At 49.8% G+C, this 67,872-nt stretch overlaps 2 protein-coding genes across 11 annotated transcripts in view; one reads left to right on the plus strand and one right to left on the minus strand.

Annotated features, from left to right (window-relative positions):
• Positions 1 to 11,153, plus strand: part of LOC102445542 (uncharacterized) — a 24,189-nt gene extending 13,036 nt beyond the window's left edge. For 2 of the 5 annotated variants that reach the window (XM_075912967.1, XM_075912968.1), the window contains 2 exons: positions 860 to 973; positions 1,256 to 11,153. In XM_075912967.1, coding sequence (XP_075769082.1) covers positions 860 to 973; positions 1,256 to 2,670 — 1,529 coding nt within the window. In that variant the 3' untranslated portion in view covers positions 2,671 to 11,153. The remainder of the gene's footprint in view (positions 1 to 859; positions 974 to 1,255) is intronic. The other 3 variants (XR_012898303.1, XM_075912969.1, XM_075912970.1) reach the window with 3 other exon arrangements.
• Positions 11,154 to 16,346: 5,193 nt separating this feature from the next.
• LOC142818214 (uncharacterized) lies at positions 16,347 to 60,012 on the minus strand. 6 transcript variants are annotated; one of them, XR_012898281.1, is made up of 6 exons: positions 59,798 to 60,010; positions 52,268 to 52,468; positions 45,220 to 45,333; positions 31,051 to 37,058; positions 18,486 to 31,013; positions 16,347 to 18,334 (listed from the first exon to the last, which is right to left on the minus strand). XR_012898281.1 is itself a non-coding variant. In XM_075912884.1 (4 exons), the coding sequence occupies exons 2-4, from the start codon at positions 52,452 to 52,454 to the stop codon at positions 35,398 to 35,400; spliced, it is 1,962 nt and encodes a 653-aa protein (XP_075768999.1). In that variant the 5' UTR covers positions 52,455 to 52,468; positions 59,798 to 60,010; the 3' UTR covers positions 31,041 to 35,397. The 6 variants fall into 6 exon arrangements, 1 of the variants encoding a protein (XP_075768999.1); XR_012898282.1 differs by having other exon boundaries at positions 16,347 to 31,013; positions 31,051 to 37,055; positions 59,798 to 60,012; XR_012898280.1 differs by having other exon boundaries at positions 16,347 to 31,013.
• Between the last annotated feature and the right edge of the window lie 7,860 nt (positions 60,013 to 67,872).

A 67,872-nucleotide genomic window follows, 5' to 3' on the forward strand; every position in this document is an offset into this window, starting at 1 on the left:
AGGAAGGGGGGTGGTCTGGGTGGGAGCTAGGGTGCATGAGCGGTCTGGGTGGGAGATTAGGTTTAGGAGTGTGCTGGGAGTGAGGGTCTAGATAGGAGGCAGGGTGCAGAAGCAGCTTGAGGACAATGGTTCTGTCCAGAAGGGTGGGGGCAGGAATGGGTTGGGCATGCAGGGTCTTGACGGGAGGGGAGTATGTGAGAGGAATAGGGGTGCGAGATCTCAGTGGAAGGGGAAGAGAGGTCACTTACCTGGCTCCAACACTTCCTACCACTCCATCCCCTGCTGTTCTCATTGGTCATAATTTTTGCCAATGGGAGCAGCAGGGAAAGACTTGAGGTGAGTGTTTTCCAGCCAGAGAGAGGGGCAGTGACAGCACACAGAGCCATTTCCTTCTACAAGTCGTATTCTGTCCACAAGGCTTGCTGCCTTCCCTCCCCCTCCCCATCCCTATAGTGGAAAGCTGGTGCTGGCACTCCAGCCTTGGAGGGGGCTCAGGGCCATAGCACCAGCGCTGGCTCCACATTGGTGGCTGGGAGGCAAGTTCCAAACCTGTGGCCCACTTGCAAGATGGTTGCGCACCACTAATGGTCCATGGACCGCACTTTGAGAAACACTCCCTCAAGGGAGCAGCAGAACACTCATCTCCCACAGGGAATAAGCTGGGCCATTCCTAAGGCAGGGGCGATGCACTTTTACTGTAGGTGAGTGTTTCCTGGGATCTTGTCCCATCCAGAACCCAGTCTTTGAAAGGTGGGGAGAAGTCTTTCTGGGTGGGTGATTCAGATCCTGGCTGTGGAAGCAGTAATGGCATGGACCTTAATGAACAAGATCAGCACTTGATTAATTGCTCCCTGGGCAGGATTTCCAGTCTTCAAAGCTCATGTGATCTCCTGGGTGGAGCAAGGGGAGGAGCTGTGGATCCCGGATCTCCAGGGCTTAGAGGAAGGGGAGAACATCACCGACACCCACACAGGTGAGCACTCAGCTAAACTGACTCAGAAACCAATTTCTGTGTCATCACAGAAAGCATCACTTGTGCATTTTCATCAAATCTAACTTCTGTCTCTTCAATTCCAGTTTGAGGGTGGAGACAAAGGTTGAGTTCTTTCTTTTGGGGAAGGGTTATAGACTCAATTCATGATTATTGAACTTTCCAGCCATTATTTGGGCATGTTCCCCCTTTTCTATTCCCCTTTCAGAGTTTTCCTTTCAGCTTAGCACAGAGAATGACTCCTGTCTGGATTCTCTGTCCCAGCAGGTGATGGGACGCTGAGTGAGAACAATGAGGAGAGTCTTCATCAGGAAGCACCGGAGCAAGTGGCTCCACATGAGATGTTATTGGGAAGTTCTGAAGGGCATGTTTCCCAGATACCTGAGCAGGGAGAAACCTGTAAGAGTCAGCATAGCCCAGACAGGCAGCAGGGAAAACATCCAGAGGAGGGACAAGGCAAATCCAGTCACTGGGGCAGAGGAGTGAAAATAAATACAGAAGCGGTTCAACAGAAAATCCCCCATCAACAAGCACCCTCCACTTACAATGACTGTACAACTCTTATTGAACATCATAGAATCCCCACAGGTGAGAAACCCTTCAACTGCTCTGACTGTGGGAAAAGCTTCAGTAAGAGGTCAGACCTTGAAAGACATAGCAGAATTCACACTGGGGAGAAACTCTTTTATTGCTCTGACTGTGGGAAAAGCTTCAGTAGGAGCTCAAATCTTTTTAGACATCAGAGAATCCACAGAGAGCCATGTTTCAACTCCTCTGACTGTGGGGAAAGCTTCAGTGACAGATCAGACCTTGTTAGACATTGGAGAATCAACACAGCAGAGAAACCCTTCAGCTGCTCTGACTGTGGGAAAAGCTTCAGTTGGAACTCCCATCTTAATACACACAGGAGAATCCACACAGGGGAGAAACCTTTCAGCTGCTCTGACTGTGGGAAAAGCTTCAGTCAGCACTCAAGTCTAATTAGACATAAGAGAAACCACACAAGAGAAAAACCCTTCAATTGCTCTGACTGCGAGAAAAGCTTCAATGAGAGTTCACAACTTGTTCGACACAGGACAATTCACACTGGAGAGAAACCCTTCAGCTGCTCTGAGTGTGGGAAAAGTTTCAATAGGGGCTCACAGCTTGTCATACATAAGAGAATCCACACAGGGGAGAAGCCATTCAGCTGCTCTGACTGTGGGAAAAGTTTCCATGGGCGCTCACACCTTGTTAAACATTGGAGAATTCACACAGGGGAGAAACCCTTCAGCTGCTCTGACTGTGGGAAAAGTTTCCGTGGACGCTCACATCTTATTAGTCATCAGAGAATCCACACAGGCGAGAAACCTTTCAACTGCGCTGACTGTGGAAAGAGCTTCAGTAGGAGCTCAAGTCTTGTTACACATAGGAGAGTCCACACAGGGGAGAAACCCTTCAGGTGTTCTGACTGTGGGATAAGTTTCAGTAGGAGCTCGTACCTTGTTACACATGGAAGAATCCACACAGGAGAGAAACCCTTTGATTGTTCTGAGTGTGGGAAAAGCTTCAGGGAGAGGTCAGGCCTTGTTAAACATTGGAGAATTCACACAAGGGAAAAACCTTTTGACTGTGAGAAAAGTTTGATTTGGCCCTCAAATCTTAACAATCATCCTATAACCCACACAGGAGAATCATAGAATCATAAAATCAAATAATAGAACACTAGAACTGGAAGGGACCTCAAGAGGTTATTAAGTCCATTCCCCCTGCCCTCACAGGAGGTCCAAGCACCCTTTGTTATCACTGGTAGATGTTTGTCTAATTTGCTTTCAGATATCTCCAATGATGGAGATTCTACAACCTCCCTAGGCAGTTTATTCCAGTGTTTAACCACCCTGATAGTTATGTAGTTTTTCCTAATGTCTAACCTAAACCTCCCTTGCTGTAATTTAAGAACAATTTTTTCCCTCCTCCTTGAAACATCTTTTTAGGTACTTGAAAATTGCTATCATGTCCCCTCTCAGTCCTCTCTTTTCCAAACTAAACAAACCCAGTTCTTTCCGTCTTCCTTTTTTGGCTATGTCTTCTAGACCTTTAATCATATTTTATGCTCTTCTCTGGACCCTCTCTAATTTCTCTGCATCTTTCTTGAAATGTGGTGCCCAGAATTCAACACAATATTCCAATTAAGCCTCCTCAGTGCAGAGTTGAGTGGAAGAATTACTTCTTGTGTCTTGCTCACAACATTCCTGTTAGTGCAACCCTGTAACTTCTCTGACCACAGGAAAAGGTTCATTCTGAGGTCAGAACTTGTTAGACATAGGAGAATCCACATGAGAGGAACCCCATAATCTAAGTCTCCTTTAAATTGTGTGGTCATACAGCTTTGCTACAGCCTAATAAATACCTAGCAAGCTCTTAGGGCTGTGGTGGAGATTGATGCCTCTACTCACTGGTTTCAACTCCTGCCCAGACCAGCAATAACCAGCACACAGCTGGCTATGCCGCAGTCCCAGAGCTGCCATGACAGGGAAACATGCCTCCCCCCCCCCCCCAGCAGCATCAGAGCTGGGAGAGAGGAAGCTGATGGGGGGGATCTTCTCTCTCCTACATCGTCCTTTGGTGGCCTACCCCTCAAAGCCCTTCATCCTTGGCCCACCTCAGAGATCACACCCCGAGCCCAAGCCCTCATCCTAAAGCTTCTGTCTCATCCCTGAGCCCCTAGTCCCCAGCTGTTTGGCCCAGCCCTGAGCCTCCTTCCCATAATACAAGATCCTGAGGCCCAGCCCAACTCCTGCCACATGATCTTCTGTGCACCAATATGGATAATATGTCGCACATATTGGTGCCTTTAACAAAATTCAATCTGCAACTTTGGGAAAAAATTAGATGGGACACTGTGTATAACTGTTCTGACTGTGAGAAGGGCTTCAATGAGAGGTCAGACCATGTTAGACATAGGAGAATCCACATGAGAGAAACCCTTCAGCTGCTCTGACTGTGAGAAAAGCTTCAGTGAACGCTCACACCATATTGCACATCAGAAGTTCATACACGACAAAATCCCTATAACTGCTCAGACTGTGGGCAAAGGTTCAGTCAGGGCTGATACCTCCTTGAACGTCTGTCAGGAGAGAAAGATAAAAGCTGTAGTTTAATCAGAGAAAGCTTTAGTCAGTGTCACACACCTCCCACTGCCCCTCCTCTGAGTGGGTACAGTGTGCGTCCAACCATCCCTTCCCCCAGCTCGGGAGTTCAACCCCACACCCTAGTGAGTAGCCCCAACCACCCTTGAATTCCCCAAAATCTCCCCAACAGGCACAGTTTTACAGTCTGAAGCATTGGTCGGGTCCTATTGGTTCCAAACGACCGAGACACTGCTGTCAGAGGGGTAGGGGGACCAGGACCCTCCCCCTCTACTGGAACTCAGCTCAGGGCCCTAAGGACCGGAGGAATCCACGTCTGATCTGGCTGACGGGGACTCCACCTGAAACTCACCAGCCCGTGGGCCAATATCCAAGGCCCCACCCTGGGCTACTTCCAACCTTCCTTCCAGTGCATGGCTCCACCCAAAAAGCCCACTTCCAGGGCTGTCGCTTCATGGCAGGCCTTGAGCTGGAGCACCCTGGGCCCTGTCCACTCTCCCTGTGAGGACATCAGTGGAGCCCATGCGTAAGAGCCGTGGTGCTCTCCACCCAGGCTCAGCACGGCGCATGGCATCCTCTGGCAGCCTCCTTCCCAGCGTGCCCAGCGGGTTTAAATCTCCCGCCAGGACGCCTTCCGTGCGTGGGGGCGTGGCACTGCCCTGCCCATCTCCCTTGATGCTGGGCCAATGTTAAGCTCCTTGGATACGAGGGAGCATGCGCAGCACTGGCAGCGCCGCCGTGGGGCCTGCTCTGCCCACAGTGCCGGTGCTGGACCGGCCGGAGTGTGGGGTGCGGGCGCCCCAGCACACACCCCCCATCCAGGTTAGGCCTAGGCCCTCTTCCCCTTCCTCCCTCATTGCTCTAGAGAAAAAGTCTGCGTTATGGGTTTTACCCGACCGATGTGTCATCTCAAAGCAGTATGACTGCAAGGACAGGTACCATCTCATGATGCATGTATTCATCTCTTTCATGGTGTGCAGTCACTGGAGGGGCGCGTGGTTTGTAATCAGCTGGAATTGACTGCCTGGAAGATAGTACCTCAACACGTCTATAGCCCATTTCATAGCCAGCACCTCTTTCTCTATCGTGTCATATTTCTGCTCCCATGGAAACAGCTTTCAGCTTATATAGAGGACAGGGTGCTCCTCTCCTTCCACTTCCTGTGACAACACCATCCCCAACCCAACCTCCGAAGCATCAGTCTGCTTTATAATGGTTTTGTAAAGTCCACTTGGGTCAGAACAGGGGCATGGGTCAACTACTCCTTTAGTGATAGGAACGCTTGCTCCCCCTCTTCAGTCCACCACCCTTTCGTTGGTTGGGTCTTACAGATTAAATCTGTTAAGGGGGCTGTCAGTGTTGCAAAATTGGGAATGAAATGCTGGTAGTAGCCTGCCAGTCCAAAAACTGGCATACCTGCTTTTTTGTCATCAATGTGGGGAAGTCTTGGATGTCACCTACCTTATCTACCAAAGGCTTTAATTTGCCCTGCCTCACCCCAAGTACGATACCTTGTGGTGTCCAAAGTAGCACTTGCCTAGGTTCACCGTAAGCCCATGTCACTCAGAGTTGTGAGCACTGCTACCAACTGCTGTAGATGGTCAGCCCCTGTAGAGCTAAACATCACTATGACGTCTATGTATGCAGTGGTGTAATAGCGATGTTCCCAGAGAACCCTGTCCATTAACCTCTGGAAGGTGATGGTAGCTCCATGCAGACCAAAGGGCATGGTCACGAATTGGTACAACCTAAAAGGGACGGGGAATGCCGTCTTCTCTTTAGACATGGGAATTAGTGGGATTTGCCAATAGCCCTTAGTTAAGTCAAGGGTAGATCTATAGTGTGCATCTCCTAGATGTTCTAAGAGCTTGTCCATTCTGGGCATTGTGTAGGCATTGAAATGGTATAGCACATTTACCTTGCGGAAGTCGATACAAAAGCAGATGGACCTGTCCCCCATGGGTACCAGCACTATGAGACTTTGCCAATAGCTATGCGATTCCTCCACCACCTGGTTTGTAACCAGGGCCAGATTAAGGGTGGGGGGGAGCTAGCTGGGCAGCTGCCTGGGGCGCCAACCTATGGGGGGCACCTGATTGAAGTGTAAGGGGTGCTGCGTACCCAGGGGTGGGGCCGCACATATGCCGCACGCCCAGGTGAATGGTGCCCCTTACCACTTCAATCAGGTGCCCCCCATAGGTTGGTGCTCAGGGGCAGGACTGCGGCGCCCCTTACCATGTTAATCAGGGACCGTGCACCCGTGGTGCAAGTATAGCTTGGTCCGGCACTGTAACTCCTTCCACACAGAGACCCACAGGGGTCTCATACCTTTTTTCCTGGTGCAGTTGTGACATGGTGGTAGGCCCAGGCTGTTCATCCTAGTTCCTTAGAAAGGACCCGGGGAAACGTCTGCAACAGTCATAGAAGATCGTCCTGCTGGCTCAGGTCCAACTCCTCCCCTAGTTGGACAGGTGGGGAATCCCCTGTTTCTCCGCCCCATGGGCCCAGCTCCAGCTCAGGTGGACAGGGCTTGATCTTCTCGGGGGCACCACCCCTTTAAGAGATTTACATGATAGATCTGGGTACCCTGCTGCTTCCCCAAGAGTTGGATCTCGTAATCTACTTCCCCGACATGGTGCCATACTTTAAAAGATCCTTGCCACTTCGCTAGTAATTTGGAGTCCTATGAGGGCAGTAGAAGCAACACCTGGTCCCCGGGTTTAAATGTTCTCAACTGGGCTCCCTGGTTATAATAATGGACCTGCCTCTCCTGGGCCTTCAAAAGATTTGAGTTTGCAAACTCCCCCAGGGTCTGAAGTTTCTTTCTCAGGCCCAGTATATATTGAACTGATACCTGTACCCTAGATTCTTGTTCCTCCCATGCTTCCTTTATGATGTCTAGTATGCCTCGGGGTTGGCGTCCATATAATAGTTCGAATGGTGAGAACCCCTGGATGCCTGAGGTACCTCCTGGACTGTGAACAATAAAGCGGGCAACAGTTTGTTCCAGTCCCTGTCCACAAATCTTGTCCTTGTCCACAAATCGACATAGCCTACTTTTTAGAGTCTTGTTAAACCTTTCTACTAGACCATCTGTCTGGGGGTGGTATACAAAAAACCCACTCCCAGGGCTGTTGCTTCATGGCAAGCCCTGAAACGGAGAGCCCTGGGCCCCATCCACTCTTCCCACGGAGTGGTCAGTGGAGCCCATGCATAGGAGGCTCTCTCCCTTCTGTGGTGCTCTCCGCCCAGGCTTGGCACAGCACGTGGCGTCTTCTGGCGGCCTCCTTCCCAGCGCACCTGGTGGGTTTAAATCTCCCACCGGGACGCCTCCCATGCATGGGAGCGTGATGCCGACGTGCTTCTGCACCCCACCCCTCTCTCTTAATGCCAGGCCGATGCTAAGCTCCCTGGACACCAGGGAGCATGCGCAGCACTAGCGGTGCTGCGGGGCCTGCTCCACCCACAGTGCCGGCACTGGACCAGCCAGAGTGCAGGCACCCCATCACATGCACATTATATCACATTGGAGTACCCAAAGATGAGAGAGACCCTATTGTAATATAAGAGGGTTTCTGGGAGCACTGCTGAGAGGGTCCAATCGGTGAATTGCTCAAAGACAGGGCTACTTATAGCCCAAGCTTGGGGACCCTCCACTATAAAGTGCACCAAAACAGTCACAAAGAGCACTTCTATTTGCTGCACTGGCCAGCAAGAAGACACACAACCTATCCCCTTAAACATGTCAGCTTCTGCTGTTTCACAACCAGTACCATACTCTACACAGAGGAGAGGTTATGAAAACCAGTCTCACCAAATCTGGACAGGTTCTCCCAATCTCAAAGGATCAGCCACATTTCCAGGTCAATTTAAACCTTAGATCTTACCCAGAAATGCACATGATGCCAGTCTTTTTGAATATAACATTGAAAGGCTTATGAATAAAGAAAGGAAATGGTGAGTAAAATTGTTAAAGGAAACAAATTAAATACACTGATTACAAAATTCCTGGTGTAGGCTTGTAGCAGAGATGGAATAAACTGATATATTAAACATCTCTGGAATACAGCCTTTGAATACATCAGTCTTTTTGGGTTCAATTCATAACAAAAATGCTCCTGAAGTGATGAGCTGGAATGAAAACAATGATGGATGAACCTCTGGAGCCCTCTTTATATCCTTGCCTATGTGGAGGGAATTCATTGTTCTCCTGTAAAAGTACCTTCCAAAATGGATTCTGTCACGAGCAAATCACCTTTCCATGCACGCTGCAGATTTTTTTAGGCAAGCAGCCATGACTTACGTGCTGGTGTGAAGGTACACAACAAAGTCTTCAGCTGTGGATTTGCACCACCTGAGGTGCATTGTCACTCAAGTACTGCTATTAACAAGTAAACCTTGTACAATAGATGAGTGCTTGTTGATAGTCTCCCAGAAACCTTGCACAATATCAAACTTGTTGATCATCTCCCAGAAACAAACGTGAAATGCAAGTACAGTGCCAATACTCATAACTTCAAGTACAAAGAGGATACATGCATATGAGCAGTATAAACAATCAGGGAATCATAAGCTTTCTGTAGACATCTCACTTGGCCCACTTTGCACAAGTTTTGGTGCAAACATATGACAGTGGTTGCAACAATGTTATGTAAGTCCATAACATTAGAGACCATCACATTTATGAATTACCAAGGGTAGGAAAAGCCTCAGTCAGAGGTCAGACTACAGGCTTCTTTCAGAAGAAGCTTTTTTTTTGGAAGAGATCTGAAAAATCTTCTGAGAGTGTCAGCACTGCAAAAGTACATTGAAAAGGCAATCTGCTTTTTCAAAAGAGAGTGTCCAGACTGAATGGACGCTCTCTCACATGTAAGCTATGATTGCTATGGATGGAATGGCCACCAGGGCACCTATGCTTTTTCCTCTTTCCTCTTTTTCTGAAAGAACTCCTTCTTCCCCACCCACACATGCCTTTTTGCGAAAGAGTTCTTTTGCAAAAAGGCTTCTTCCCCATAGAATGAGGATTACCAATGCCAGGAAAACCCTCTGTGCTTTCAGTTTTCTTATAGAAGAATGCAGTTGCAGTGTGGACATTCCTCAAGTTTTGTTGAAAAATTAGCTGTTTTTCCCACAAAACTCTGTAGTGTAACATACCCCCAGTTGTCCACCAGAGAACCCATACAGGGAAGAAACCATTAAATGCCATGAATTTGGGAAAAGATCAGTGAGAGCTCAGCTCTTAATAATCCTCAGGGAAGCTCTGGAGAAGAGTGCTCCAAGTGCGGGAAAGCCTTCTAGTGCACCTCATCCCTCATGAGATCTAAGTGCATCCACCCAGGACACACATTGTTAAAAGTGTGCTGGCTAGGGATGGAGCCAAGAAAATACAATACTTCCTTATTCCTACAAAGAGTCTGCCTTGCCTGCATTGGCCATGAGTGAGAGATATGGCATTATTCAAGCAGGGAATGAAACATCCTTCAGAGAACAGTGCCATGCAGAGCAAGGGACTGAGATAAGAGTCCCACATTATGACAGGACTTGATTATAACTTCTTGAGAAATCTGAATGGTTTCTTTTCTGTCACTTCATTTAAGTATGATGGTATACACCTAAGTCATGAAGAAAATTCCAATGCTAAAAAGTCCACATAGATTTTGGAAATTAATTATTACTAAAATGCCATAAAGATTTCTGTGCTTCAGAGCTGTTGGAATTTCACCTAAGAGACCTTAATTCTTGCTTTCCTAGAACACTGACCCCTCTGGAGTTCAGCTTTGTTCCCTAGACTCTTTGGCTGGTAGCTGATGTTAACAGAAAGGTGTCCAAGTCATATAAACTCACCAACTTCCATCCAACTACGAAAAGGTCCTAATGTCATATGGTACAGAAGGAAAGAATTTTGCTAGTAACAGTAAAAGTAGTACAGCCTTGAAGCTGCCTGAGACTGAAGAAAGTTCTAAAACCAAAACCAGAATTGGTTGTAGTCTGTCAAATTCATGGTCCAGTTTTGTCAATGTTGGGGTCACATAATTTAAAAAATCAGACATTTCATCATTTTAATGTATAATGTCATGCTGTTGTAATTGTAGGGGTCCTGACTGAAAAAGGAATTGTGGAGGAGAGGGGTGTCACAAGTTTATTGTGGGGGGAGGGTTTTTTTAAGTCCTGGCTTGGCAATACCCCGGCTGGGATAATTGAGTTGGGGTTGGTCTGCTTTGGACAAGGGTTTGGACTCGATGACCTCCTGAGGTCTCTTCCAACCCTATGGTTCTATGATACCAAGACATGTATATCTCAGTGTGATATACAGATCTTAAATATCACCAGCTCTCCTGCTTTTGGCATGGTTCTGGCAATATTTGGCATATTTATGAATGTAGGAGTTGCTGGTTATGGGAAGCCAGGAGGCAATTTTCCATATCAGTTCAGAAACAAAAAGGAACCAAACTGTAAAGTTTAAAAAAAATCATAATTTTTGATGCATGGCCTTGGAATTTGTAGTGCTGTCTGTACTATATATGTGTGACCCTGAGCCACAAAGGATGAATCAATTGTAACAATATAGTTTTTCTGCAACCATATTGGAAGGCCTAAATGGACACCAGAATGAAGAGCAGCAGCCATTAGCTGTAAAACCTGGAGTCACATACTCACATTCCATCTAAATTGCATTACAATAGTGTCACACCAGACTGTGAGGAGATCCTGTCCTATTGGCACCCACTATCACCAGGTAAAGAAACAGATGTCAAGATGGGTAAAGAAAACTTAGTTTAATAGCATTGTCTGGCAAGAAACTGTTTATCAGTAAATGAAGTTGTGGAATCATCATTCTGTGATTATGGTCCTCACTTTCCTATTGTTTGTCTTTATGATCTCTTTTTTTCATTGTTTCTGTCTGCTGTATAATTAATTTTGCTAGGTGTAAATCAACTAAGATGGTGGTGTCTGGTTAGATCATTCACTATGGCTATGTCTAGACTGCACCCCTTTTGTGGAAAAGGGATGCAGATTAGACACAGCGCAATTGCAAATGAAGCGGGGATTTAAATCTCCCCCGTTTCATTTGCATGAACATGGCTGTCGCTTTTTTCCGGCTCGGGGCTTTGCCGGCAAAAAGCGCCAGTCTAGACGGGGATCTTTTGGAAAATAAAGCCTTTTCTAAAAGATCCTTTATTCCTCTTAAAATTAGGAATAAGGGATCTTTCGGAAAAGGCTTTATTTTCCGAAAGATCCCCGTCTAGACTGGCGCTTTTTGCCGGCAAAGCCCCAAGCCGGAAAAAAGCGGCAGCCATGTTCATGCAAATGAAGCGGGGGAGATTTAAATCTCCGCTTCATTTGCAATTGTGCTGTGTCTAATCTGCATCCCTTTTCCGCAAAAGGGGTGCAGTCTAGACAAAGCCTTACTGTATGTTATGATTGGTTAGTAAAATTATACTAAAATAATGGTTAAAGTAGAGCTAAGCAGGACTCAGGTTTCATTATATAAACTGAGGCACAAAAGAAAATACTTTGGGAGCCAATTCTAGGACACAGCTCCAAGATCAGATCACCTGTGCCAATGGCCGTGCTGAAACTGCAGTCCCTTGATGGACCCGATCCTGATACCCATCAAGATGAGTTCATCTGTCTCATTGAGAGCGATGAGAACTGTATGCCTGGGGTGTGCAGCTATTTTTGATGATAGTTAATAAATAGAGATGAAGTAGGATATTACGGTGTGAGGCTCTTTCACCAGTAAAAGACCCCACAAAACTGAAAAATGTAAAGTAACACCTGAGCCTGCAGAAAGGTAGGGATAGGTTCATGTATTGGAAAGGTTACGCCTGAGCCCTAGAAACAGGTGAGGGTGGGTGCCTACATTGAGAGGGTTGTACCTGAGCCCTAGGAATGAGTAACAGTGGGTGGCCCTAGAGAGTGTGAGTATTTTGTGCGGGTAATACAACCAGCAGGCTAAATTACCCAAATTGAAAAGTATGCAAATGTTAATTAAGGCCATTCCTTTTCAGTATCTAACAGCCATGATAGATAAGGCTGGAGCTTTGAAATGCAAGCCTGTACTGTTATAGAATTCAATGTACATACTAATTATGTTTGGATATTGCTTGTTAGATGTTAACAGTGTTACTTGTGGATATTAATTCCCTTTTATGTCTTCATTACATTATATTCTTATAGTGAAGGATTCAGTTAAGCTTAACATCAAATATGTAAGATATTGCAGGAAGTCATATGACTTATTGTCTTTATGTTCCCGAGTTTACCTGTGTATACATAGGAAATAGGGTTTTTTTACATCTAAGCAGCATGTTCATTATCTGTTCTTCACCTGAAGGATGCCTGGTGGATTGTCATGCTGTCAAGAGGCTGCCAGTGCCTGCTGGAAATTTCTACAGCAAAGCCACAAGGGGTCTCTGAGATTGTTCCTGCCCTGAAGGTTGTCCCATCTAGCCATTGTCATGGACTCTCTGTGAGGTCATCACCTCCCAACCTCCTTTAGCCAATAAGCTGAGGTGCTGCAAAAGGCCTTGTGATGTCCTGACACACCCATTCTTGCCCTCAAGGGCTAATGTCCTGCCCCTGCCAGTCCCTTTGCATGGTGGAACTGCTTTCAGGGGTGAATAACACATTTCTTACAGGTACTGGACACCCCTGTGGGCAAGAGAAACACTCAAGGCAGGAGGGAGTTGTGATATGACAGGACCCGTAAGACATTAAAGTGTAGAGTGGAGTGCAGTAAGCTCAGGACAGGGTGAGGATGTGGGTAGGAACACAAGTCAGGGCAGGGGACTGGAAAACTGAAGGGGCTTGGGCTGTGTGTGTGTTGCAGGGGGTCAACAGGTCTAGAATCCCAGTTCCCTTTGCTCTGTGTTACCTGAGGCCCTTTAACAAACAAGGGCTTTCTCTGCAGTGTGCTGGGGAGAGAAACCCCTGAGCCAGTGACATACTGATCTGGGTGCAGGCCGACAAGGAGTGTTTTAATAAAGCTACATGTAAATAGATCCCTCTAGCAATGACTGCCACCCACATGTTACAGGGCAGGAGGCAGCAACTCTGAGGAAGAGTTTGTGGCTAATCAGATGAACATGAATTTCCACTGCCAAGCTCTGGCCAAAACAGGTGATGTGCTAACAAGAGGCACTAGCATCTCAATGAGAGCAGAGAGGGCCCTGCTACACCTAGATACATGCCAAAGCCTGGAGGTAAACCAGGGACCTCTAACTCTTCAGTCTAACACTCTCCCACTGAGCTACTTTGGTGGGGCCTTTCTGGCCTCTAATTCTCTGTTTGAGATGTTTAGCAGCCATGCCACACAGAAAGGCTGTTGTTGTGCCCCACCCAGGAAGATGAGACTGTTTCCTGCCACCCACAGTTTGACTTGTTTCCTCGCTCCATTCCTGCCGTACATCCTGGGCTGACTTGGTGGCTGAAGTGGTTGGGAGCCCAGCATTGGGCAGTTAGACCCTGGTGGCAAGAGTCCTGGTGCTACTTGTTCCCCCCCCAATCCCAGCTCTGTGGTGCCCCTCACTCCCCACCCCAAACCCCTTGTTACTAGACTGGGCATCTCCCAGCTTGATGGTGCCCCTCACTCATGACCCATAGCCCCTGCCTCTCTGGCCTTGCAGTGCCCCTTACTGCCAACATGCAGCCACTGTCAGCTTCCCTCTCCTCAATGGTGCCACCTGCAGCCTGTGTTACCTGTGTTGTGTTCAGATGCACCACAAATCCTCCTGTTTTATGCTGGTTGAGAGTCGCTCTGGGCTAGAGAAGAAGGCTGCATTGTTCCCTCTGGGAGTGAGAAGCCCCTGCAGTCCAGAGTGAGCAGACCCCCCAAGAGGGCACACAGCAAGAGACAGGCAGCTGGAGGCTCAGAGGGGCAGTTCCAGGAGGCAAGAGGGGCACCTATGACTCTCGGCTGGCAACTGACACTCTATGCTCCTTGCCTCCCTTCCATTGCTTCATCTCTCCTGCCCCATGCCAAGACCCAGAGCCAAGCAGCGAAGAGGTGGCTGGATCCTCTTGCCACCAGGGTCTCACCACCCATCTTATTCTCTGTCATTGGCTGGTCACAGTCCCTTTCACACACAAAAGGACCTGCTGGAAACCAGGCAGAAATGTGGCATCTTGTTCCTTGCAGTCCCCCCTCCTCCCTTGCTGCCCTGGCAGGTGCTGCCTCTTCTATCACTGGCCTCTGCCTGGCATTCCTCCCAACTCCCAACACCTTGGTGTGAGCCTACATAAGCTAGAGACCTAAGGCCTGTTCCCAGTGGATCCCAGGAAGAGGCGTGGCCTTGAATGAGCCAGAGCAGGGCAGAGCTATGTGTGACCACGTATCTGTGGGCAGTGCTCTCTGTGAGCTTTGTGCTTGTTCAGCTGCTTGGGAGAGACTCAAAAGCCTCCCAGCTGGATTTTGTTTCTATTGCACATTTCTCAGTGCAAATGATACAAATAATTCTGCAAGTGGATGGAAAAGCTTAAAGGGAATATTGTCTGTGGCTGTCCAGCCAGGCCAAGCGAGGTCTGTTCCCTGTGTGCTGTGCCAAAGAGTCTGTGTAAGTGTAGTTGAGGCTCCTGAGCTGGGCCTGCCCCTGAGTCTATTGGGTTCAATAGCAAGGGTGTCTCTTATGCAGCATAGTGCTTGTTCTGGGGGCTAACTCTTACCCCTGCGATGGACACCAGGCAGGGACCATGGCAGGGTGCCTGGACTCAGGACTCCTTCCCTAAATATAAGTATCTCCCCACCTGACACTGCTTCACTTAAGAACCCAGAGTCATCACTTTGCCTGGCTAAGGCCTCACCTTTGGCCCCACAGGTGGGGAATCACCTCAAGCAGCAGAGTATACCTTCTGAAAATCCAAGACTGTCCTGAATTTTAATCTTCTGACCCAGTGCCCTGTAAACACTGAGGCTACGTCTACACTGGCCCCTTTTCCGGAAGGGGCATGTAAATTTCAAGAGTCGTCGTAGGGAAATCCGCGGGGGATTTAAATATCCCCCGCGGCATTTAAATAAAAATGTCCGCCGCTTTTTTCCGGCTTTTAAAAAAGCCGGAAAAGAGCGTCTAGACTGGCCCCGATCCTCCGGAAAAAGTGCCCTTTTCCGGAGGCTCTTATTCCTACTTCAAAGTAAGAATAAGAGCCTCCGGAAAAGGGCACTTTTTCCGGAGGATCGGGGCCAGTCTAGACGCTCTTTTCCGGCTTTTTTAAAAGCCGGAAAAAAGCGGCGGACATTTTTATTTAAATGCCGCGGGGGATATTTAAATCCCCCGCGGATTTCCCTACGACGACTCTTGAAATTTACATGCCCCTTCCGGAAAAGGGGCCAGTGTAGACGTAGCCTGAAAATGTCCCAGAAAAAGCAACACAGCTAGAAGCAGCTGTGTGCTGCTGTTTCCCCTCCCCATCCCCCTCTCAGGGGAACACAAGAACCTTCCTAAAGATTTTTCCTGCTGCTCTGGAACCAGCCAATAGGAGCAGCAGGAGGCTGTGCCTGACTGCTCTGGTGGACTCTGGGAGCAGCCAGTAAAGCAGTAGCATGCAAGTACCAGGCCATGCCCTCTTCCCAACAGCCTTCCTCCACCCTTCTGCCCTTTAAACTGAGTAAGAGCCACGCGAGTGGTCTTAGATTTAAAAGGTGGCTCAGCTGGCACCATCCTGCATGGCTCTGCCATTTAAATCAAAGAAGAGCCACTGGTACAGGGCTCATCTGGGCTGCAGGCAGGGGAGAGGTACCAGGAACCCCGGCACAGGGTTCATCTGGGCTGTGGGAGAGAGGCATACAGAACAGATGGGCAGCTCAGCTGTGCTGTGGGGGGGGGGGGAGCACAGAGAATTGGTGCTGGGCTCAGCTGGGATGGAGGAATGTGCCGGGAACTAGCAGGGGGCTCAGCTGGGCTGCATGGGAGGAGGTGCCAGGAAGCCCAGTGAGAGAGGTGGCAACAGGGGGCTTGAATGACATCCCTTGGTCCAGAAAAATCCCTCATTTGGGACCAGAGGGTACTGGACCAGGGAGGTCTAACCCCTATCCAAGTCCTTTCCTGCACCTTCCCTCCTAGCCAGACACCATACTGTTAGGTAGCTAAATGAATTTAGAGATAAGACTGCAGGTGGTCCCCTAACAATATTAGATGCTCTGTCCCATTCTGTGACAGCAAAGATCTGTCATCTGGTGGTGTCCCTCCCTTCTCAATCCTTTCCCTTAATCAATCAAAGAGGACAATTCATTGTAGGTAAACCAAACACATGAAACGTTTATTTAGGGAAAAATTATACAAATAGGGAATTAAGGGGTAACCAAAAGTAGTTTAATAACAAAGAACAAGTTAACTTGTACAGCAGTCAATCCCAAAGCCCACTAAACAAAACAAGTCTCTGGCTGAGTCTAAATAATAAGGTTAGTATTGCAATAAGTTTATAGAAACCTTCTTCACAGTTCCCAAAATGGTCACTCAGGACCTCATATCTTGTGGCTCCTGTTGAGCCTTCAGAGAGGAGCACTGAGAAGAGCCCTTGTAGTCTTCCTCACACCAGTTGGTAAGTAATTGGCAAGGTTGCTGGCAGTGGTCTTATGTGGATTCTTCTGTATGACTGTGGCTGTCTGGTCCGGAGTCTAGATGACCTGGAAGGAAAACCCCCGTGCAACCTGCTGCTAGAATGGGCAGCACTGAGCTGTTCGGCTGCCAGCCTTTTGTGCAGTCTAAGGTGGGAAAACTCTGTGAGGGAGACCAGCACAGAGTTTGCTCCTACAGGGAAACTTCTGTGGTAAATCTGGTTTTGACTGGAACTTGTTTACCTTTCTGCTTCAAGGCAGGAAAACCTTGGCCTCTCAGACCCAGTGTCATGGGACTGATCTTCCATTAAACATTACAAACATAGGATTTTTACCCTTAACAGTACCCTCACTCTACTGCTGCTCCCTCCTGCTGGCCAGACACCCTATTCCTAGCCTGCTTCTGCACCCTACCTCCCACCCAAACCTCGCAAACTCTCCCCCTACTTCATCCAACCTCCCTCCCAGAGCCTGCACCCCCATCTCGATCCCATTCTCTGGAAGCCCTGTCACACACACAGAACCCCTTATTTTTGTCCACACCTCAGAACCTAAGGGGGGTCCATAAAATTCCCCAGAAAAGAAAATCTGGCCTATTGGAAGTCCTGAACCTCAGTCCTCCCTGAATCTTCCCCTCACCCAATGGAGCACAAGAAGAATGAGGTGTCTTAGTTGGGGGGAATGTCAGTGAGGGTTGGGGAGTTTGAGAGCAGTTTTTTTTTGTGTCACTTGTATGGCCCTATTTGTTTTCTCTGTGGGTCAGTGGTCCCTGACCCAGACAAAATTGCCTATCCCTACCATAACTAAATAAAACATTGAAACCTTTTGTGTTGTGCATAAATTAATATTTTACAATATTCTCATCAAAAACTAAGATGAGAAAGTTAAAAATGCTTAATCTGTTTGTAAGCAGGGTCAGGGTAAACTCTATCCTGACATCTAGTGGTGAACTGTGGCAAGTGGTGCAAAGAGACTTCAGGGGCTGAGCCCAATTTGCATAGACACACCCACCCTGTCTAGTATGTGCTCACAGCAGCCCAAATCGTCACTTTGGCCATTGTGGGAGCCCCAGTCTCTGTTATTAAGGCAGGGGGGATAAAAGTGTTGTTACCCTGATTATGGGAATCAAGGACAATGGAATGGTGGAACTGTTTATGCCAGAGGGATTCGCCATAAACTAAGTAGCACTCGCTAGACAAGGGGCATGGGTTCCAAACCCAGTCAATTTGAGAGAGGTTGGGGGCAGGTCTTTGTACCTGGTGGTGGGGCCCTGTTTAAAGGCCCAAACAACACTGGTTGCACTTCCTCCTCTCTTCCCTGTGGAATATCAGAGTTAATTTAGATTCTATTAGGAGTCTAGTTGTGAGCTGTGGAGTTATCTTCACTGTGGGCCAGTGGAGCACTAGTGCTAAGGCTCCTCTGTTATGAGCTGAAATCACAGTGCTGTGGGGGAGCCTGGTGCTGTGCTGCAGACCAGAGCTGAATTCACGGGTGCTGGGAGGAGCCTGGTGCTGTGCTGTGGGCAAGAGCTGAAATCACGGTTGTTGAGGGGTGCCTGGTGCTGTGCTGAAACCACTGTTGCTGAGGGGAGCTTGGTGCTGGGCTACTAGCAGAGCAGTTTGCAAGGGGCAACCAGCAAGTGCAGGCGGACAGTAGACGCAGCTGGCAGGGCAGCTTGCGGCTGGCGGAGCAGCGGCAGGAGCGTGGACTGAGATGGTTGGTGGATTTGCGGAGCTGGACAGTGGAGGCGGCTCACCTGAGTGTGGCGGAGTGACTCACGTTGACGGCGGAGCCATTGCCACCGCCGGACCACGTAAAGTGCATCGATCCCCACCCCCTCCAGGTTGGGATGGTGAAACCCTGCTGGGTGGACTTTTGAACCCTGGGGCGGCACTAAGCCAGGGCTGAGACTTTTGGGGTGTTGGACTTTTGGGACGTTGGGGAGATTTGTGGCTGGGGGGAGGGCCTTTGCTCATTGTTTGGTTGGTAAATCCGAGTTGAGTTGTGGTGTTTCCCCAATTTAATGCAGATGTGGTATTTCCCCAATTTAATGCAGATGTCTGTTACCTCATGTTATTAAAGGTTTGCTACCATACTGAGGCTCTGAGCTTGTGAGAGGGGAAGAATTGCCTCTTTTGAGGCACCCAGAGGTGTATGTAAGATTTCCCAGGTCACTGGGTGGGGGCTCGAGCCGGTGTTGTATTACCTCATTGGGAGGAGACCCCTAGATACTGAACCCGGCCCTTGCTGCTATTTACTGGGCCTGGCAGAAGGGTTACATGTTTAATAATTGAAAGTAAATCAGTCTCCTTAGCTGCAGCATTATCAAAATGGCTTGGGCATAATTATGTAATTAAAGGTGATTTTTCATTACCAACTGGTAGTCTGTGGAAAGGTTTACATTGAGCCACAGGCCAAAAACTTTGAGGACCCACTGAAATAAAGGTACTGCTGGCCACTCCACCCGAGACACCGCTGCAGGATCCCTGCTGCTCCACAAGAGCCCACAGAGAGATCGGGTCTATTATCACAGCAGTGAAATCACTGCATGACTCCACTGTGGATGATGGACAGTCTTTGGGTATATCTACAGTACAGCATTATTTTGAGTTAACTTAATTTGAAATAGTTAATTTGAATTAAACTAATTCAAATTAACACATCTACACACAAACCTATTTTGAAATAGCACATCCACATTGAGTGGATCTGGAACCGAAGTTAAGGCTGGGCAGAACCAGTGCCAGCTTAGGACTTAGTGGCTACGTCTACACTGGCATGATTTTCTGGAAATGCTTTTAACAGAAAAGTTTTCCGTTAAAAGCATTTTCGGAAAAGCGCGTCTAGATTGGCAGGATGCTTTTCCGGAAAAGCACTTTTTGCAGAAAAGCGTCCGTGGCCAATCTAGATGAGCTTTTCCACAAAAAAGGCCCAATCGTCATTTTCGTGATTGGGGCTTTTTTGCGGAAAACACTACTGTGCTGTCTACACTGCCCCTTTTCCGGAACAGTTTTCCGGAAAAAGACTTTTGCCTGAAGGGAGCAGCATAGTTTTTCTGGAAAAGCACTGATGATTTTACATTAGATTGTCAGTGCTTTTCTGGAAATTCAAGCGGCCAGTGTAGACAGTTGGCAAGTTTTTCTGGAAAAGCGGCTGATTTTCCAGAATAACTTGCCAGTGTAGACACAGCCAGTGTGTAGGGCTGCTGCCTGAGGCTAACTGAGCTCTGTGCTTAAAGGGACCCTACCCCCATCCCGGACAGACAGTTCTCAGGGTTCCCCGCTTGCTTGTCTACCTCAATGAGGGACAGCAAAGCAGTCCTGTCTTGGACTGACCTGAGTGCCCACACTCAGGACACCACAGCACTTGGCCACATGGAGCCAGAGCTGCCCCTGGGCATGCCAGTGTGTCTCGTGGGGTCATTGCCATCAGCCCGGCTGCACTTCCTGCAGGCTGCCATCCGGGGGGTCCATCGGGGGCCTGCCAGGATCCAGGAGGCCCTGCAGGAGAGTTTCCACCCCAAGGATCCTCAAAGCCACCCCGGTCCTCCCCACTGGGGGGCTCATGCCCCATTCCTCCCTCACGTCCTTCCACTTACACCTCCCTAGCCCCCCTTCCTGATGTCAAACAAAAGACATGCATGTTCAAAAATAGAAACTGGGTTTATTGAACAAAACTGTGGTGGGGGATGAACCTCTGGGGAGACTGGGAAAAGGAGGTGGGAGAGGGGAAGAGAGAGGGTGGGAGAGGGAATGCTGGAAGGAGGGAGCTAGAAGGGGGAAGAAGTGGGAGGGGAAGGGTTGGAGGTCTCGCCGGACCAACTTGATTTTCATGCAAACCTGCTCCTGGGTTTGCATGTGGCCTTTGGTGGCCAGGTTGGCAGCTATCCTGCCATAGACGGTGCATTCTGCCATCTAGTGCAGAGATCATGGACATTGGGGGCATCCCCACCAAACCTTCATAAGGTCCATGATCTCCACCCTGGACCAGGAAGGCGCTTGCCTTCTCCAGCCCCTGTCAGGCTCCTGGGAGCTGGCAGACTGCTCCTGGGGAGTGGTGGAGGGCTGGCTGCCAGTGGCTTGCTGGCTCATATTTTGGGGCCATTGCGTCAGGGGCCCCAGTGGCCACTAATGGCTCTTGGGCTCTTGGGCTGCTAATGGCTCTTGGGCTGCTAATTTTGCAGTAACTTAAAAAACGCAGTTGTAGTCCATCTCCTTAGGGATTTAAATTCTCATTCATCAGTTAACCGGTTAATGATAGGTCACATTGGGGCTGCCACCAGCTCCCAGTCCCTTCCGGAGCAGCCCTTGTCCACAGCAAGCTGGACTCCCCATGGAGAGAGGCTGCTCCGGACCCTGGTGCAGTCCCTGTCAGTGAGGTTCCCACAGACAGGGGCTACTCCAGATGACAGCAACTCCTGTCTACACTGGCCGCTTGATTTTGCACAAAAGCACTGACATTCTACTGTCCAAAATCAGTGCTTCTTGCGCAAATGCTTTGACGTTCCCATTTGGGCAAAAGCCCTTTTCCGGAAATGCTTTTGCGCAAAAGGGCCAGTGTAGACAGCTGAAAACTGTTTTGTGCATAAAAGCCCCGATGGTGAAAATGGCAATCAGGGCTTTCTTGCTCAAAACCGTGTCTAGATTGGCATGGACACTTTTCCACAAAAAACTTTTCCGTTAAAAGCAGTTGCAGAAAATCATGCCAGTCTAGACATAGCCTTCTGGAAGAAGCCCTGTTTTACAATGCTATACTGTAAATTTACTTGTGGAAGAACGCTCGTGTAATGTAGACAGCAGGCAAGTTTTTGCACAAGAACAGCTGTTCCTGCGCAAGAAGCTGCCAGTGTAGACAAAGCCGGGAAGAAGGGTTTTTCTCTCACTCTTCTTTGTTTGAGATCAGAGCAGTTTCTCCCAGGTATTGAGGGAAATGGGAGATGCTTTCTCTCTCCAAGAACAGACTTCCTGAAATGTGCAAGTAGAGAAATGTGTGGGGAGGGGGCGGGGCGCAGCCACTTTGAAAAGGCTCGCCGCCAGCGTGGTTGGGGGCAGCCTCCCCGCAGCGGCGGAGGAGCGGCCCCCAACCGAGGACAGACCCTGAGCACCACCCAGGCTGGCGGGCGGCCAGACCTTGGCCCCGGGGCCATAGGGACAGCCGTCGCCACCAGCGGTCGGCCAGCCCCTCCTCCGACGAGGGCCGAACCCCACCACGCCGGACTCAGAGGGAACAGCCAAGCCGAGAGCGAACCCGGCCAAGGGAGCTCTCCCCGGTGACTTCCCCCAGACGACCCAGGATCCGAGCGACCGAGCCAGGGTAAGTTCTGGGGGTTGAGGCGGCACCGCCAAGAGCCACCAGGAGGGAGGAAGGAGCCCGGGGCAGGACACTTTTGGTGTCCATGGGTGGACGGGTTACGGAGGGAGTGACCCCCCGTCCACTGCGCCGGGGCACTAGCAAGCCCCGACGCTCAGGGCCCCGGGCTGGGACCCGGAGAGAGGGTGGGACCGGGTCCCCCTCCCTCTCCTAGAGGAGCATCCCGCTCCCAACGACCATAGCTGTAGCGAAGTACAAGTCGGGACCCCATGAGGGGGGAGATCCCAGACTAGGGGCTTCGGCCCCATCCCGCAGGGACAGGTAACTATTTTAGGGTTTGCTGATCCCCCTTCTGTCCGGACTTGGGCCCCATAGCAGGAACCCGGGGTACAACGAGGGACCAAAAGAGGACAAGAGGGTCCGCAGACACCCCCCCTCAGACTAAGAGGGGGTGATCGCACCCTGAACCCCTCACAAGCCACCAGAAACACCTCACCACAGCGGGTTGCAGTCGCCAGAGTGTAGCTCCCACACCCAGGGAGAGGCTCCCAAGAATGAGCTTAAGGTCAAGCTTGGTCAGGACCAGGAAGGCATCTGTCGCAAAGTGCTGCAGCAGCATGGCCATGTGGGGCCATCATATGCCCAGGGACAGCTCCAGCTCCAGGACACAAGGGAAAAATCTGTGGCATCCTAAAAAGAGGAGGACAGCCACAGTGGGCACTGCAAGAGCTTTGCTGTCCCTCAAAGAGGTAGGCAAGCATGCAGCAGAAACAGAGAAAGGGCTGTCCAGGAGGCGGGGTCCCTTTAAGCGTGTCATCTCTGCAAGGCTCTGGCACAAGCACTCAGAAGCAGCTGGTGACCTAAAGCCCTTCCTGAAGTGGTTCTGGGTGGCCAATCTGTCTGGATGCTCTTGCTCAAAGAAGCAGATCACTTTTTTTATATGCTGTTGTATGTGGACGCAGTCTTTCACAAAATGTTTTTTTGGAAGATCTCTTCAGAAAAGAACTTCTTTCAAAAGAAGCCTACCATCTAGACAGTGCGGCAGAAAGCAGAGAAGCTGGGGCTGTGTGGGAGATAGGAATGGGACAAAGGGAGCAGAGAAGGAATTTAATGGAGAAACAGGGGTCTTCTGCCTGGGTTTGACACAGAGACCTCTTGCATGTCAGACAAATAGGATAACACAACAGGACAAAAACAACAGACACTCTCCTCACCACAGCTCAGCCACTCAGTGCATCCCAGGGCACCGAACAAGTGTGTCCTTGAATGGCACTCTCTTCTAACTAATCAGCTTTGTGGGGAGGACCATGGAGGAGTATTGGGAGGCAATGACTCTCACAGAGAGTCCATGACAATGGATAGGTGGGACAGGCTGCAGGGCAAGGACAATCTCAGAGACACCCCCTGTGGCTTTCCTGCATGGGCTTTTCTTCTTGAGGTCTGAGGACTGAGAGAGTATGTCTACATTGCATTCCTCCTTTGAGAGAGAAATTGCAAATGAAGCATGGATTTCAATTTCCCATGCTTCATTTGCATAATGGTGGCCGACCGCTTTTCCAAAATAGCATATTTCAAGAAAAAAAGGGGTTATTTTGAAAAGAACCCCTTCCTTCAAAATAACACTTAAACCTCATTTTTTAAAGGAGGAATGCAATGTAGCCATACCCAGAGAGAATTCAGAGTAATGAATGTGAGCATGAGGAGGAGCTTCTTAGGAGCTTTCTTTCCCACACTCGACTCAGCTAGAAGATAGATGTCCCCGGGGAGAAGATAAGAGTCTCTGAGATGTTCAGTACCAATGCAGCCTGATCCACCTGGCCATTCAGGCCAAACAAAAGGCATGTACAATACTTGGTTAAGGTGGGGGTTCCCCCCGCAATGGGCCTTTGTCCCTTAGAATCACTGCGGATATTGTGTTTTATCTTGTGCGGTTTCCCTTTTCCCTGTTCCCTCCTCATTGGCAGGGAGGAGGCCGCTCTCTAGCCCTAGTGGTGGGAAACCCTCACACAGAGATGGGACAGGCAGATGCTTTGAGAGCAATCCCTATGGGTGACTGAGACGTCCCTGGGCCATTTAGGGAAAGAACTTTCTAACTTCTACCCCTCAGAGACTCAGTGCTAATTGGATGAGCTGGGGGCAGGGGAAGGGAGAGGGGGAGGGGGCAGTGACAGGGAGGAGACTTAGGACTTTGTGGTTCTCTTTAAGGCCCAACAAATGAGCCAGAACCAATCATCTGCCTGAATAATTGTTCTGCTTCTCGCCATTGGTTATCTCTGAGCAGTTCCTGAGTCTCTTTAATGTTCTAGTGCTTCTAAACTACTGGATGAAAAGTCAGTAGGAAGGGCTATTTTGAGGTCACTTTATTCTGATCAGTCAGGGTGTGAAACTTCAGAGTGATGGTGAGTTTGAAAGTCAGACATCTGGTTCCCATCCCAATGCTGCCCCGGACTGGCTATGTGACATCAGACAAGGTCCTTTGCCTTTCTCAGCCTTTGTGTCTTCCTCCAGCCATTGGGGGTAACAATCCTGTGCTACCTGCCCTATGGCAAGGGCGACTAGGGAACTGTCACAAGCAGCAGTGTGTAATATGAGGTGTCCTATTACCTGGAGTCAGTACAGATATCCCCCCAACCAGTGCACACAGAGCCAGAAGCAGGTGATTACTCCTGTGGCCACTAGATGGTGCCTCCCACTTCCCCAATATCTGATTGTGATGTTTGATGATCTGATCTGGCCATCTCAATTCAATGTGACCAATGGGGGTCTGCTGTCTAACAGGTGCAACAGCCAATGTGTGTGTAAGGGGACTGTTGACCCCTCACTAAAACTCATCGCGGAGGATGGGGTGTGGGGAGGAGGTGTTGGTTGACTAGCCACAGCCCAAAAGGAAGGGGAAGAGTCAATGGGACAGCCTCCAGGAGATGCCAACACTCCAAATCAACCTGATTGACAGAGCCGTCAGGCTAATGAGAGAACCAGGAGAGGGGAGGGTTCTACTGCACATGAGTTGCATTTCTGGGACAGAGAGACTGAGTCTAGACCAGTGCATGAAAATCACATTCCTTCCCCAAGACTCCCCACTCCTCTTCCTTGAGGCTTCATTCGCTCTGTTCCCCTCCTCTTCATCACTTGCTATCCCCAGCCCTTATACACGCTCAGGGTATGTCTACACTACAAAGTTAATTCGAACTAACAGACGTTAGTTCGAATTAACTTTGATAGGGGCTACACATGCAAACCGCTAGTTCGAACTTAATTCGAACTAGTGGAGCGCTTAATTCGAACTAGGTAAACATCATTCTACGAGGACTAATGCCTAGTTCGAATTAAGTAGTTCGAATTAAGGGCTGTGTAGCCACTTAATTTGAACTACTGGGAGGCTAGCCCTCCTCAGCTTTCCCTGGTGACCAATCTGGGCACCACCAGGGAAACTCTTCTGCCCCCCTCCCGGCCCCGGAGCCCTTAAAGGGGCACGGGCTGGCTACGGTGCCCGTGCCAGGTGCAAGCCTGCCAGCACCCAGCCAGCAGACCCTGCACCTGGCATGGCTTGAGCCAGCCACCCGCTGCCACCCAACCCTCCGCCTCTTCCCGGGACCAGGCTGGCGGCTCCCAGGAGCCTGCCCAGGTCTGCAAGAGGTGGGCGGCCGCCTGGTCTAATGCGGAGATCGTGGACCTCATCCACGACCTCCGCACTAGGCACAGGAAAGTGGCCGTCTAGGGCAGGATAGCTGCCAGCCTGGCCACCCAGGAGCAGGTTTGCATGAAAATAAAGGTGGTCCACTGAGACCCCCGACCCTGAGCCCTGAGCTTAGAATGGCCGTACTGGGTCAGACCAAAGCTCCATCTAGCCCAGTAGCCAGTCTGTCAACAGCGGCCAACACTAGGTACCCTGGAGGGGATGGACCGAAGACAATGACCAAGCCATTTGTCTCGTGCCATCCATCTCCAGCCTTCCACAAACAGAGGCCAGGGACACCATTCCTACCCCCTGGCTAATAGCACTCCATGGACCCAACCTCCATGACTTGATCTCACTTCTCTTTAAACTCTGTTCTAGTTCTAGCCTTCACAGCCTCCTGCAGCAAGGAGTTCCATAGGCTGACTATTTGGTTTGTGCAGAAGAACTTTCTGCTGTTAGTTTGAAGCCTGCTACCCATTCATTTCATTTGGTGTCCTTTAGTCCTTCTATTATGGGACCTAATGAAGAACTTTTCTTTATGCACCCTCTCCACATCACTCATGCTTTTATAGACCTCTATCATATCCCCCCTCAGTCTCCTCGTTTCTAAGCTGAAAAGTCCCAGTCTTTTTTGCTTCTCTTCATATGGGACCTGTTCCAAACCCCTGATATTGTAGTTGCCCTTCCCTGTCCCACCCTCTCTCTTCCCCTCTCCCACCTCCTTTTCCCAGTCTCCCTGAGTTTTGTTCAATAAAGAGAGTTTCTATTTTTGAACACACGTGTCCTTTATTTTGTACATCAGGAAGGGGGGCTAGGGAGGGGTAAGTGGAAGGAGGTGAGGGAGGAATGGGGTACGAGCCCACAATGGGGAGGACTGGGCTGGCTCTGTGGGCTCCTCGGAGTGGAAGCTCTCCTGAAGCCCCTCGATTGACTCCCCCCCTCCAGATGGCAGCCTGCGGCAAGTGCAGCCAGGCTGATGGCCGAGTGCTGTGATGTGCCAAGTGTGGGCACTCAGGGCACTCCAAGCCAGGAGTGCTTTGCAAGTGGGGAACCCCTGTGAGCTGTCTGTCCGGGGTGGGGGGTCGGGTCCCTTTAAACACAGTCCTCGGCTAGCCTGAGACAGCAGCTCCATGCTCTAAGTCCTAATCTGATGCCCTGCTGGCACTGCTTCCGGCCACCCTTAACCTCAGTTCAGGGTCCACTCAGTGTGGACATGCTAGTTTGAATTAGCAAAACGCTAATTCGAACTAGTTTTTAAGTCTAGATGCACTAATTCGAATTAGCTTAGTTCGAATTAACTAATTCAAACTAAGTTAGTTCGAATTAGCGCTGTAGTGTAGACATACCCTCACTAGGTTGAGACAGGAGCTGTGTTGTGGGAATGAGGGATTTGGGTGTGGGAAGGGGTGAGGAGTACAAGCTCTGGGAGGGAATTTGGATGCAGAAGGGGATGTTGGTTCGGGGAGGGGGCTCCAGACTGAGGAGTGTTGGGTTCAGATGGAAGGTTGTGCTGAGGAAGCCATGGGATTGTGGATGTGAGGTGCAGGAGTTTGGGCTGGATATGTGAGGGACTCAGGGCAAGAAGGTTGTGAGTATGATGGGCTCAGGACACAGATCTGTGGTGTGTGGATGGTACAGGAGTGTTGTGGCAGAAGACTGAGGATGTGGGCATGCAGGTGTTTGGGGATATAAGAGGCTCAGGACGGGGGGTATGATAGGCTCAGATTTGGGGTCAGGTGGTGCAGGAGTGTTATGATGCTGCAGTGAGATCAGGGCTTGTTGACCACGCTTCATTTTTAAATAAAATATTATGTCAAACTCAAAAGGTTTTAGCATTGTCTTTATGAGAGGGGTGAGGAACCTGTTTTGAGTCAAGGGTCACTGACCCACAGAAAAGTCAGTTGGAGCCACACAAGTGAGATGCAAAAAACAAACAAACCCACAACCCTCCAAAAAACCCAGCACCAATAAGCCTCACTAATATGGTCCCAAATGTGCTGGTGGGGGCAGGGGACAGAGTGAAAGTTAGTGCTGGGGCTGGGGCGAGGGTGGAAGGATGCTGGTTCAGGCGGCGTGGTGCTCGGGCAAGGTGCAGGGGCAGGCAGGTGGCAGAGTGCTGGAGTCAGGGACATGGTCCTGCTGGGCATTAGGGTGACTGGCAGGGTGCTGGGACAAGGAACAGGGTGCTGCTGAGTACTAGTGTGGATGGCAGTGTGCTGGGGCCAGGGTGGTGCTGAGTCCTGGGGTGTGAGGCAGGGTGCTGGGGCCAGGGATAGGGTGGTGTTAGGTGCTAGGGTGGATGGCAGGGCTGCCAAGAAGCGGGATAGGGATGAGGTGGAGGATCTGGGAGGGAGGTGGGGGGCGGAAGGGGGCAAGGTCTGAGTGGTAGGTAGGGTGCAGAAGCAGGCTGGATGTAGGGGAGGGAGCAGGAGCAGATTGGAGGTATGGTGCTAGGGTGGATGGCAGGGCTGCCAAGAAGCGGGATAGGGATGAGGTGGAGGATCTGGGAGGGAGGTGGGGGGCGGAAGGGGGCAAGGTCTGAGTGGTAGGTAGGGTGCAGAAGCAGGCTGGATGTAGGGGAGGGAGCAGGAGCAGATTGGAGGTATGGTGCTAGGGTGGATGGCAGGGCTGCCAAGGAGCGGGATAGGGATGAGGTGGAGGATCTGGGAGGGAGGTGGGGGGCGGAAGGGGGCAAGGTCTGAGTGGTAGGTAGGGTGCACAAGCAGGCTGGATGTAGGGGAGGGAGCAGGAGCAGATTGGAGGTATGGTGCTAGGGTGGATGGCAGGGCTGCCAAGGAGCGGGATAGGGATGAGGTGGAGGATCTGGGAGGGAGGTGGGGGGCGGAAGGGGGCAAGGTCTGAGTGGTAGGTAGGGTGCAGAAGCAGGCTGGCTAGGGGGAGGGAGCAGGAGCAGATTGGAGGTATGGTGTCTGGCTGCGAAGGAGGGTGTAAGGAGGGGACTTGGGTAGGAGTTGGACCTCCCTGATCTGGCACCCTCTGGACCTGACCGGTCCCAGATGAGGGATTTTTGGACCAGGGGAGGTCATTTCAGGGCTCCTGGTTCCCCCCTACCCACTAGGCTTCTTTGCACCTCTATCCCCTGCAACCCAACTGAGCTAACAACCCCCGCTGGTTCCCTGCACCTCCCCCAAAACCATCCCCCACAATCCAAGGGAGTGCAGCATCAGTTCCCTGCTGCTCCTCACAGCCCAGCTGAGCTGCCCGTCTGTTCCATATGCCTTCCCTCATCCACCTCAGCCCAGCTTGAGCCCCGCACTGGTTCCCTACATGCCTCCCCCACAGCACAGCTGAACCCCGTTTCCCTGCACCTCCCCCAAGCCCCGAAAATTACAGAGCCAAGTGCCGATTCCCTGCCCTTCCTTCCCCTTGAGTCTAACCCCAGTTCCCGGCACCTCCCTCCTCCTGCATCCAAACTGAGCTCTGAGCTCCACACACACCCCCACCCTGCAGCCCAGCCCAGCCCAGCTCCCCAGACCACCCCACTCTGCAACCCAGCTGAGCTCAATTTCCCTGCACCTTCCCCTAAACCATGCAGACATGCTGAGCCAGCACTGATTCCCTGCCCCTGCCTCCCTCCCCCCCTCCCTCCCCTTGTGTCTACACTGGCGCGATCTTGCGCCAAAACTTGCTTCCTCTCTACACTGGCCATGTGTTCTTGCACAAGTACACTGATGTTCTCGTGTATGAAATCAGGGCTTCTTGCACAAAAACTATGATGCTCCTGCTGAGGAATAAGCCCTTTTGGCCCCTTGCTCAAGAGGCCAGTGTGGACAGGCAACGTGAATTTCTTGTGCAAGAAAGCCTTATGGCTAAAACGGCCATCAGCACTTTCTTGGGCAAGAGAGCGTCCACACTGCCATAGATGCTCTTGTGCAAAAGCACAGCTTGCACATGGCAGTGTGGACGTGTTCTTGCACAAGATGGTCTTGCGCAAGAACCTGTCAGTGTAGACATAGCCTAAGAGTTTCCTCGCATGAGCAAAATTAATTTTGTGTTGTGCACCAGTACTGAGTTCATGTGGCTTATTTTGATGTGCCACTGTTGCACCCAAGTTATTAATAAATATTTTTAAACCTTTACCTTTTCTCTCTGCTGCCATGTCTCCTCCCCTTGTTCCATCAGCTCTCCTGGTGCCTGCTGCCTCCCAACTCCTCACCCTCCTCTGCTGTCCTGACTCCTGCCCTTCTCACTGCCCTCAGCTCTCCTGCAACCTGCTGCCCTACACCAGCCCTTCTCTCTCCCTTGTGCCCACACCTCCAGTAGCCCCACTCTGATCATATGAGCCACCCCTTCTCATACCCTCTTCTAACACTTCCCTCTACACACCTGCCCTGCGTCTCTCCTCTGGTGGTAGTCCCTCCCCTGCAGGTGTCTGCCCTTCTGCTTCACCCCCAGAATCCCTTGGCACTTGCACCTTCTCTTACTCCTGCACCCACTGGGAGGGGATCATTACCCTGATGTGAGGGGGGAGGGCTGACACTGGGAAGGAAGGTTCTGTCACCTAGCACCTGAAGGCTTATGGTCATCACCAGAGGAATTGTCTGACCCACAGCAGAGCTGAGCAGTGGGGGGGGGGGGGTTGTCTGGGACATGCAAGGAACAGACCCATGTTTCATAGGTGGTTTGTGATGTCCCCATGCCACAGAGCAGGGTTACGAGTTTTCTTTTAACCTTTCTCATTTTCCCTTAATTTGTTTTAAAAATGGCATTTGCTTTGAGCTGTATGCAGCCACAGAATCACAGAACTGCTCTCATGACAGGACCAAGCACCATCTACACCATCCCTGATATGTGATTATCTAATCTCCTCTTAAAAATCTCCAGTGATGGTGTCAGGGCTGTTCCCTCCTCTCACACTTTGAGTGCAGAAGATGAGGGCCCGCAAGATATAAAATATCTTCCCTCTATAGGCTTCTGCTTAAAAGCTCCCCAAAGCCACAGATTCCCTGGCCTTGGGAGATAGGCTGCACCAAGTGAAAATCCCTTTTTTCTTGAACCCAGGATGAAGCATTTGGAACTTCTTCCAGAGGGGTACCCCACACTCTTCTACCACAAGAGACCTTGGGGGGCAGGAAAAAAAAGGAATCCTGTAATTTCTGCTAGATGAACTTTCAGTCTTAGGCATGGATATACAGACCTATTACCGTCCAGGAAACAAGAATCAAATCTTTGCCTTAAAAAAGGTGATTTTATTAACAAAACAAAATGATATACTTGATAAAGCATACTTGATTGCTAGATGTTTTAACGCAACTGAGAAAAGAACAAATTAAAAACAGAAATTCATTCCTGGGATTCAGCTTAAGGTTACAGTCTGTGGGTATGTCTACACTACCCCCCTAGTTCGAACTAGGGGGGTAGTGTAGACATACCCTGTGTGTGTTTCGGGGAAAGACATGGACTTAGCACACAGAAGTTTAACTATACAACAAAACAAAGAAAATAACCTGATCACATTTCCTATCTACTCACATGCCCATGCTCCAAAGTCCAGTCTATTTCCATGCCCCATATTCTTTGGCAATTGTGCCTGGTTCAATTTACTTTGTTCCCCCAGCTCCTGGCTTAAAACGCACACAAAGTAAAACAGCAAGCAGGTATCTCTTCCAATTCAAATGTCAATATTTTCTTTTTATTGGTTCTTCAGGCTTCCTGTCAACACTTTCTAGTTTAACCCTTTGGTTACAGAATGCTGGGATGTTGAGAAAAGGCTAGCACTCCTCTCTATCACACACCTCTCAAATCACAAATAGTGCTGGACTGGTTGGTCCATGTTGGCTGTGATTTCTTTTCTGGAGGTTTAGGAGAAAACAAAATGTTTTCACACACTAAATTCACACACTAAATTCACTAGTGAATACACAAAGAATGAAACAAGATCCCCTGCATGCATGAAATACAGTGACTTAAAAGGAGAGTTTTAACTGGCTTAGGCTGGAAAACTTTCATAGGAGAGTGCATCAACCACTTTGTTAGAAGCTCCTGAGATTTGTATGTCAAAGTCAAGGTCTTGGAGAGCCAAACTCCACTAAAGGAGTTTCTTGTTAGTCTGTTTGAGTGTGTGAAGCCACTTCAGAGCAGAATGGTCAGTCTGCAGATGAAAGTGTCATCCCCAAATATATGATCATAGCTTCTCTAATTGCATATACAATAGTGTAGCCTTCCTTCTCGGAGACAGACAAGTGGCTTACCCTCTCAGAGAGTTTTTTAATGAAAAACAAAATAGGGTGGAATTGATCTGGACCTGCTTGCATCAAAACTGCCCGCATACTACGTACTGACACATCCATAGTGACAAAGAAAGGTTTGTCAGTCTGGGGCCTATAGGACAGCATCAGACATAATAGCAGTCTTAAGCTACTTGAAAGCTTCCTGACACTTCCTAGTCCACTTTATTGCATTTGGTTGCTTTTTTTCTGGTCAGGTCTGTCAGTGGATCTACTGCTGCTGTTATAGATACCAGTCTGGGATCTGGCTCTACCATCTCCATCTCTGTTTCTGGCTCTGGGGTATTAGGAGATATAGATTGGACCCCTGTAAATGGTTCAAGGATGGGGCTAGGCCTGGAGGCCTGCTTAACTCTGCTGCGGGTAACCACTGTCACCTTCTAAGCTTGTCTCAGATAGTTAGCTAAGTGCTCTCCCACCAGCATAGGAAAGGGATAATCCAAGTTCCTGACAGCCCTTGTATGTAACAGGCAACGTGGATGTAGGCAGGTCAAAAGAGTCTGGATTCAAAAGTTGAACAATTACTTTAGACTCTGGGTTGATGAGTTCAGGGTCCATTAGGGACTGGTGGATTGCAGACACCTGTGCTCCAGTGTCTCTCCAGGCAATAACCATCTTCTCACTCACACTCAGTTTCCCTTTGCTCTGAGGGTATCCAGGAGACATCTGGGCTTGAGGCCTCTTGGTTTGACCCCAGTGCAATGAATTGCACTTTGGTGGTGCTCTTGGGGCAGTCAGCTTTCATGTGCCTCAACTCATTATGTTTAAAATATCGCCCAGCTGGCTTGTCACTGGAGCAAGGTGGATTGCTAGAGAATGAGGTTGTGTGATGAGAGAGTGGCTGTTGCCTCCCTTGGCTTGTCCCTGGTGGTGGTTCTCCATGGGTGCCCCTTCTGGTACACCCTCAAATGCTTGTCAGGATTCTTTTCCCTCCATCACCATCAGTCACCTGGCTCTGGTTCTTCCCACCTTTGTTATGGTGTTGGGCTTCCCATCTTGGATGTATCTTTGGAGATCTTTAGGAAGACCCTCCAGGAACTGTTCCATTTTCATCAGGAGAGTTGTCTCTTCCATAGTCTTAATATTTGCTCCTGATATCCATGTGTCCCAGTGTTTTAAAAATCTGATAAGCATGTTAGGGTAATGCCACATCTGGTTTCCCTTTTAGGGCTCTGAAATCATAGAATCATAGAACTGGAAGAGACCTCAGAAGGTCATCAAGTCCAGCCCCCTGCTCTAGGCAGGACCAAATGGTGACGGGCATGTTCAATGATGAGCCCCATCCTAATTGTGGCCTCTTACTTAAAAAGTTCGTAATTATTCATGTTTTCCCCAGGCATTTCAGCTGCCATGTCTGCTAAGGGTCAACTGAATTGTGGCCTGAGCTCCATCATGTACTCGACTTTGGGGAGTTGTACCCCAGGCAGGCCCTTTGAAAATTCACTAAGAAGGCCTTTATATTATCTCCTGCCTGGTATAATAGGTACTTCTTGGGTTGGGGAGAATTAATTGGAGGGGTAATCAGTGTAGTTGGAGTGTCAGGCTTCTAGGTAGGGATGTTAACTGGTTAACCAGGCCTTGCCAATTAATACCAGTGGCAAGGGCCAGGGAAGCCACAGCCACAGCGGGGCCAGGCAGCAAGACCCTGACCACTGATGGACCCCACAGCCATGGGTGGGGCTAGACAGCAGGACTTGAGTTGAAACAGTTAACTGATTTGAATGCTACTGTTTAACCAGGTAGCTGTTTCAACATCCTTACTTCTCAGCTTGCCCTTAGTTAGAGATCTGCCTGTTTTAAGGACACTCTCCCATCCTGAGGACAATGGCATATGGGGGAGGGGCATGAACACACCCCTCTGCTTGTGCCCTGACAAGGTTACATTTTGGGCACTTTTGCCTTTTTTTCCCCTGAGTCAGTAAAGAGAATTAACCTTATTTCCCAGCTTTCAGTATCCAGCAGCTTATAAGTTCATAAAATGCCAAATATTGCCAGACTCATGCCAAGATCAGGAGAGCTGGTGATACTTGTGATATGTATTTCACACCTAGACGCACTTAATGGCAACCACAGAATGAGCTTTAGAGAGTCAATGGTGAGGGATGATGCACTCATTTTTTTATGCTTTATAGATTACTACACTTTGGATTAGACGGGGAGGAAAGTGAAGAGTTTAGGATGAAGAGGACCCTGTCCAGAAGTATGGGCAAAGAGGGCACAATGCAGGATTGGAGATAAAGGGTGCACAGGATGAGGTTACGGGGTAAGGGAGCCCATAGATGCAGGAATGGTGGGAGCAAGGCTTGGTGGGAGTGAGACTGGGTGCCAAACCAGCTAGTTTTAAGAGAGAGAGAGTGTGTGTATAAAAAAATACGTGTGTGAGATCCAAACAAGCACACATGATATCAATACTGGTGCATGAGACAAAATTCTTAGCAGGAACACTGGTAAAGGGTTCCAGCTGGGGGTGTGATTTCAAAGATGGAGGGGATAGACATGTAGACCACTGAAAGGCTACATCCCAGAGAGATTTCCGCAAGCTCTCTCCCCCAGCTCAGATGCTATTGTGAAAGGGGATGGGGAAGAGACTAGGAGTGTAATAGTATAGTCGATTAACCAATAAGCAAAAGCTTATAGGTTAATTCTACAGACTATATGCATTTACTCCCTGCTCCTTGCCAGCAAATTTTTTTAGCAGGCTGGCCAGCAGCCCAGCTCACTCCTGGCTTGAACTGAGTCTGGGACCTACCCCTGCTGCAGCTCTGAATTTAAAGGGTATTAGGAGTTAGGCGGCTAGGCAGCCCAGCTCAGTTCTGGCTTGCGCTGTCTGGGAGCTCAGACACCACCCCCCCCCCCACTGGACAGGGATTGCTGCCTCTGTCTCAGAGGTAGCAGTGCAGGGTGGTAGGGAGTTGGTCCACGAGTTTTTAAACTGGCTCCCCCTCATGAACCAGCTCTAACCTGGCATCCCGACTGCTGTCTCTGATACAGAGTCAGCAGTATGAGGTGGCAAGAGGCTCCCTGGGAGTGGGGCCAGAGTATGCTAGCTGCCAGCCCCACAGATGGGGACTAGACTAGTTGACTAATGGATAACAATTCATGAGGTTAATCAACTATTCAATTAACCAATATTTAACATCCCTAAAAGAGACACCGCTCCTTGCCATGGCAGCTTTGGGGCTGAGGGATAGGCCTCTGGCCACAGCAGGTCTCGGCCAGGGTTGAGATATTTCCCCCCTCCTCAAGCCCTATGAGCTCACATGGCCTTGAATAGGCTGTGGCATGACCACACAGCTTAAAAGGAACTCAGGTTATAGGGTTTCTCCCCTGTGGGTTCTCCAATCTCTAACAAGATTTCAGCTCTAACTGAAGTTTTTCCTACAGTCAGAGCAGCTGAATAGTTTCTCTCTTCTGTGGATTCTTTTATGTTTAACAAAGTTGCACTGGTTTATGAAGCCTTTTCTGCAATCAGAGCTGTTATGGGGTAGCTATTTTCTATGTATTACCTGATGGTTAGTAAGGCAGAAGCACTGACTGCAGCTTTTCCCGCAGTGAGAGCAGATGAAGGGTTTCTCTCCTGTGTGGGTTCTCCTATGGGTAACAAGGTATGAGTTGCAACTGTAGCTTTTTCCACAGTCAGAGCAGCTGAAAGGTTTCTCCCCTGTGTGGGTTCTCCAATGGATAACAAGGTTTGAACTCTTACTGAAACTTTTCCCACACTCAGAGCAGGTGAAGGGTTTCTCCCCTGTGTGGGTTCTCCTATGGGTAACAAGATCTGAGCTCTCCCTGAAGCTTTTCCCACAGTCCAAGCAGCTGAAGGGTTTCTCCCCTGTGTGGGTTCTCCTATGGTTAAGTAAATGTGATCTCTGATGGAAGCTTTTCCCACAGTCAGAGCAGCTGAAGGGTTTCTCCCCCGTGTGAGTTCTCCTATGGGTAACAAGTTGTGATCTTTGATAGAAGCTTTTCCCACAGTCAGAGCAGTTGAAGGGTTTCTCCCCTGTGTGAGTTCTCTTATGGGTAACAAGATCTGAGCTCCCTCTGAAGCTTTTCCCACAGTCGGAGCAGCTGAAGGGTTTCTCCCCTGTGTGGGTTCTCCAATGGATAAGAAGGTATGAGTTGCAACTGTAGTTCTTCCCACAGATATAGCAGTTGAAAGGCTTCTCTCCAGTGTGCGTCCTCCTGTGTTTCACAAGGTTTGAACTCTTACTGAAACTTTTCCCACACACAGAGCAGGTAAAGGGTTTCTCCCCTGTGTGCGTTCTCCTATGGGTAACAAGGGCTGAACTCTCCCTGAAGCTTTTCCCGCAATCAGAGCAGCTAAAAGGTTTCTCTCCTGTGTGAGTTCTCCTATGAATAACAAGGTGTGAGCTACAACTGTAGCTTTTCCCACAGTCATAGCAGTTGAAAGGTTTCTCTCCGGTGTGCGTCCTCCTGTGTTTCACAAGGTTTGAACTCTTACTGAAGGTTTTCCCACACTCAGAGCAGGTAAAGGGTTTCTCCCCTGTGTGGGTTCTTCTATGGGTAACAAGGTGTGAGCTACAACTGTAGCTTTTCCCACAGTCAGAGCAGGTGAAGGGTTTCTCCCCTGTGTGGGTTCTCCAATGGGTAACAAGGGCTGAGCTCTCCCTGAAGCTTTTCCCGCAGTTGAAGCAGCTGAAGGGTTTCTCTCCTGTGTGGGTTCTCCTGTGTCTAACAAGGTGTGAGCTGCAACTGTAGCTTTTCCCACAGTCAGAACAGGTGAAGGGTTTCTCCCCTGTGTGGGTTCTCTTATGTCTAACAAGGGCTGAACTCTTACTGAAGCTTTTCCCACAGTCAGAGCATTTGAAGGGCTTCTCTCCTGTGTGGGTTCTTTCATGTTCAATAAGAGTTGCACAGTCACTGCAAGTGCAGGGTGACTGTTGATGGAAGATTTTCCGTTGAACGATTTTGTTTCTTTTCTTCCCTATGCTTCTATGACTGGATTTACCCTGTCCTTCTCCTGGATGGTTTCCCTGCTGCATTTCTGGGCTATGCTGACTCTCACAGGTCTCTCCCTGCTCAAGACTCTGCAAAACATGGCCTTTAGATCTTCCTAATAACATCCCACTTGGAGCCATTCGCTCTGATCCTTCCTGCTGAAGACTGTTCTCATTCACCATCCCATCACCTGCTGGGATAGAGAAAGAATCCAGACAGGAGTTATTCTCTATGATGAACTGAAAGGAAAACTTTGAAAGAGGAACAGAAAAAGGAAACACACTCAAATAATGGTTGAATAATCATGAGCTGAGTTCATCATCCTTCTTCACAACCCTTCCACATAGGAAAGAATCCAGCCTTCCCCCACCCACAATGCTCTGACTGGAGTTGAAGACACACTGAACGGTCACAGTTAGACTTGATGAAAATGAGAGAGTTACTCACCTTGTGCAGTTTTCGAAGGTAACAATTCAGACCACGAAGACCGAGGATGGGCCTCCAACTGCCTGTTTTCTTTTGCGTTAGGAAGTACTGCAAATAAAACCCTCTTCTTCTGATCTCATTTGGGACCCTCTATATTGCCCCAATAGCAAGTAGGCGGTAGACTTCTTGCTGTAGGAGGGTGTCATGAGATTGGTCCCTGAAGAGAGACGGGGTTGATGATGTGGTGGTAGGAAGGGAAATGAAGGGGATGGTGAAACCTTTCCTTACAATCTCCAATACCCATTTGTTGGATGTTATTTCAGTCCATTGGTGGTAATAGGGCCGTAGAGGATGGTGAAAAATGGGTTTGGTGGCAACAGTGTTTACGATTGGTATGTGCATGCCCTCGACAAAGAAATCAAACTTGCTGCTTACATGTTGATGAATTAGTTGGATGAGGTGGCTGGGGGCATCTGCGCTGCGGCCTCTGTTTGGGGTGCGTGCACCTGATCAAAAGGATGGTTCTGCTGCCTATTAAACTGGAAATCATATCGTTGTTGATATGTAAAATATTTTCTGCGTCGGAATGGGGGAACATACATCCCGAGTGTGCGTAATGTTGTTTGCGAGTCTTTGCCTGTGTGGGGGACCTCATATATTTTCTCTGCAAACAACTTGAGCTTATCAAAGGGGAGATCTTCCACTTTGGCCTGTAGATCCTTAGGTGTCCCTGCTGGTGCTAGCCATGAAACCCTTCTCATAGACACAGCAGTTGCTACAGAGCGGGCCACAATATCTGCAACGTCCATAGCAATCAGAAGGCCCGCCCTTGAGCACATGTAACCTTCCTGTATGATTGCTTGTAATGATGTTTTTGTCAGTTTCAGAAACGCTGTGTGCCATGTCTGTCATTGGACAACAGTGCTGCATAGTTCGCAATGCAGAGGAGCAGTGTGGAAGATGAATAGACTTTTCTGCCAAAGATGTCAAGCTCCTTGGCATCCTTATCTACTCCCATGCTTTTCACCTATGGGTTCTTAGCTCTTTGCAGGGCTGCATCCACTACCAGTGAGTTTGGCTGGGGGTGGCTGAAGAGGAATTCTGATCCCTTCGATGGAATGAAGTACCTCTTTTCTACTCTTTTAGATGTTGGTGTGGTCGAAACTGGAGTATGCCAAATCTCTGAGGCTGACTCCAGAATTGCTTTGTCAATAAGCAAAGTGACTCTGGACTGTTGCCTAGGGTGGAAATTCTTTAACAGCTTGTATGGCTTAGTTTGGACTGCTGACAACTGAACGTCCGGTGATTCTGCAACCCTTTTAAACAGGTCTTGGAACTCGTGCATATCATCGGGGGGTGAGGTGTCCCCTATGAAGACGGCCTCATCGAGGGATGATGAAGAAAGGTCAGCCAGTGGAAGATCTTGTGGCTGCTCCTCAGTGTCCGTAATCCATCCCTCTTCTGGCTCAGATAATTGTGGTGGGAGCGATGGGATGTTAGGAGTTGGTCCCGGAGAAGGGGCCCTCTGCTGTGAATAGACAGGTGGTGAGTGCTGTCTGCTAGAGGATAAGTGGCAGCAGCACAAATGAGAACATGAGCGTGATGTGCCATGGCTATAGGGAGTGCAGTAAGACCCATAACAGGTAATCGGAATACCCCGGTGATGATCTTCTAGAGGAATAAGAACTGTCGTGTCTGCTCCGATAGGATCTAGGCAGGGAGCATGTGGGAGACTGAGACCTATGAGGTAAGGTCTGGTGGTGAGGTGGACCATGTCTGTAGACATGAGTATGATGGGATCTCGAGTACCATCTTGGTGATGGAGGACTGCGCCGGTACCGAAGCTCAATCCCGGATTGAGATCTGCCGTGCGGCAAGTAATGGAGGAGAGGTGATGGAGAGGGTGCTGGTGAAAATACTGGCGATGGAGACAGCGAAGATATTCTCAGTGCTGATTTCCTAGCCACTTTTGTGGGGACTGAAGTAACGTTATGAGTAGCCTCAGCAGGAGGATGGTCATTATCATCTGTCACTAGTATTGGTGAATGTGAAGTGGATGAAGGAGGAGAACCCAGGGCCAGAGCCGGTACGGACACTGATGAAACGTGGCGGTCCTGCCATGGTGCCAAGGGCGGTGCCGTCTCTCGGGTCTTGTGAGGTGCCGGCTCCGGAGTTCTCCCAAGATGATCTCCAGGGTCCTGCATCGTTGTTGCCCCATGTCGATCTTTCGGTGCCGCCGGCGCCGCCTTAAGGGGGCTCGGTGCCAGTTGACTCGGGCTTCTTGGTGACATATTCGGTGCCGAGTTGTGTGATTCCTGCAGCTCCAAGAGCGGTGCCGTATCAGATGATGTGGAGAAAGTGTTTGCAAGCATTGAATACTGCTTGTAACTCAAGGAAACGTATGCGTTGCAAGGATCTTAATGGTGCCGTCTGCGGTGCCGATCGCTCCCATTCTGAGGATGCCGCCATTTTGTGCCCCGCCTTCGATGCGGATGACAGTGCCAGAACTGACGCTGAGCATACTAGTGGTGCAGGTGCTCTGGGGCTAGCCCATGCCCCGTCCCTAGGTGGGTGCCCAATAGTCCCCAAAGTGTTTGGCCGTTTGTCTCAGCTCAGCCTGGACCGTGGAATGGTGGATAAGGAATGGATAGGGGAAGCTTTTTTCTTTTTTGAGGCCAGCACCCCAGGAGATGACGCTCTACTTTTCTGTACTGGAGCTGGATCCTAAGGGGCTGCATCTGAAGCCTTATCAAAGAGTATTAATTTCAATCGCATGTCCCTGTTTCTGCACGCTCTGGCTGTTAACTTTGAACAATGTATGCACTTCTGTGGGACATGCGATTTCCCCAGGCAGCGAATACATGCGGCATGGCTGTCAGACGCCGGCATAGCATCTTTGCACTGGGAGCATTTCTTAAATCCTGGTGATTTGGGCATATTGGGTCCTAGGAAATGTCTTACAGAAAAAAACAACTATAACTGAATGAACAGTAAACAACTAACTACCTACCTAAACCGTAGGAGAATTTTTTTTCCAACTAACTACCTAAGAAATTATTATGCTGAAAACTAATTTTTAAAACTTTTCTTTATGGAGCAGCCATCTCTGTGAAGAGAAGGAACGGAGCTCTGCCAGCAACTGAGAACAGTTGAGAGGAACTGGAAAGGGGCCGGACTGCGCGACGTTTTAGAAAGGGCGCGAACAACACGTGATTGGAACTGCGCATGTGCGGCCCGGCCAACCATGGCTACTGAAAAGCCTCCGACCAGCGGTGCTGGGATGGACCCGTCACCTTGAGTGGAGCACCCACGGGGACCACTTGAAGAAGAACAGATTAACTCATGCTCTTGGAGCCAGCAAGGAGCCATGCAGTCAGGTGCATGCGCTCGATGTGCAGGTGGATCATTGTACCTCATTGTTGAGACAGTAAATTGAACAGCCTCAGTAGTCATCGTGGCTGGGCCACTGACATTTTCGACAACTGTGTTAGCCACATTTGCTGGGGCCAAAAGGGTGCTATCAAAATTACTGTTTCCCCCTCCAATGTTATTTTCTCCAGCACCTTTGGAATGAGCAGGAGAGGAGGAAAGGCGTAGAGCAGTTGGTGATGATTCCAGTTGAGGAGGAAGGCATCCCCCAAGGAATTCATGCTGATGCCCACCCGTAGGCAATACTGATGGCACTTCCTGTTGTGACGGGTGTCAAAAAGGTCTATAACAGGAAAGCCCCAGAGATAGAATAGGTAGTGAACGACTTTGTTGTGCAACTCCCATTCATGTTGAGGAAGAAAGTGCCTGCTGAGGGTATCAGCAATAACAATGTCCTTGCTGGGAAGGTACAATGCGGTCAGGGTAATACCCTGCTGATTCGCCCAGTTCCACAAACGTAACGCTTCTGCACAGAGGAAGCGTGAACGTGCGCCTCCTTGCCTAAACACCGTGCATATGTTGTCCGTGAGAATCTGGATCATAAGGCCTCGCATGATGTGGAGAAAGTGTTTGCAAGCATTGAATACTGCTCGTAACTCAAGGAAACGTATGTGTTGCAAGGATTCTTGGGGCGTCGAGAGACCCTGAACTTGATGCTGCTGCAAATGGGCTCCCCAACTGAGTAGGAACTGTCCTGTTTGTGCAATGTGTACTGGGCTTGTAAACAGTGAACAGCCAATGTTGAAGGCTGCACAGGTGGAGTCTCGCATGCCGGACCACACATGTGGTGGCTGTCATATGGCTCAGCAGCTGTAGACAGGTAAGTATGTGGGATCTGGGAGAAATTGAAAGAGTCTGTACCAAACCCTGGATTAGTTGGAACCTCTTCATGAGTAAGTAGGCCCTTGTGGTCAGAGAATCGAGTCTTGTGCCACTGAATTCTAGATCGTAAGTCAGTGTCAAGGAGAACTTCTCAATGTTGATTATTAGCCCGGAAGTCTCGAACACCGGCACAGCTTTATCTAGCGCGGGGGCCTTTATTACGCAATCGTCCAAATATGGAAAGATCATGATGTCGAGGTGACGAAGGTAAGCCACAACCACTGCCAGGGTGTTGAAAAAAACTCGTGGTGCTGCTGAAAGTCCGAAAGGTAACACTCGGTAATGGTAATTGGCTCCTACTACGAACCAAAGGAACTGCCTGTGGGCAGGATGTATTGTTGTATGAAAATAGGCGTCCTGGAGATCGAGGGACACAAACCAATCCCCTTTGTCAAGTGATGGGATGATAGAGGCTAACATGACCATCTTGAACTATTGTTTCCACAGGTGATGGTTGAGCCGTCGTAGGTCCAGGATAGGCCTTCAACTCCCTGTTTTCTTCTAGGTGAGGAAGTAACAAGAGTAAAAACCTCTCTCATGAAACTGAGTTGGCAACTTCTCCACTGCTCCTATGGTAAGCAAACAAAAGACTTCTTGTTGTAGAAGAGTCTCGTGAGAAGGGTCCTATAAAAAGGGACAGGGAAGGGAGGGGAGGGAGGAGGAATGGAATTGAAAGGGATGACGTATCCTGAAGCAACTATGTAGTGGACCCAACTGTCGGTGGTTATAGGAGACCAACCGAGTTGATAAGGTCTCAGGCGATGATGGAATAAACCTTGCATGTTGTCTGGAGCCTCCATCGAAGGGGTGGTACACAATCCCTCGATCAGCATGTCAAACCTGCTGTCGACCTTGCTGGTGGACGGGCGCTCTGTTAGGTTGTTGTCATTGCTTTTGCGGCCACTGTCTCGGCCTCTGTTGTTCATATGGTCTGGCTCAAGGTATTGCATAAGAGAAGGGCCTCTGTTTGCTATACGGCATGTATTTCTTGTGTCTACAGGGAGGTGTGTACGTCACTAGTGTTCACAAAGTCATGCTGGAATCCTTGCCTGGGTGGAATACCTGATCAGTTGACTGAGCAAAGAGTGACTGGTGATCTTCTACCTTGGTAAGGTAGGTCTTCTACCTTGTTTAGTAGATCTTTTGGGGCAGCAGCTTGATGTAACCAGGAAGCGTGATGCATGACTATGACAATAGCTGTGGCACACGCCGCTGGGTTGGCAGTGTCAAGAGCGATCTGCAATGCTGTTCGGGCTGTTGTGTATTACCACCTTTAGAAATTGACGCTTTGAGTCCAGTAAGTGTTCTAAAAGGAGAACTAATTTTGAATAATTGTCAAAATCGTGATTTGCAAGGGGAGCTGCATAATTACACATTCTCAGCACTGAAGTGGCGGAAGAGTACACTTTCCTGCCCAAGAGGTCAAGGTGTTTGGCCTCCTTGTCATTTGCGATATTTTTAGCCTGTGCTGTCTTGGACCTTTGTTGTGCGACATCCATGACAAGGGAATTGGGCTGGGGGTGAGCAAATAAGAACTCCATACCTTTCTGGCTTATGAAATATTTCTTATCCGATCGTTTACTGGTCAGCAAGGATGTAGCTAGAGTTTGCCAGATGTCGTTGGCAATTTCCAAAATGGCATCATCAAAGGGATGTGCCAACTTTGATTTCTAGGAAGGTTGCAAGTTCTTAAGTAAAGGAAGCCATTTTTGTTGAACATCCGTAGTTTGAATGTTCTGAGATTGAGCAATCCTCTTAAAGAGTTCTTGAAATTGCTTGTGGTCTTCAGTTGGAGATAAATTTCCAGGGAAAACTGCATCGTCTGGCAACAAAGATGAGTGGTGGGCAGGTGAATTAGGGCTCTGAGGTTCCTAATTTGGAGTGTGGTTGTCTTGCTCTTCTTCATGAGTTTGGATCGAGGCAGTGTCCTCTGCAGGAATTGGTGGAACTGTTAGAGGGTGGGATTCTAATGATGTAAGACGTAGAGACACCGGTCTACTGGGGCACGGGGATCGTGAATGCGGGTACCTCCTGTCAGATGAGGAATGACTTTCATGGTAGTAACGGTCATAATACCATGTGTGAGGATATGAGCCCGGTGAGCATCTCGGAGAATACTCCTCTTGTGTTCCATACCGATGTGAATATCCTGAGGGTCTTGAAGACCTTGGTGAAATAGACCTCATGGAATAGCGGGAGGGAGACCGAGAGTAATGCGCTTGATAATATCTTTGTGGTGGTGAGTGATGAGGAGACCTGTAGTAATGGTCCCTTGTTGATCTATAATGAGGAATGCAGTGATGGCTGCCAGTGTATGATGAGGTAGGTGACAAAGGTCCAGGAGAAAAAACAGCACAGTCTGGAGTGAGCGATGGTGTTCAGACCCGTCTTGACTTGTGTTGTGCCTTGGTCTGCATGGAGCAGTTGAGAGGGGAAGAAGGTGCTGTCTGCAGTGAGGTGAGTGGTAAAGAAACAGTCTCCATAGGCTGGCTGTAGCTCAGTTGAAGTAGGTGCCACAGGAGTAGTTAGTTGAGGGACCGGAGGAGGCAGTGTCGGTACTGAGGGCTGTGGCATTATGGTGCCTGCCTGTGGTGCCAATGCCAGTGTCGGCACCTCCAGCACTGAGGAAAGCGGAAGTACAGTTGCAGGCACCGCTGCTGCGGGTGCCGGCACAACTGCGCTCATCTGCGCATGTGCTGGATAAGCCAGTGCCAGGGCAGCCATTGCCATCTTCAAACTGGCTGTTGAAGCCGTTGCCAGTGCTGAGTCAGCTCACGGCCCTTTCACAGGTGCCGATACCAGGTTTTTGATGCGGGCAGAGTTTGGGGCTGATGAGCTGCGGCCCTTGCCCATCCTGTCAATGGGATGCGTCGGCAGAACGCCAGAAGTGCCCAGTCTGTCTCCGACACTCCCCCTCTCAAAGGGGTTAAAGGTCCTGGGCGGAGACTGTCCTGAGGCAGTGGAAGACGGCTCAGTCCTTTCAGAGATCTGAAGGGCTTTGTTAAATAAAAGCACCCTCAGCCTCAGCTCCCGGTCCCGCTTGGTATGGGCGGTCAACTTAGTGCAGTGACTGCACTGAAGAGGCACATGTCCCTGTCCAAGGTATTTTTTATACCGCGAGTGCCCATCCGATGCCAGCATGGCATCCTGGCACTGGGTGCATTTCTTAAAGCCAGGTGATCCTGGCATAGTCTTTATCTATTGACTGAAACTTAAAACTTGAACTATGATGAGAATTTTTTTTTAAATAGAACTGAAACTACCAAGAAAACAACTAAGCTAACTCTAATAAACAGTAAACTGAGAAAAACCCTATTTCTAAAGCTAATCTCCTCAGACAGGAGGGGGAGCTCGTCCTAACTCCATCTGATGGTTAAAAGGAAACTGACAAGACCATTCCGCGCTAAGCTGAGCGGTGCGAGGCAGCAGTTGCGCATGCACGGTCCGGTAGGGCTACTGCTACCAAAAATCCTCCAAAAAATGCTTTGCAGTGTCGAGACGAGCCCAGCACCTCGAGCGGAGCACGCTCGGGGACACTACTCGACAAAGAAGCACAAGTGACACCTGCTATAAAGAGACAGAAACTGGATTCTGAATGAGTTTAACTGATTACTCACCTGCGTGAGTGTTGCTGATGATTTCCCCTTCCTCACAGACTTGGAGATCTGGAACCCACAGCTCTTCCCCTTGCTCCACCCAGGCAATCACATGATCTTTGGAGACTGGAAATCCTGCATGGGGAGCAATTAATAAAATGCTGATCTTGTTCATTAAGGTCTGTGCCATTACTGCTTCCAAAACTAGGATCTGAGTAGCGCACTCAGAGAGGCTCCTTCCCCACCTTGAAGAGACTGGGCTCTGGGTGGTTCAAAATTCCATGACAAACCCACCTCAGCTTATTGCCCAGGGGAGCTGAGCGCTTTGCTGCACTCTTTAGGGTACAACTCAGTCTCCTTCATAGCCTGTTACATCCCCCCAGGGCAGGTCAGGAACACACCCCTCATAAGGTGAGTTCTAGTGAAGGCTTGAACCATAGGTATAGTTCAGATTGCAACTGCCAAATGGCAGGTCACTAGGATTTGGAGACAAAGGACCTAGCAGATCTCTAGCTCCCTAATGGCTCTGTCCATAATGCTCCTGGTTGGGGAGAGGGGGGATGAGCTTGCCCCACTCATTTGCTCAAATGCTCTACTAGAGCCAGAAGGAGGCAAAAAAAGTTGCCTAAGCAGCTAAGTGAACCCTTGGCTGGCTGCTTCAGGCTCTGCCTACGCTCCTGACTCCTAATCCCGACTGCCTGTGCGGGCCCTGCCAGCTGCCCACAACAGCTGCCATTCCTGCGGCCGGTCATGGTGGTTCCGGTCTGTGCTGCTTCTCTAGTGCTTGTGGCTGTTGCTCAGTTCCCCCTCTGCAGCCTCAGTTCTACTTTGCCAGCAGCAGCCTTTGTGTGGCTTCCCCGCCACACAGGCTTGTGGCAAGCCTGGCCTTCAATTTGGTGCCCTCCTTGGACTGCACAGAATTTACCCTTCATATGTTTGCATCTTGTGAGCGCATTCCTCACAGCTTTGGCCTTCCTCCTTCTTGGACCATCATTTAGTGTTTGGACAATCCCCTCATGATGATATAGAATTAAAATATGACCGTGTAGATCATTGGGCTACCACGGTTACATAACTGCAAGAAATCTTGTGCAAATGTGTCGTGTGCCATGTCAATGGGAATGTTCTGATATGATAACTATGATTATCTTGTTTAATTATGTCCCATCATTTTTTAACTAGAACAAGCTGGGCCTTGCAGAATGGTAGCACTGGGTACCAACTAACCAGGCAAGCACATTCCTGAGCGATGAGGACAGTAAACACACCAATCTCTGCAGTAACTGCAAACACACAGTCTTAAGAGATGGCTCAGGAACACATCAGAAGGGATGAAGGAATAATGGATATGGATGTTTTTGTTCAAATAAACAGGCAGAAGGCTAAGGGAGGTAGCAACACATGGAATGCAGCCTGCATCTTGTTTGTGTCAATATATGAGAGAAGTCACAGGAGAGGCATGTTTATGCTGGCTGAGGGGCAGCGTTCTAGTTGCTGACTGATCTGGTACCACTGTTGGGGTGGGACAAGTCTCACTGTTCCTGTGGCTGAGGAGCTGGAACTCTAGTAAGCTGCTCCCTTCACAATAAAACCTGGCTGAGTGACTTAGCCTCTGAATGGAGCCTGGGTCTTTCTTTAGTGACGACCCTGAGCTGAGCTGCATGGGCAAGCCGCATGCCCTGCCAGTGCCACTGGCATCAGAGCTGCAGGAAGATCCCCCTTGAGCAGCTGTAACGAAACTCGGTGGCACTAGCAGCAATTCAGAGGGCACTGCAGCCACTATGGAAAGCAAAATTATCACTCCCAGCAGCACCTGGGAACTCCAGTTGTAAATCAAGATTCCACTGTGCTATCGAGGTGTTCATATGGAGCTGAGCATCACCTCTCGTAAGTGTAGGTATCCTTCCCCAGCCCTGTGAAACAAGGACACACTATAATAGCTATTGCAGAGAGAGGCAACCACACACAGAGAGTCTAAGATATTTGACCAAAGTCACATAGAAAGTCTGTGACAAGGGTAGAGAACTGAACACAGGTCTCTTGAGGTTGAAGCCAGACATTTGCATAGGAAAAAAGATCCCTACCCAAAGATATTGTATTCTAAAAAGACAAGACAGATTATATGATTATCTCCACTGCACACAGAGGCAAGTGAGCCCCAGAGAGAATAAAGCTGGATTTTTTAAAGGAAACCAGTCCATGCCTAAAATGTAAGGAGAGCTCTACTCATATTTATCTACTACAGAGCTACCCCCCACAGAACATTTGAGGAGCATGAAGTGCCTCATCCACCCTCCCTCAGCCCCAGCACCCAGCCCCTCTCACTGGCAGGAACCAGCATGTCACAGAGATCAGCCATAGGCAAAGAAGGACTCTGGGAACTGCACTCTCCTTCCAGGGGCTCAGCCCACTGGCACAAGTGGTACCCTGCAGGCATTAACAGCAGCCAGACCCAGACCCACAACTCTGGTACCTGCCATTCCTGCCTGGGACCTTCCACTGACACCTCCAGCTAAGGCACAACATGGGCAAGATAGTGGGGAAGCACATTAAGACATTGTCTGTGAGAAGAGCAGAACTATTGTTATGTCCCTCAATCTGCTTCCTGTGGGAGGGGGCATTGAGGGGGCAGTCTCTCACACACGAGCCAGGGAGCTTGCGAACAGGAGCTGTTAACAGGGAGTTTGGAGAGGGAGTTCTCCAGATAAAGGAGGAAGCTAATACAGGACCCTTAAGGGAAGTGGTCTGTCTGCAGTGTGGTTTGTGTTTTTCTTGCTGTGTGCTGAGCTTGTGTTTGGCGGAGTTTTTTTCCCCTTCCCATGCCTTCCCTCCTCATGGAGTGTGTGCTGTGGCTGGCAGGTGGAAGCCATGAGCTTCTAATCAGGTTTTGAAATCTAGAAACCTCTGCTCATTGGTTGAGCCTTAGTCAGGGGGACGGGCTATCAGGGAGTGAGCTTGAGAACAGGGAGTTTAGAGAGGGAGTTGGGAAAGGCGGGGGGAGATACACTCACTATTCTGCAACATCTTTTCACTACACTCCTGCCCTTCAAGGAAGCATTTAATAACGACTGAGGAATCTCTCAGAAGGAAGGCAGATATAGATGGTGATAGCTCTGTTGTTGTTACCTTCACATGCTGTGCCATGTTTGTTTTCCTCTCAGAAGAAAAAAGGGATTTCATCTGCACTAAGTGCAAGCTGGGCACCATTTTGGAAGAAAAAATTAGAGGACTGGAAGCTCAAGTATCAACCCTATGTGCTATCAGAGAGGATGAAGACTTCCTCGATAGAAGGAAGCGTGTAATCCTGCAAGCACAGCAGGCTGAAGAGCCAGTCCGGGCAGTACAGGACAAGGAAGAAAACTGGCAGCATGTAACCTCTAGAAGGAGAACCTCTAGTGGCACCGAACTCAGGTATCCCCCGTTCCTGTGGAGGTAAGTAACCGTTTTCAGGCTCTCCCCATAGGCACTAAGGTGGAGAATGCTTTGGCAGGAACTTCTCAGGAAAGAAATCAGAAGGGAACACCATCTACCGGAAGGCATGGGATGCGTAGTCCTAGGGATGGGGGTTACACAACCCCCAGAAGATGGGTGGTGGTGGTCAGGGACTCCCTCTTAAGAGGGACTGAGTCATCCATCTGCCACCCAGAACTGCTATCTCAAGAAGTGTGCTACTTACTGGGAGCTTGCACTCAGGATGTGATGGAGAGTCTTCAGAGAGTGATTAAACCTTCGGATCGCTACCCTTTCCTGCTTCTCCATGTTGGAACTAATGATACGGTCAAGACTGGGTCATAGCAGATTATGTAGCACTGGGAAGAAGGATCAAGGAATTTGAAACACAAGTGATATTCTCGTCCATTCTTCCGGTTCAAGGAAAAGGTCCGAGTAGAGATTATTGAACTGAGGAAGGAAATGCGTGGTTGTGTAGGTGGTGTCGCAGAGAGGGATTCGGTTTCTTCGAACATGGGACTCTGTTCCGGGCACAAGGATTATTAGGAAGAGATGGGATCCACCTAACCAAGAAGGGAAAGAGCATCTTCACGAGCAGGCTTGCAAACCTAGTGAGAAGGGCTTTAAACCAGGTTCGCTGGTAAGTGAGGAAGTCAGACGCTGGGAAGAATCACAAGGAGGAAAAGCAACAAAGGAGGACCCCTGGTTCGGATGGAAAAGGCAGGGCAATCAATTAGTTTATCTAAGGTGTTTGGACACCAATGCGAGAAGCCTGGGAAACAAACAGGAAGAATTAGAAGCCCTGGCCCAGTCGAAGAACTATGATTTGAATGGAATAACGGAGACATGATGGGATGACTCGCATGACTGGAGCACTGTCATGGAACGGAATAAACTGTTCAGGAAGAACAGGCGGGGGAGAAAAGGAGGAGGAGTTGCATTGTATGTAAGAGAGCAGTATGATTGCTTGGAGCACTAGTACTTAAGAGGGAGAAAAGACTGTTGAGAGTCTATGGGTTAAATTTAGAGGTGGAAGCACCAGGGGTGATGTTGTGGTTGGTGTCTGCTATAGACCCTCGGATCAGGTGGATGAGGTACACGAAGCTTTCTTTGGACAACTGAGAGAAGATTACAGATAGTAGGCCCTGGTTCTCGTGGGCAACTTTAATTACCCTGACATCTGTTGGGAGACCAATATGTCAGTACACAGACAATCCAGGAAGTTTTTGGAGAATGTTGGGGATAATTTATTGGTACAAGTGCTGAAGAAACCGACCAGGGGCCATTCACAGCTTTATCTGCTGCTCACAAATGGAGGAACTACTGGGGGAAGTAGAGGTGGGTGGCAAGCTGGGAAGCAGTGATCATGAGATGGTAGATTTCAGGATCCTGACAAGAGGAAGAAAGGAAAGTAGTAAAATACACACCCTGGACTTCAGAAGAGCAGACTTTGACTCCCTCACAGAACTGATGGGCAGGATTCCCTGAAATGCAAACATGAAGGGGAAAGGAGTCCAGAAGAGCTGGTAGTATTTTAAAGAAGCCTGATTAAAGACACAGGAAAAAATCATCCCGATGTGCAGCAAGAAAAGCAAATATGTTAGGCGACCAGACTGGCATACCAGGGACGTCTTTGGTGAGCTTAAACACAAAAAAGAAGCTTACAAGAAGTGGAAACTTGGACAGATAACTAGGGAAGAATATAAATATATGGCTCAAGAATGCAGGGGAGTTATCGGAATTGCAGCTGGCAAGGAATGTGATGGGGAACAAGAAAGGTTTCTACAGGCATATTAGCAATAAAAGGGTGATCAGAGAGAGTGTGGGGCCCTTACTGGATGAAGGAGGTAATCTAGTGACAGATGATGTGGGAAAAGCTGAAGTACTCAATGCTCAGCTCCCAGACAAATGCACTAGGCAACACAGTATGGGAAGAAGGTGGACGGCCCTTGGTGGGGAAAGAACAAGTTAGGAACTATTTAGAAAAGCTAAATATACACAAATCCATGGGCCTGGATTTAATTCATCCAAGGGTACTGAGGGAGTTGGTATATGTCATTGTGGAGCCTTTGGCCATTATCTTTGAAAACGTATGGAGATCGAGAGAGATCCTGGATGGCTGGAAAAAGGCAAATGTTGTGCCCATCTTTTAAAAGGGGAAGAAGGACAATCCAAGGAACTACAGACCAATCAACCTTACCTCAGTCCCCAGAAAAATCATGGAGGGGATCCTCAAGGAATCCATTTTGAAGCACATGGAAGAGGGCAAAGTGATCAGGAATAGTGAACATGGATTCACAAAGGGTAAGTCGTGCCTGACCAATCTGATTAGCTTCTATGATGAGGTACCTGGCTCTGTGGAGATGGGAAAGTCAGTGGATGTGATATAACTTGACATTAGCAAAGCTTTTGATACCGTCTCCCACAATATTCTTTCTAGCAAGTTAAGAGAATATGGATTGGATAAACGGACTATAAGATGGATAGAAAGCTCACTAGACTGTTGGGCCCAATAAGTAGTGATCAACGGCTCGATGTCAGGTTGGCGGTCAGTTTCTAGCGGAATGCCCCAAAGATTGGTTCTGGGACCGTTTGTTCAACATCTTTATTAATGGCCTGGATAAGGGGACGAATTGTACCCTCAGCAAGTCTGCAGATGATACTAAGCTAGGGGGAGAGGTAGATACGCTGGAGGGCAGGGATAGGGTCCAAAGTGACCTGGACAGATTAGAGGATTGAGCCAAAAGAAATCTGATGAGGTTCAACAAGGACAAGTGTAGAGTCCTACACTTGGGATGGAAGAGTCCCAAGCCTTGTTATAGGCTGGGGACCAACTGGCTAAGTAGCAGTTCTGCAGAAAAGGACCTGGGGATTACAGTGAATGAGAAGCTGAATATGAGTCAACAATGTGCCTTGTAGCCAAGAAGGCTAATGGCATATTAGGGTGCATTAGGAGGAGCATTGCTAGGAGATTCAGATAAGTGATTATTCCCCTTTATTCAGCTCTGGTGAGGCCACATCTAAGTTCTGGGCCGCCAACTATAAAAAGGATGTGGACACATTGGAACGGGTTCAGCAGAGAGAGACCAAAATGATTAGGGGGTGAATGACCTATAAGGAGACTGAGGGATTTGGGTTTGTTTAGCCTGCAGAAGAGAAGAGTGAAGGGGGACTTGATAGCAGCCTTCAACTTCCTGAAGGGAAGTTCCAAAGAGGATGGAGACAGGGACGGATGGCAGAACAAGGAGCAATGGTCTCAAGTTACAGTGAGGGAGGTCTAGGTTGGATATTAGGAAAAATTATTTCACGAGGAGGGTGATGAAGCACTTGAATTGGTTACCTAGGGAGGTGGTGGAAACTCCCATCCCTAGAGGTTTTTAAGCCTCGGCTTGACAAAGCCCTGGCTGAGTTGATTTAGTTGGGATTGGTCCTGCCTTGGGCAGGGGGCTGGACTTGATGACCTTCTGAGGTCCCTTCCAGCTCTATGATTCTATGATTTTTGGGATGGATACTCCTGACATTGGGAGGCAGGGGGCAATAATGGACCCTGAACCAAGCCCAACCCAGCTGCTCCAGAGCCCACCCAGGTTCTGATACCCCCGGGGACAGGAATCCTTACCCAGCCAGCTCACAGCCTCATAATTCTCCTGCATCACATCCCAGTAGAGTGCTCTCTGACCCGGGTCCAGCAGAGCCCATTCCTCCTCAGAGAAATACACAGCTACCTCCTTGAAGGTCACTGGCTCCACCACAGCCATTTCCTTTCTATGGCTCTTCAGGCCATGGGCTGAGCTGAAGCAAGACATGGGTGTTCTGAAGTCTGTCAGGAGAAGAAGGGCAATTGGAAACATTTTGCAAGGGGCTTTAATCCTTTCTACACACCCCATTCCGCCAAGATTTCATTCCTGTTGAAATCCATGCTATATTCTAGGTCAGGGGTCGGCAACTTTTCTGAACTGGTGCGCCAAGATTTGACTTATTCATGGATCTGTGTTCCGGGGAAAAGTGGGGGATGGGTGCAGGCTGGGTACGGTGAATATATTTTCTGAATCAGCTGCATGTAGGGAGAACGGTTTAATTTAAATTATTAAACAGATTAAGTGTTTTAACTTTCTCATGTTAATTTATCAAACTACATTTTAAATAAAGTAAAATATTATGTTCAACACAAAAGGTTTCAATGTTTTATGGCAGGTGTGGGGATCCTAATTGGGTCAGAGTTACTGACCCACAGAAAAATCAGCTGGGGACCACACAAGTGAGGAGAAAAACACTCCTCCAAAAACCCCCAACCCTCAATGATTTTGCCCGCAGCTGAGACACCTAACCCTTCTAGCATTCCATCTCCCCTCCTCCAACATCTTCCATCTGTTCTAGCCTTGTTCCCCTCACCCCCGTGATTCCCCTCCCTGTAGCCTGATCCCCCAGCATCACCCCATCCTCCCTCAGTACAATCCTTCCCCTTTCCATCCTGCTCCTGCATTCTCCTTCACCTCCCTTCTGCCCCCCACATCCCTGTTTTCCTCAGTGCACTCACAGGCATAGCAGCAGCACTGGGACTTGCAGCCCTGGGGAGCAGCACTGGGGCAAGGAGGGGCTGGGAAAGGGGATGGGGGACAGTCACTTCCCAGTCCAGCCTAGCCCTTTACCCAGGGTTCACCCCTAACTTGTAAGCTGCGGCTCCAGGTGCAGCAGGGCTCTGGGAAAGGGGCTCCCTGCCCCCACTCCTGAGCTCACGGGGAGCAGCAGCGTGCAACCTGGGCCCCGGCTCAACATGTGTGACTGACCACCCAGCCCTGATCTGCCCAAATATATGTGTACGCCCACATCTTGAATACTGTGTACAGATGTGGTCTCCTCACCTCAAAAAAGATATTTTGGCCTTGGAAAGGGTTCAGAAAAGGGCAACTAAAATGATTAGGGGTTTGGAACGGGTCCCATATGAGGAGAGGTTAAAGCGACTGGGACTTTTCAGTTTAGAAAAGAGAAGACTGAAGGGGGATATGATAGAGGTCTATAAAATCATGAGTGGTGTGGAGAGGGCTGATAAAGAAAAGTTATTTATTAGTTCCCTAAATAGAAGAACTAGAGGACACCAAATGAAATTAATGGGTAGCAGGTTTAAAACTAATAAAAGAAAGTTCTTCTTCACACAGCATGTAGTCAACCTGTGGAACTCCTTGCCAGAGGAGGCTGTGAAGGCTAGGACTATAATAGAGTTTAAAGAGAAGCTAGATAATTTCATGGAGGTTAGGTCCATAAAAGACTATTAGCCAGGGGATAAAATGGTGTCCTTGGCCTCTGTCTGTCAGAGGCTGGAGAGGGATGGCAGGAGACAAATCGCTTGATCATTGTCTTCGGTCAACCCTCTCTGGGGCACCTGGTGCTGGCCACTGTCGGTAGACAGGATACTGGGCTAGATGGACCTTTGGTCTGACCCAGTACGGCCGTTCTTATGTTCTTATGCCCTGCCCCCTCCTGAAGCAGGAGGTAGATCCTGTAGTGGGAGAAAGAGGGGTTTACCCCTTTAGATCCAGGGTGGGCAAAAGGGCCTCCACGGGCTGGATCCGGCCTGGCAAGCGGGTGGATCCGGCCCATGGAGGCCCTGCTGCTCTGCTGCCCCACGGCCAGTTAGAGTCTTGGGGCGAGAGAGTGTGCGAAGCCTCCTCCCATCCTGCCAGAAGCATGTGGCGCTTTGAAGTGCCATGCGCTGCTTGCAGGATGGAAGCAGAGCAGAGAAGGCTTTGCGCGCTCCCCCACCCCCAGGCCAATAAGGGCCTGGGGGTGAGGGAGCTGTGTGAAGCTTCTTTTGCTTTGCTCCAGCCCTGCGAGGAGCCCGTGGCACTTCAAAGTGTCACATGCTCCTCACAGGGCGGGTGGAGGCTTCCCACATTCTCCCATCCCCAGGCCTCTTCCAGGGCATGGGTGGCTAGTGGGAAGGGGGGGCAAAGGGGCTCCCCCACCCCTAGACCACTCATGGTCTGGGGGTGGGGCCCTTCCCATTTAGACCCCACCCCTTCCTGGGTGGCCCTGGGCTACTTCAAAAATTTTTGAAGTGGCTCCTGGGCAAAAATTATTGCCCACCTGTCTTAGATTCCGGAAGCTGCTTGGCGAGGCCAGGCAGGGGCATCCCCAAGGACGCATGTGTGCCTCTCCTGCCCACCTGCCTTCCACCAAGGAGTCAGAGCTGGTGCTCCAGTCTGCAGCTGCACGGCTGAGGCTCAAGTCACAGTACAGGCTTGGGAATGGCTGAGCTTTCGCGTGCCACAAAAAATTGGCTCACATGTCGCTTATGGCATGCATGTCACATGCTGCCAACCTCTGGATATTCCATTAACAGCACAGACAAGTAAGATCTCAAATCCATATTCATTTCTCTCAATACTTGGCTTGAGTTTCAACATTACTGTGCCTGCAACAATGGGATTTGGTTCTGAGCACCCAATGTTTCTGATAAACAAGCCTCATGTTCACCTGTCTGAATATGGATGCAGATGTTTAAGTTTAGGCTGCTGTATTTAAAGCCCCTCGTCCAGTGGTCCCCAACCTTTTGGGGCTGCCGGGCACCTGGGGGCGGGGCAGTGCGCGCGCTGGGCACCCAGGGCGCCCAGGGCACAAGAATGGCTCGGGCCAGCCCTGGTCACTAGGTGGGTGCACATAAATGCCCCGGCAGGCGCCATGGCACCTGCGGGCACCACAGCACCTGCGGGCACCACGTTGGGGACCACTGCCCTAGTCTTCCTCCATTTATTTGCAGCACAGACTTAGACCCTCTCATCAAGACTAAACCAACAGAGATTAAATGAAGTCAAGGAGACCATTCAGATATTTAATATTAAACACGTGCTGAATGTTTACAGGATGAGTTCCTAAGAATCAGAGATTCACAGCATCAGGTGAGATCATTATTTCATGTACTCTGGTCTCATCAGGGTCACAAGCCACTGTATTTAATCTTGTTACCCCAGGACAAACATATTCCCTAAAGCATATTTTCCAGAAAGTCGTCAAGCTTTGCTTTAAAAACCTCAAGAGATGGAGAATCCACCAGTTCTTCATTCATTTGATCACAATTAATCATCCTCCTTAATATACATTTGTGCTTCCTTTCTAGTCTGTATTTGTCTGGCTTCGGCTTCCAGTGATTGGTTTTCACTGAGCTGCATCTACTAGACTGAGGAGCTCCTGGGATGCAGCAATTTCTCTCAATGAACAGACTTCTATATTGGAAGTCAGTCAGCTTTCAGCCTATTTAAAAAAACAATATATTTAAACTGAACAGAGTAAACATTGAAATGGCTCAGATTTAAGGTGCTGCAACTTGTGCTCTGTAACTACACAACTTTAGCATCATACCACAGAGACAAACCCTTCATAATGTGCTAATGGGAAATGGAGTAAAAACCTACATTAATTCCTTTAGTCTGAAATGTTTTAACTGCCTTTCCATAATAGCTACACATATGGGGGGCTGCAGACATTCAGAGGCAAATGCCCATGATAGCAAAATAGTATCATTAGCTTTACAATCAGTATCAGAGCTCTCATACTATTAATATTTAACTTTGCATCTGAGTCAGTATAGAAATTGTAAACAAACTCCAAAATAATTGTATCACCGGATTAGAGTGAGACAGCTGAATTTGTAGAAGGGTGGCTACTTTTAAATCTATGATTGAATATGCAGGGAGTTACCACACACAAATCTATTAGAGAATGTTTTAACCTTCCTGAAACAAAATACAGGACTATGTAGCACTTTAAAGACTAACAAGATGGTTTATTAGATGATGAGCTTTCGTGGGCCAGACCCACTTCCTCAGATCAAATAGATTAAACCATCTTGTTAGTCTTTAAAGTGCTACATAGTCCTGTATTTTGTTTCAGCTACACCAGACTAACACGGCTACATTTCTATCATTAACCTTCCTGGATATTCAATAATGGATTTTAAAGTAGCCATTCTTCTACAATCCCGAAGTGGAACACATTTGCAAACTCCTTTTAAGCTCTAAGCCAAGGGTGGGGAACCTCAGGCCTGGGGGCCAGATGCGGTGGCCCCCAGCTTGCCTGGATCCGCCCCCCCCCTCTGAGTCTCAGGGCTCCTCTGAATATTAGGAAGCCCACAATGGTGCTTTAGCCCCCTGTGAGGCTGGAGCACACAAAATCTACCAGCCTGGACCCCTCAAGGCTCTGCTGTGTGAAGAGAATGTGACAGGTGTCTTTTTACTTCTCAGTTGGGGGCCACATCAGTTGTTTTGCTTGTCTTTTGCTTCTCATTTCCCAACTGATTCTTCTGTAGGTCAGCAGCCCCCAACCCAAAAAGGTTTCCCACTTCTGCTGTTAGCATACACAGAAACCCATTAGGGACTCTTTTAGACCCCAAGACTAGGTCTGACCATTACAGCATTTGGAAGGGACTGTATCACTGCTTCGAATCCCATTTAGCAGGCAAATCCATCTTATCAGGCAGAGAAGAGCTTCCTTGTCCAGTCCTTGGGGGATACTGTGCCATTTTCATCACAGTTCTAGGAAGTGGCTCTGAAATGCCCCATCCTGGAACTGGGAAACAATACATTTGCTCCCACACACAATTTTTGCAAGCACTGTAGAGGGTTCCCTACCCCCTCCACAATTATTTCCATCTCCTGTACTCCTTTCCTATCATGGGGTTTCCCCTTGCCACTGGCTGGCAGGGCCTAGGTCCTGTTCTAAACTCCACTACCTTCCCTGATTTTGTACCTTGGTCCTTCTCCTGGCCCTGTTGCCAGCTGTGTGATGCACTAATGTGGCCAGTTTTGCCCTGAACAGACCCTCTCCATCCCTACCTCCGGTGGTTGCCCAGCTGCTCCCCGGGCAAGGCCACATGACAAGCAGATGCCCCATGTGCCGGCGTGGGAGCCAAGGCTATGGTGCAGCTATCCCTACTGGGAAGCAACACTGTGGCTCTGGCTCCAGTTCCAGCAACCGCCACACAACCCATCCTGGCTGCAGTTCTAGATACAAAGGGGTTAGATTAAATTCTTGCTGAAGACACTACTCTATTTTCAGTCTGACATTATTTCACCCCCTCTTCCACAAGACACATAGGATTGGGGTTTTTTTTGTCTATGTACATATGTACATATTCACATTCTGTTGTTTTTGCATTAACTTCTAGAAAGGAGTACTATATTAAACAGGCAGAGCATAATAGATAACAGATTTTGGAGTAGTCACAGAAACTGATTTTCATCATTTTTAACCTAACTTCCATTTGCACTCAGATTAATAGTTTGGTAATAGTTCCAAGTCCTCTAGTTTTAAATAGTTTTCCAAGATATGCAGGAGACAAAATGATACAGTTGGACATGTTATAACACATTGGTGTATAAGCAGATGGTAGAGAAGTGTATATAAAGTGGGGATGTAATAGTGTAGTCGATTAACTGATAAGCAAAAGCTTATAGGTTAATGTGACTACAAGCACTCCGCCCTTCCCCCGCCAGTAATTTTTTTAACAGGTTGGCCAGCAACCCAGCTTGGTCCCGCTTTGCATTGGGTCCTGGACCTATCCCCACTACAGCTCTGCATTTAAAGTGTATTAGGAGCCAGGCAGGGAGGGTGCCTGGCTCAGTTCCAGCTTGTGTGGAGTCTGGGAGCTCAGACCCCTCCCCTCCAGACAGGGGCTGCCTAGAGACAATAGAATAGTTGACTAACTGAGGTTAATCAACTATTCAATTAACTGATATTTAACATCCCTAATATAAAAGCATTTTATTTTTTTAAAGTAGTGCATTTTTTGTTTTATTTTACTGCCATTAGATGTGTCAATATACAATCAACACTCAAAACAACTGGCACTCCTCCAAGATTTCTCCACCTCACTCACCCCCCCAAAAAATCTTTTGGTTTCTGATAGTAACAGGTAAATCTAACAGACCTCTGCAACTCTTTCAACAAAGAAATTTCACTCACTGTTTTGTTTTTAATATTGGTTTGAGTTTTTTTTGTAAATACAGTAAAATAAATACAAGAGAAGCACTGTCACTTTTTCCTGGTCCAAAAATCTATTGAAAAGGTCTGTCAAGCAGCCAAAATGCTACCAAATGCCAAACATTTAGTAAGAAAATATTCCAGCACTTAGATAAGGTGTGATCTAATACTTTTGTTAGTCTCTAAGGTGCTCCTTTGTTTTTTTAAAAATTTGTCCTAGTAATGTGAGTATAAACCTGTGAGTCAGGGATTCGTAAGTCCTATTCCAAATTCTAACTTTCTCTGTGCTCTTATCACACTTATCACCTCCCTGCCTCTGAAACAAAATACAGGATTATGTAGCACTTTAAAGACTAACAAGATGGTTTATTAGATGATGAGCTTCCATGGGCCAGACCCACTTCCTCAGATCAAATAGTGGAAGAAAATAGTCACAACCATATATACCAAAGGATACAATTTAAAAAAATCTATTTGATCTGAGGAAGTGGGTCTGGCCCACGAAAGCTCATCATCTAATAAACCATCTTGTTCGTCTTTAAAGTGCTGCATAGTCCTGTATTTTGTTTCAGCTACCCCAGACTAACACGGCTACATTTCTATCACTACTACCTGCCTCTGTTCCCCTTTCTGTACTTGTGCACCCAACAGAATATTTCTCCATTACAATTTGCCAAGGACGCTGGCGAGGAGCGAGCGGGGGTTGTGTGAATGGGTCTGGCAAACAGGGCTGGACGGGAAATTCTTTTTATTGTGGGACAATCCTGCCCCAAGGAGGAGGGTGGAAGAGCCCGGCCCGTGTGCGCGGGGTCGCGCTCCGCGGGAGGGAAAACAGCGGCGGGTCCCTGTAGCGGGCGGGAGCCGGGCCGGGCAGAGGCGCGGGGCGGACGCTCCAGCGGGCCGCGGACAATTCTCGCCGCAGCGAGTTTCTGCGTGTTCGGTTCCCCGGGAAACGAGCGTGTCCAGCCCCGCCCCCCCCATGAACGCACAAGAGCGGGGCACCAGCGCGTGCGCACTCCGCTCCCCGGCAATCTGGGCGGGACGCAGCCCCCCCACTGCCCGCCCGCGAGGTATCTTATCTGACCCCCCCACACTCACTCCCCCTATTCCGGTCTGCCCCGCCCCCACCGACGCTCCCCCTATTCCGGTGCCCCCAGGCGACTCCCTGCCTCACCCCAGCTCTTCCGGCCCCTCTAGTCCCGCCGGCGGCGGCTGCAGCAGCGAATAAGGACACAACGGCGCCTCCAGAGCGCGCGACGCATGCGCAGTGACCACAGCGGAGGCGGCTGCCCAGCTTCAGGCGGTGTCAGACGCTGCAAGGGGATCTGCCTAGCCGCATGGATCTGCCCAGGGCCTAAGGCGCATGCGCAGGAGCACTGCCAAGACTCCCTGCACTCCCCGGGCTGCTAAAAGGAGCCGCGCGCAGCAGGGGAAGAGCGGAGTCTGCAGGGGCGGTAACGGGCTCGCCTGGAAGAGCAAGCGTCTGAGGGGGGCAGAAGAGGAGCTCGCGGGGAGACGCTGCTAACCCTTGTGCGCGGCGGGGTAAAAGTTACCTGCTGAGTAGTCAAAGGCAGAGCTGGGGGACCATTGAGGAGGGTTATTTCTCCTCCCAAGACAGGGGCGGCTCTGCTCTGAAAGCTACTGCTGGGCTAGTTCATTGTCCCTGCAAACCCTGTGGGGAGGTGACTGGATGCTGGAAAGCAGCCATATGCAGCCTATGACACATTTTGGCTGTGTCTAGATTGGCGTGATTTTCCAGAAATGCTTTTAACGGAAAACTTTTCCGTTAAAAGCATTTTTGGAAAAGAGCATCTAGATTGGCACGGACGCTTTTCCGCAAAAGCACTTTTTGCGGAAAAGCATCTGTGGCCAATCTAGACGAGCTTTTGGGCAAAAAAGCCCCGATCGCCATTTTTGCGATCGAGGCTTTTTTGTGCAAAACAAATCTCAGCTGTCTACACTGGCCCTTTTGCACAAAAGTTTTGCACAAAAGGGACTTTTCCCCGAACAGGAGCAACATAGTATTTCCACAAAAAGCACTGATTTCTTACAGTAGGAAGTCAGTGCTTTTGCGGAAATTCAAGCAGCCAGTGTAGACTGCTGGCAAGTTTTTCCAGAAAAGCGACTAATTTTCCGGAAAAACTGGCCAGTCTAGACACAGCTGTTGAGTATTTAAAAGCCTCCTGTCAGTTTCTGTGTCAACCTAAAAGTCTCATCAGATTGGCCAGACCAGGTCAGAGCAAAGGTCCATCCAGCCTAGTGGCCTGTCTGCCCACAGTGGCTAATGCCAGGTGCTCCAGAGGGAGAGAGCCATAGGCATGCGTGCAGGGTGTGCCCAGGCACACCTTCATGTCTTGGCTGGCTAGCCCAAGCCATTTTTGTGCTCTGGGCCCCACCCGGCCTGGCAGCACCGCATGGCCCAGCATGAGGTGCCCGGGAATGCTCCCGCCCAGCACGGCAGCCCTTGAGGCACCCAGGACCGTGCCCACCCAGCATGGTAGCACGGCACAGTGCCCTTGAAGCGCCTGGGAGTGCCCCTGCCCAGCCTAGCAGCATGGCATGGTGCCCCTGAGGTGCCCAGGAGTGCCGCTGCCCGGCCCAGCAGCACAGCGTGGTGCCCCTGAGGCACCCGGGAGTGCCCCCACCTGGCCCGTCAGCACAGTGTGCCTCCCCTGAGGTGCCCGGGAGCACCCCTGCCTGGCTCGGCAGCATGTCGCGGTGCCCCTGAGGCGCCCAGGGCTAGGGCCTGGCTGGCCTGTAGCTTGGGCCGGCTCTGTCTCCAGCCCCACAAATAGGAAGGCAGAAGCTGAAGGTAAGATAAGGGAGGGGATGTGAGGGGAAGGGAAGGGGGGAAAAAAAGGAAGGGGTGGGAGAGGAAGGGGCTTGTGCTGAGAGGAAGGGACAGGTCAGGAGAAGAAAGAGGAAGGCACCAAGGGACAGGGGTGCAGAAGAGACAAATGCCAGGGGGGCCAAGTGCAGATAATGAGGAAAAGGGCAGGAGGGGAGATGTCAGTGGGAGCAGGGACAGGGTGATGCTGGGAGAGGAGAGGGTAAAGGCATTGGGGGTTAGAGGGGGAAGGGAGAGGTGCTGGGAGAAGGCTTGAAAGAAGGGGTGGGAATGAGGAAGGCAGGGATGGAGCAAGGCATGTGTGAGGGCACGGTCATGAGGGGAAGGGGGGCAGAGGGTGGTGAGGGGGTGGGCACCAGGGGAAAAGGGGGCAGGGGCAGTGAGGGAAGGGGGAAGCACCAGGAGTGTGCAGGGCTAAGGGATGGTGCAGTTGCCAGGGGATTCTGAGGGTGAAGCAGAAGGGCAGACACCTGCAGGGGAGGGACCAGCACCAGAGGAGAGAGGCAGCGCAGGTGTGTAGAGGGAGGTGTTAAGAGAGGGGATGAGGAGGGGTAGCTCACATGATCAGAGTTAGGCTACTGGAGGAGTGGGCACAAGGGGGAGAGAAGGGCTGGTGGAGGGGGGCAGGGTCTCAGCAGAGCTGATGGCAGTGAGAAGGGCAGGAATCAGGACAGCAGAGGAAGATAAGGGGTTGGAGAGCAGCAGGCACCAGGGGAGCTGATGGAGCAAGAGGAGGAGACATGGCAGCAGAGGGAAAAGGTAAAGGTTTATGAGATATTTATTCATAACTTGGGTGCCACCGTAGCACATCCAAACAAGCCACATGAACTCAGTACTGGTGCACAACACAAAATTCATTCTGCTCATGGGAGGAAACTGAGGGAACACTTCCCCCAGCCTCTCCGCCCCCAAGTTAATGTCACACCCATTGAGTTAATGCAATTGCAGGATAGTTGCATGAGGGGGGGGTTGGTGGGGGCCAAATTAATCCCTGTTGGTAGGATGGTAGGAAAAGTCCTGGGGGGGGGTCACATAACACCTTTTACTTCTGGTTATGTGCCCATCTTGCCCCCAGAGTGTTACCTCCAGATGTGTGGCCAATGGGAGTCAGGGGGTGTTGCCATTTGGGGTCAGGGGCATTGTTAATGGGTCAAAGTACATTTTAAAAAAATTCTTTGGGTGCACACCCTAATGAAATGTGCTGTGCATGCCTATGAAGAGAACAGAACAGGAAATTTCCAAGAGATCCCTCCCCTGTTACCGATTCCCATTCCCATGTTATTCTGGAATTTGAAAGCTGACCAGGAGATGCCTCCCTTGGCCAAACCTCCTCTAGGTGCTGTTGTTTCAGCACAAATACAGGTTGAGTCCCTACCCCCATGCTCCATAGCATCAAGCCTCCCAGAGCAACTCATGAATTTCTGAGGAGCACCAATCAGATCCCCCAGCTCACAGCACAGACTCTCAGTGATATGTCCTTTGAGCCCTGGTCTATACTAGCGAGTTATTTCCTGCCATCTTCTCACACTGGTTGCAGCACACCAGCAGCCACTCACGTGCTGATCTGTGGGAGGCCTTTGTTCAGTGCTTGGGGAGCCAGAGGTTGGGGAAAAGCCCAGCCAGGGGTCTCTGTGGCTGTCTGCAGCCACATGTAGGCATGGTCCTGCCCTCCTCTTGCTCTGCACCAGCCACTCCTGCTCAAGGTGCCCAGAGGAGGAAAGGGAAGCTGAGCTCCAGCTTTGGGCACTTCCTGCCTCCTCCTCTTCATCCTGGCCCTTAGCCCATGGGGGCTAAGGGAAAAGCAGGGGGTCAAGTGCAAGGTGACGCCACAAGAAACACTTGCTGTTGGGCTGTCTGGAACATGGCACCACTTGAGCATATTGTTAGCACCAATGTGACCCACTGGCCAGTCTAAGAGGGGAGCCATGGAAAGTACCTGCAAACCTGGGATCATTTGCCATAGCTGCTGCTCTTGTTTCTATGCTGGGATCCCCTCTGCCTCAGGATCGCTAGAGATGTCGGGCAGCTCTGTCATTCCAACCTTAGGCTGGCTGGCTGGGAGATGTTTGCACACAAACTGGCCCCTCCCCTCCTACGATAGGGCTCCTGCCATTTCTTGGCTAGTCAGCCTGGCCTGATGCTCTTTTCTTTGAGCACCGTGGGGGCAAGAAGAAGCTGCTGGCACCAAATGTGAGGGCATCAGTGAGCAACACAACTTCAGCCCTCCTGAAACTCCAGCAAGGCTGTAAGTTCCAAGGTCCCAGCCCATCACAGCCACCTGCTGAGCTTGTCAGATAAGACAGCTCCACGGGGTGTCAGACACCCAGCAGGAGGCACAAAATTATGCCTTGTGAACCTAAGGGCAAGGAAGCCAAAGTACATGGGTTTCACAGCCAACCAACCCAGCAGGTCCCACTGAGAGCTGAACTCAGATTGAAGGATTCAGACCCCTGAATGCTGCCCCTTATGCCATGGGACCAACACCCAGGGAGCCTGTCAAGCCCACCAACACTCTCTCAGATGGGCCAAAATGGGGCCCTGGCTCATGCCCACTGGGACCAGCTTTTCTTGTTTTCCTTCCACCCAGAATCTCCTTCTCGTGGAATGCAAGGATCCATCCCTGCGATGCCCTGAGACAGGTACAGGACTCTGCCTCCCCACAGCCAACTGCACCCCACAGGCTTTGGCAGAACAAAAGGTGGGGTTCTGCTCACCCCACTCTAGCCACACTGAGGCACTGAGCTTCTGCCCTGCCTCCCTCAGATTCACTTTCCTCCTTTGCCCCATTCCTGCCTCACTTCTTCCTTGGTCAAGTCACACAGTGAGGCAGCAGGAAGAGCTGCCTCCATATGCCTGTCTTGGAGGGCAAGGGATGTCAAGCCACCAGCCTCCAACAGGAGACTGGCCTGACTCATCCTGCTTCCACAGAATGGCACCCAGGGGCATTCTCACCTGATGTCACCACCCTCTATCACGTGGGAGCTGAGTTTATCCCAGGCACAGGCCAGGCAGCAGGAGCTGTGCTTACCTAGGTACCAAGGGGAGCTGCATTTAAGGCTACCCAAAACCAGTTCAGGCAGGGCATTAGGTCAGCAGTTGCTTCTGGATTCTGTTGCCTAAGGCTATCTGAGACACATCCTTAAAGGGACTGCCTGGACAGCCATTTCTCTGTTTTTGCTACATACTTTCCTACCTCTCTGAAGGACAGCAAAGCTTTAGCAGTGTGTGCCCTGCTTCAGGACACCACAGAACTCCTTGACATGGAGCCAGAGCTACATCTGGGCATGTGATGGCCCCACATTAATATGCTGCAGCTTCTGCAGCACTTTGTGCAGACTGTTTTCGTGGTCCTGTATGAGCTTGAGTCTGAGCTCATCAGAAAGACCCTCTGCCTGCGTGCAGGAGCAAGGCCCTTGCAACCGAACCCCACAGTAGAGAGATGCTTTTGGAGGCTGGACATCAATTCTGACTGGTGGGACCAGCTGGTGATGGAGTGATGGGATGACCAGTAGTGGCTGCAAAACTTACGCATGTGGAAGGCCACCTTCATGGAGCTGTGTGCCTGGCTCGCCCTACCCTCCGATGACATGACACCCAGATTTGACCCACTGTCCCCCTGGAGAAGCAGGTCGCCATCACCGTCTGGAAGCTAACCACCCCAGACAGCTACTGGTCTGTGGACAACCAGTTCAACATCGGAAAGTCCACCATCAGGACCCTCCTCACGGAGGTAAGGCAGTCTTGGACTGCAGTCCCTGGAGGCGGGGGGAAGTCCTGGAAAGGGGGACCCTAGGGAAAGGGGGGAGGAGGGAGGCATGCGGGGGTGGGCTGGGAGTTTGGGGGGTAAGCCCCATCCCTGGGGGGTTCTTCCATCCCACCCTCACACAACCCTGCTGGGGGGTGTGTGGCCTCATAGAGGCTGGCTCCTGGGGTATTTGAGAGGGTGAAGGCTACTATATATATGACTAGCCAATTAGCCCCTCATAAGACGGGATTTTCAGGTCTCTCCTCCACATCGGTCTTCTCTCCTGAGCCTCCGGTCTCTTGCTCCGTCTCTCTCTCTCTCCTCCCCCTAGTGCTTCCCCCTCTCTCTCAGCTCTCCTCCACCTTCTGCCTCTCTCTCTTTCTCTTCTCCCCCTCCTGCCTCTCACTCTCTCTGCTCTCCTCTGTCTCCATCAGGGATGCACGCTTGTCCAGGCCCTGCCCCCTGGGCATGTATGTCACCGCCCTGCCCCCTTTCGCCTCCCGCTGTGGCGCTCAGCTGACTTCTGTGCCGCTCAGCCAGGCCGCTGTGTGGGAGCAAGCAGCACAAACAGCCTCTCTCTCTCTCTTCTCCTCCTACTGCCTTGCCCTCTCTCTCTCTCTCAGCTTTCGTCCGCCTCTTGCCTCTCTCTCCATTTCGCTCTCTTTCTCTTCTCCCCCTCTCACTCTGTTTCTCTTCTCCTCCTCCTGCTGCATCGCTCTCACTCTCTGTCTTGCTGACCTCCGCCTCATCTCGTCCAGGTCCCGCCCCCTGGCTGTTCCCTCTGGGCAGCGCTGTTGCCTCCCTCCATGACACTCGGCTGACTTCTGCACTGCTCAGCCAGCGTGGGAGCAAGCGGCGCAAGTGGCTGCTTGGGCCCAGCACTCCCCATGCAGCACCCCCATGGAGTGCAGACCCCAAACGGCTGCTTGAGCCGCTTGCTCCCACGCAGCAGCCTGGCTGAGCGGCACAGAAGTCAGCTGAGCGCCACGGCGGGAGGCAACAGCGCCGCCCAGAGGGAACAGCCAGAGTTTGAGCATTACAGAGTCACAGACATTGGGCTACTATATGTATGACTAGCCAATTAGCCCGTCATAAGACGGGATTTTCAGGTCTCTCCTCCGTGTCAGTCGTCTCTCCTGAGCCTCCAGTCTCTCTCTCTCTCAGCTCTCCTCCCCCTCCTGCCTCTCTCTCTGTCTCTCTCTTTCTCTTCTCCTCCCCCTCCTGCCTCTCACTCGGGGGACCGCGGAGCCCAAATGGCCTTTTGGGCTCCACACTCCTCATGCTGCATGGTGAGCATGGAGCCCAAACGGTTGCTTGCGCCACTTGCTCCCCCGCGGCAGCCCAGCTGAGCGGCGCAGAAGTCAGCCGAGCGCCACGTCGGGAGGTGAAGAGAGGCGGGGCGGTGATGTTCACAGCCAGGGGGCGAGGCCTGGAGCTGCTGTCACGCTGCACATCACCGCCCTGCCCCCCTTCTCCTCCCGCCATGGTGCTCGGTTGACTTCTGCGCTGCTCAGCCGGGCCACCACGGGGGAGCAAGTGGCCGTTTGGGCTCCACACTCCCCATGCAACACGGGCCTCCCAGAGGGAACAGCCAGCATTTCAGGCAAAAGCACCACCCAGAGGGAACAGCAAGCGTTTCAGCATTACAGACTCTCAGACGCTGGGCTACTATATATATGATTATTACACTTAATTTCTCAAAGTTTATGCTTTTTTCTATTTTCCTCACTAGGGTTTAACTTCCACTTTAAATGATGCCTTTTTCTCTTTCACTGCTTCTTTTACTTGGTTATTAAGCCATAGTGGCCCTTTTTCATGGCTAGATTGTGGGGGAGAAGGAGAGAAAAGGGGATGTTCAAGAGGTATCCAAAAAAACTTCTGCCACGTCCAGAGAACATGTTTGCTCTTCCACTTTTTTTGCAGATGAGCAAACACACTCTTTCAGAAGCCCCTGTATTCCCCGTTCTACAAGGAAGAAGGGGGCTTCCAAAAGAGGGTTTTTTTCTGACATTTCACCCAGTCTAGACAGGCCAAATGTCAGAAAATCCTCTTCCAACAAAAAAATTAGAAAAAGTTTACCAACAAAAACTTGTGTTCTAGACGTACCCTTACCATGTATTTTTAATTTGGGGTATTCATTTAAATTGAGCCTCTATTATGGTGTCTTTGAAAAGTCTCCATGCAGCTTTCAGGGATTTTACTTGGGGCATTTTACCTTTTAATTTCTGTATAACTAACCTCTTTAATTTTATCTAGGTCCCCTTTCTGAAATTAAATGCGATACTGTTCGGCTGCTGAGATGTTCCTCCCACCACAGGGATGTCAAGTTTTTATTACGGTCACTATGGTCAAGCAGACAACTTGCATTTGACTTTTGGACCAAATCCCATGTTCTACTTATGACTAAATCAAGAATTGTCTCTCCTCTTGTGGGTTCCAGAACCAGTTGCTCCAAGAAGCAGTCACTTAAGGTGTCAAAAAACTTTATCTCTGTTTAATCTCTTATAACTTCATCTCATCCTGAGGTGACGTGTACCCAGTCAATATGGAGCAATGGGCAAACTGCAACTCTGCCAGTGCAGCTGGCATCAGAGTTCCAGAAAGAGCCGCACTGAGCAACCGTAACACTCTGAGGTGCTAGGAGCAGTTCAGGCAG

This window comes from Pelodiscus sinensis, chromosome 31 (assembly GCF_049634645.1).
Source record: "Pelodiscus sinensis isolate JC-2024 chromosome 31, ASM4963464v1, whole genome shotgun sequence".
Lineage (NCBI taxonomy): Eukaryota > Metazoa > Chordata > Testudines > Trionychidae > Pelodiscus > Pelodiscus sinensis.

Bases quoted from the DNA above. Each gene is read 5' to 3' on its own strand.
- LOC142818214 (XM_075912884.1), bottom strand. From the start codon at position 52,454: ATGTCTTGCTTCAGCTCAGCCCATGGCCTGAAGAGCCATAGAAAGGAA. The intron at 45,334-52,267 runs GTAAGGATTCCT...CTCCCCATGCAG, and splicing joins TGAGGCTGTGAGCTGGCTGG to GATTTCCAGTCTCCAAAGAT. The intron at 37,059-45,219 runs GTGAGTAATCAG...TCTCTATCCCAG, and splicing joins CATCAGCAACACTCACGCAG to CAGGTGATGGGATGGTGAAT.